The sequence below is a fragment of the Emys orbicularis genome, chromosome 1 (assembly GCF_028017835.1).
Source record: "Emys orbicularis isolate rEmyOrb1 chromosome 1, rEmyOrb1.hap1, whole genome shotgun sequence".
Classification (NCBI taxonomy): Eukaryota; Metazoa; Chordata; order Testudines; family Emydidae; genus Emys; species Emys orbicularis.
Genome location: NC_088683.1, coordinates 191,308,593 through 191,380,681, shown reverse-complemented (window position 1 = coordinate 191,380,681; position 72,089 = coordinate 191,308,593). Strand labels below are relative to the sequence as shown.

The window sequence follows — 72,089 nt, the reverse complement described above, 5'->3', positions numbered from 1 at the left end:
CCGCGTCAGCAGGTAAATAAACTGGCCCGGCCCGCCAGGGTGCTTACCCTGGCGAGCCGCATGCCAAACGTTGCCGACCCCTGCACTACAGCAATGGAAGGGGTTCTTCTGTCACAGCAGTAAATCCACTTCTCCCAGAGATGGAAGCTAGGTTGATGGAAGAATTCTTCCATTGACCTAGCATTGTGTATATTGGGGCTTAGATTGGTTTAATTACACTGAATAGACCATGAGAAAATTTTACAGCCCTGAGCAAGGCAATTAAGATGACCTAACATTGTAGTGTAGACCAGCCTTATGTGTGAATGAGAGTAGAGTTGCAGGAAAATAAGATGAGGACAGTTAGCTGCATTCACAGAGACAATTGTGTCTTAAGTCATTTGGGGTACACAAGGCCAGGTGCAGGGGACAAGAAGCCTTTCCTCTTCCCCAACCCTTGCACAGGGTTTGAGCACCATCCCGATTGTTGTGCTTCCAAGACTTGACCTAACGAGGCATTGAGCGCTCAAATCACATTGAAGTGGGAGTGGAAGTTGATCAGCACCTGAAAGAATGCTGAGTTCATTGCAGGAGTGATCCCTCGTGCCATTGCCAGTGCAGAGCTCCCAAAAAGGAGAGGGGCCATATCTTGAGGAATACAGAGGGAGCACACACTCTACCCGATAGCAGTGCCTCTGTTTTTCAGGCTCCTCCACTGTAAATTCAGCCCTGTGCAAATGTCAGAACAAGGTCTATGAACCATTCCAAAGGGTACATAGGATATAAGTGGTGCCTAGGCCTTGTACTGACCCTTCATGGGTATAAATTTCACCCACAATGCTGCCAGAGGCATAGTGTCTTCCTAAGACTCAGTGCCTCTGGGAGCTGCCACTGTGGTATCCTCCCCCACAGCCAAACCTCAGAATTTTGTTTAAAGACACTTCTCCAGACCTTATTTTTTAAATCAAACCAACAAAAAAACAAAAAATAGTGTTGCCACCCCCAAGAGTCCAAAAATCAGGAATCAGGCCCAGCCAAAAAAATGAGATTGAGTTGAAAATTGAAGGGAGAGGGGGGTTAAAGTAGTAAATGGTTCTTTTTATATGCCTTTTGTTTTAGGGTGCACTCAGGTCACATTTTCAAGCCTTTTGCTGCAACCATGAGGGCAAGAAACTGACTTTTTGTTTAAAGAAAAGCTGAGAGTCTCGCCCAGTGGCATGCCTCCAGGAACTGGGGATTTCAAACACCACCATGTATCACAAGAGCTGACAACTATTCGTAGTGACATTATATGGGTTAAAGGGACTCTACCAACTTTTGTAAACCCCAAAAGGGATATCAAGGATTTGATAAATACACTCTGTGTGTACTATAGCTACGTGTTTCTCTTTTGTGCATAATCTTGTTTAATGTGTTGCATCACATGCATGTTTACAATGATGTCAAACTACAAAAGAGCCATATAACAATCCCAGTTCATTCACCCACGCTCTGTGTTAAGGGTGGACATAGAAGAAAAGTAAATATGTATTATACTGGTTAAATAAAGGTAGAAATGTTAAGGGTTGGGCAAGACTGTCACGGGGCATATAGACATGAAGGGGGAAAATTGCCTCCTTTTTTCTCTCTTCTATTTCTTCTATTACCAGGGCAGGGACCTGTCTTACTCTATGCTCTGTAAAGCACATAGCACACACATGGCTACTGTGTAAATAATACATTCAAAATAATAATGAATACTACAAGAGTGATCTTTCATTTATTAGGTATCTACCACAAGCTATAAAAGACAGAATGATTTCCAGAAGGTGCAGTCTATATGGAAAGTCGCTTTGAATCAAATTATCAACATTGTTTATTTTTACTATACAGTAATTGTTTCTTCTCAATTTTGGTCTCCTGAACAGTTTATAAATGAGAGTGGATGTTTATTAAGGCTCTTTTTAAAAGAGAAGATCACAAAAAGGCATATGCTATAAATCAAGATTTGCAATATGCACTAGTAGAATTAGGTGTCAAATGATTTTGCATTAGAAGCAACCATGTAACTAAAATATTTTAAAATAAGAGGGAAATTTACAAATTATCAAGAAAAAAGTGGGGATATTTTAAGTTTATGTAACTCTGAGTGCCACACTCTGAGCTATCATTTTTTTTAAGGAAGACCCCTTATGATTAATGGAAAGCTGTAAATATATGGTGAAATCCTGCCATCATTGAAATCAAGAGCATGACACCCATTCAATGGGGGCAGGATTCCACTCGTGATCTACTGATATGGTCAGGCAAGTCCACCAGTGCACTCAAATTGTTAAATAGCCAAAAAGAGAAATAGCCCTGATAATGCACAGTAAGGTCATGTCTAGTAATTTCTAGGGATGTGGAAGGGAAAGTGTAACATGCTGTAAACAGGGATCCAGAACTCCTGTGCTGAGTCTAAAGCTTGAACCTGAACAAGTCACATCATCTGACAGTCACAAGTGCTCCTTGTTAGCATTTTCACCAGGATATAAGAACGATTGTAGATTTTCCTTCTCAGAGGGAGCTAAGGGGTGGGGACAGAAGCCATCTTGCATGGTTATCCTAGAAACAGCCAAACTTGCATGAGGCAGAGTTTAGATTTAGGATTATCTTCTGTTATTGTTATGAATCATCACTAAAACCCCATCCTATGACATTTGAACTATATACAGTGTGTTTGTTTGTATTTTGTTCAGAGCAATGGGGGAACTTCAGCTGCTTGTAGGATGGTTAAAGGGATGACACAATAAACTCTCACAATAACCTCTGAAAAGCTAAATAATTGTGATTTGAAAAAAGAATATCATGATCATTGATACGACACCGTCTACAGAAGAGGTTCCTACACTCAGAGCAAAGACCAGAGTCACAAAGGTTGAGAAATTACGTATTAAAGGAAAATCACACATGACGGCAGCTGTCAAGACTATTGTTCAGTACCTCATATTTACTTTGGCACTTATTGTGGTAATGGAGAACTTCACTATGAACGACTCACTGTAAAATCATCCAGGAACTAGATAGGTTTTGTAAAATTCACTTGCACTGCTGGAGAAATGCTTTGTGTGGAGGTCTCAAATATATCAAACCCAGTAGCTCATATGCCTTCTACGAAGTTGATGGAGCTCTTGTTTCATAGGAGATGGAGAAATTGCACTTAAGATAAACCAACAAGCCTGTTTGTAGGGACTTCTAAACCTGATGAAATAACAAAGGCCAGGCAGGAAAGAAATAAGTCAAGAAATGGTGGAAATAAATAAAAGGCTGCCTGCTGAGCAGGTTACAATAGTGCTGCTTTGTGAGTCTCCTGTGAAGGAATGTGTTTTCATGTCAGGTCAGGGGTGAAGGAGGAGAAGGAGGCTGAAGTGTTGATCTGACTTTCTTCCCAGAAGGATCAATGTGTCACCTTGATTTAAAATTAACACCATTTGGGGAGATTAACTTCTAAGCTACACAGTGCTTTATACTAATCAAAATATGTGAAGAAAATTAACACGAAGTCTTTAGTTCTCCTCAGGGGAGACACTTTTTGGAGTTGTTTCCACTTGATTTAGTTTTTAAATGAGTAAGGTTATAATTGGTAATTAAGCTGGCTGCATTTGGGGTATACAAATGATGAAATGTGGAGTTGCTGCTTCTGAGGGGGAAAGGAGAGTAAACATATGGGAAGCAAATGAGGGTAATATGACACAATTCACAGTTTCATTAACATTCAGTATTCAAGTCATGTAGCCTCTACTTTATGTTAACACTACATTTACTGAACTTTGCGTTTAGATTACATCAAATTCAGTAACAAGGCTGTAGAAAATGCAGAGTTTTCATACATATCTGCAATTAGACCCTAAAAATGAGATGGACCCAAGCCTCAATTATAACCTAAGATTTAGAGATGAGCCAAGGTCATGAAGGTCAGATCTAGATGAAGATCCAAATTTCCCCAAAGTCTGGAGGACATCTGAAAAGTACAGAATAATCTCAGATATCACTGTTCCTTTGCCTTATACCAGGCAGAAATTTGCATTGTAGAGAAACATGTCTTAAAACAATAAATAGTTTATATGCATGCCCCGCTTACCAAGATAGTCACGCATCTTTCACATGAAGACCCTGGCAGGTCTAAAATATTTCAAGTCCTTCCACAGGGCCTGTTTCTGTTGGTCATTGTTTAATGCCTATTCACTCTCAGATGGTGTCTCCCCCAGGTACAGGCTGTCATTTTATGCAGCTTTGAGTTCTTTGTTTTCTTAGTTCTTTGAACCACCAAACCAAAGCATTCTCTGTGCTTTGTTGGGGGAGAGGAGGTGAGGAGTTTAAAAAGACATGTTACTTGCATTGTTTCAGTATTGAGGATTTGCATTAATTACCCCCTATTGTCTTTAGTTCCTGCAGGAAGCATTGTTTATCTTACCCATTAGCCAGGAGTATAATCATTAACAAGTCCTTACAGATACATATAACATTTATAAAGTTAATATAATAGTCTTTGAATATTCCATGATTACATAGCGTTTGTCACAACATCATTCTGTGGTTCGTAAAAGGTGGCCTCACTGGATATAGTTAAATCTAATGGTATGTAATAACTGAATTGCAGTAGCATGTATATAGTCAGTTTTAAGTTTCAGATTACAAATTGATTAGGGGAGTACTTCACATTTTAACTCAAAAGGAATTTAGTTGCAACAGGTTCATGTTTTTGTTTATTTGTTTCCTGAAAGATAATGTAAATATTACATGGTTGCAATCTGTTACTGGGGAAGTAATCTACTAGAGTTCTGGCTTTCTTTCCTGTGTGCCCAGTTTATACCTGAGAAAATAGTTTTGATAACTGTGACATGACAGTATTTACAGGCTTTGGATTTTTTTCTGAATGTTATACAGTATGTGTGAATTGGAAGAAATTGGATGACTTAATTATTTGCTGTTTAAACTTTCAGTTGTTATTATTTAGGAATACGGATATGAAGTAAGTAATAGTGTGATGATGTTATGTGTGAAATAAGAACCTTCTTCTTTTCTTCTTAGTTGATGTGATTTTTGCAGAATTTACACTGCCAAATGGCGTATTGCTCCGTATGCAATAGGGATATAGGACTATAGTCAGTGAATGGGAGTCAATTGTGGTTACTGACAGTGTCTTTATGCCTTCAACTGTGTAACATGTAGGAATAGCAGTGGTTGGGATTATGATGCATAACTGTCTTGAACTGATAATATGGATAATTTGCCATGGACATCCTGGGAAGTATAAAATGTATGAAAAAATACAAGTCATGAAAAGTTAACTTTACACATTTGTTACTAATTGTTTTATTCTCAGAATTATAGGGGAAAGTGATTTTGTGCACTGCCCTTATAGGATTGTGAAGCACCTCATTTGAGTAAGGGATTCAAATTTTCCACTCATGTCAACATGGAGTGTAACTGTGACATCAGATAGCTGCAATTCTGTTGCTACAACAATCCAAGGCTGTAGTCAGCATGGCACCAGAACAGGTATTTTGGCTCTGTGGGTGGGTGTGAAGAGTCTGCCCAATATTGGAGGTCTCAAGAAATGTATCAACAGAGGAGGAGGAGGAGGAGGACATTGAACCAGCCATTGCTGAGGACATCCTTATTCCCCTAGACAGAGATAGGTACATAGAGGTCTTGCTAAAGATGAAAATACATTTTATGAAAACTTAGTCTTTGCCCATTTTTAACACACTTGTAATGGGGTATATGGACCTTTAAGGCCAGAAGGAGAAGTCTCAGGAGCCAGGCTGCTCGTTCCAGGAATTCTGCAGCAAACAGAAATCTAGGAAATGACTGACAAATGTTATGAGAAGATAAGTGGTACCAGGGTAACAGCTGGGGTCTAGAAAAACCCAAGGCAATTGCTCTCTTTAGGGCCTGGAACCAGGAAGGAGTCTTGTACTGTATGGTGGGGCAGAACTCCCCCTCAAGTAATCAGGACAAGTTCTGGAAAGAAGAACAGAAAATGTTCCATCTCTTTCCTACTAGGAGGGAGACACATGTAGGAAGAGTGCTGCCTGCTAACCTCCTCCAGGCCAGAGAGAATAACATGGAGCTGTTTGACTCTGCCTCCAAACTGTAGTGTTGGAGAAACAGCAGACATGCCTGGGGAGAAAGGAATATTTGGTTGTGGAGATTTTGTTTCAGCTAGGAGAAGCTGGCTCAGTGTCATAGCCTGCTCATTTTAAAAAAACAGGCCTTTGGGTCAAAGATTTCTTCAGCATGAGCCATCGATGCTGGAACTAGGGGTACTGGGGGTGCTACTGCACCCCCTGGCTTGAAGTGGTTTCCACCATATATAGGGTTTGCATTTGGTTCAATGGCTCTCAGCACCCCCACTATACAAATTGTTCCAGCATCCTAGGGTTACCATATTTAACAAATAAAAAAAGAGGACCCTCCACGGGGCCCTGGCCCCGCCCATTTCCCACCCCCAACCCCGCCCTAACTCCGCCCCCTCCTCCCTCCCACTCCCTGCCACGCGAAAAGGGCTGCCCGAGCGCTACCGGCTTCACGGTTTGCCGGGCAGCCCCCAGACCCTGCGCCCCCGGCCGGCGCTTCCCCAGCGCAGCTGGAGCCCGGGAGGGGAAGCGCCCAGTCGGGGGCGCAGGGTCTGGAGGCTGCCCGGCAAACCGTGAAGCCGATAGCGCTCAGGCTTCGGGCAGCCCCCATGCCTCCGGACCCTGCACCCCCGGCCGGGCACTTCCCCTCCCGGGCTCCGGCAGCGCAGGGTCCGGAGGCATGGGGGCTGTCCAAAGCCCGTAGCGCTCGGCTCTTAAACAGAGCCGAAGAGTCAGGGGAGGAGCAGAGCCGCCGCGGCCGGAGGCTCTGCTCCTCCCCTGACTCTTCGGCTCTGTTTAAGAGCCGAGCTGCCCGAGCGCTACCGGCTTCGGGCAGCCCCCATGCCTCCGGACCCTGCGCCGCCGGAGCCTGGGAGGGGAAGTGCCCGGCCGGCGGCTGGGGTCCGGAGGCAAGGGGGCTGCCTGAAGCCCATAGCGCTCGGGCAGCTCAGCTCTTAAACAGAGCCGGAGAGTCAGGGGAGGAGCAGAGCAGCCGCGGGAGGGGAAGTGCCCGGCCGGCATTTTCCCGGACATGTTCGGCTTTTTGGCAATTCCCCCCGGACGGGGGTTTGATTGCCGAAAAGCCGGACATGTCCGGGAAAAACCAGACGTATGGTAACCCTACAGCATCCTGGCATGAACACGTCAATTTCATTTATGAATAGTATGTGTTATCTTCATTCTCTGTGATGTACCCTTTCCAAATGGTGATTCTAGGTAGCAGAACTTTGACCACTGTCAGTATAGCTATATATATTTTTCCTTGTGAACAGCAATGGGGCCTGAGTCTTCATTGCCCTGCACTGTGTGTAGTCATCAGGACCAGTGCAAAAGCGGTGTGAAATATGGCCCAAGCAGAATAGTAGTATTTTGCACCCACTTTGCACTGCTAGAAATGATTACACCTGGTACAGGCAGGGCCGGCTCCAGGCACCAGCTTAACAAGCAGGTGCTTGGGGCAGCCAAGGGAGAGGGGCGGCACCTGCGGCAATTCGGGGGCGGCAGGTCCCTCACTCCCTCTAGGAGCGAAGGACCTGCCGCTGAACTGCCGCCGCCAATCGCGGCTTTTTTTTTTTTTTTTTTTTTTTGCTTGGGGCGGCAGAAATGCTGGAGCCGGCCCTGGGTACAGGGCAGTGTAGGATGGTGATTTTAGCACTCACTCTGTTGAGCTATCCACCACTTATTAATTTTCACAATGATAAATATCAAAGTATGCCATGATAATTTATGAATGGTAAGTAGTTCAACAAACACCTGGCTCAGAGCACTATTAATTGGGTCCGTCCAGGATGAATGACAGGGCTTACCCTACATCTATACAGCTTGCTTACTCCACAAGCAGTGAGCTGAGCTACACAAAACTAAAGTAGATAGCAGGGATGTGGCTGAGAGCAATGGGTGGTTAGGACATCCCTCCCCAGAGTGGCCATCTGGGATATATGCGGTCGCATTTTAGCCTCAGCTGAATGGGGAAGATCAAAGCAGCACACTTTAGAGCTGCAAGCATGGTTTGTAATCAAAACTATCTCACTAAAACAGTGTTTCCCAAACTTGGGACACCGCTTGAGTAGGGAAAGCCCCTGGCGGGCCGGGCCGGTTTGTTTACCTGGCGCGTCCGCAGGTCCGGCCGATCACAGCTCCCACTGGCCGCGATTCACTGCTCCAGGCCAATGGGGGCTGCGGGAAGCATCGCGGGCCAAGGGACGTACTGGCCGCCGCTTCCAGCAGCTCCCATTGGCCAGTGGGAGCCGCGATCAGCCGGACCTGCAGACGGGGCAGGTAAACAAACCGGCCTGGCCCGCCAGGGGCTTTCCCTACACAAGCGGTGTCCCAAGTTTGGGAAACACTGCACTAAAAGATCTGGGCCCCTGGTGTTTAAAGAACAGTTTTCACCCTTTTAACACCTCTTTTTGTCTTAGGCGATCCTAGAGGGAGATTATGTTCAAATGGAGACTTTTCCATATTACTATGATGTCACACACTAGACTGTGATATCACGGTTGGCTATAATAGAACAAAAGGCTGGAATGTGCTTGAGGGAGACCTTAATGGAGCACAGATAGTTTTGATACTATCAAAGGTAACAGAAAAATACTGACTAAACTGCTACATTTTCTATTAATGTTGTTTTTTCCAAGTTTGCTCCTGTGTGATATTATCTCTTTATGACCTTCCCACCCTTCAACTGAAGATTGAGTTCACTGTGGTATCTACTGTGCTTTCCTCAATCCCTATCAACTGGGAGATACAGTGCATTTTAAAGGCTCCTCTATCACCTGCTTTGTAGAAAAACTGTGAAAGTTAGCACAGTGAAACTAGTGGGGTTCCCTTCAGATTGCTCTGTCACAGGAGCCTGGGGTTTGGTCCACTAAAACTGGTAGGCATGTGACCCACCTATTCCTCATATGTTCTGAGACCCACAAGGAAATTTCACAGATCTCACAATACTCGGGTGGAGACAAGAGTATTTGTATGGAGGTGCACTACCTCGGGATTAATCTCTGGGCCCCTCTCCCACCATGACAGTGTGGCTCCCTCAGGAGATGGGCTGCACACCAAATGCTGCAGCCTCCTCTCCCCATCTGGGCACATTCCAGTGTGCAAAGGTGTAAGCAGCATGAGAATCAGCATTATCTCACCCGGCAAATTCTTCTCTGCTCTGAAGTGGGGTGATGCTGAGAAGAGCAGTCATCTCTCTCTACACCTCACCCACTCACAGCCCCCACTCCTGTATCTGGACTCCAAGTCCACAATGTATCTGCAGCAGAGCTTCCACAGGATCTGGAGAAGGGGAGACCATTTGCTTCTCCCCTCTCACTACACATCCCATTTGCACTTTCTTTGGAAGCCCTCCACTAATCCAAATGAAGGTGATATTCAGGCCCTAAGTATCTCCAGATGCCAGACTTTCACTTTCCAAAAAGGTAACTCAAAATATTTTTAAAGTGTTATTTTGGATTAAAAAAGAACCAGACATGATGCTCATTAAATGGAACCAGCAGGATTTGAAATGAAATAGGATTAGTTCCCTATCCTGCTGAGTTGTTTTCAAGTATCCGGAATGGATTAACAAAACAGGGTGGCTCTTTCTGAATTTAATTCAGGACTGTCAGTCAGTACTTTTTCCTGACTTTACTGGCCAAAACTTTTAATGAACCCATCAATGGAAACTAGGCCTTTGTCAACAATAAGCCTAATACTTTCTGACAGTCTTAAAGATTAAGGCTCAGCTTGCACATACATAGATGTGTCCTTTTAGCTTTAATTAAGTAAAAAACAGAGCTAAACACAGTCTTTACTATTAATTTAGTTAAATATAGAAAACACATGTATTTAGCAGTCGAACATGGCATTGTCTGCAGCTTTTACAGAACGAAAAATTGGTTCTATATGAAGATGGCTAGAAATGTAGCATGTTTTTTTTAGAAATCTTGGAGTATGTATTTATACAGCTCATCTCTGTGCCCCTTAGGGTTCCCAAGGTCAACAAGCCAACATATTTTATAGGAATTGTCCATCTTTATGAGGCATCTCTCTCTTGATCTCCATTGCCTACTGCAGCTCAGCATTGAAACTGTGCTTCCTCACAATGGTATCTGGTAATACTGTACCGTTCAGGGCAACTGCCTCTGTATTTCTCCTCAGTGGTCCAGCAAAAGCACCCACTCTCAGGCTTCCAGCTCCACAGCTAGTGCCTTTCTTGGGTGCAGACCCTCATCCATCTCCCTTCTGACCAGGATATTTCCAGGCCACACAATTCCCTGGATTCACTGTGATATTCCCAGGAGAGACAGGCTGCTTAAGCACACCTGCTTGTTTCTCTTCAGAGACTGATAACAGAGTGATTGTCAATAGTTATAAGTTACCACACAGCTCTTTCCACGCAAGCCTATTTTATTCTTAAGGTAAAAGCACTACAAAGAAAGTGTATTAAAAACAATGAAAGAACCTAGACGCATGCTAATAAGCTTACCAGACACCATTCCAACTCTAACATGGACTCTGGCAGCGGAAGTCCTTCAATGAATATCCCACCTACAGGGTTTCCTTTGTGCTCACAAGTCCATCACAGCTCCAGCCCAGAACAAGCACACAGTCTTATGGGGCCTCCGTAGGCCAAGATGTTCCAACCCTTCCCTAAGGATTGAAATTCCAGTGATCAGAAATCCTGTCCATTTGCTGGATCAGGAAGAAGGCCCTGAGCCATTTTAAAACCCAGCTATTTATTCAAAACTCCATTCTTTGTCTGTTGGTCTCTGGAGAATCCAGTTTGAACCAGTATATGCACACCTCTTCATGGGGATAGCTTCAAAGGGCTGGTAATAGAGGAAGTACATTAGCATCACTCTCCTCCTAGAGAAGGCACATATAATTCCACAATAACACACACAATAACATTTTTAATATAATGGACCGCCAAAGGTATTAACCCTAATTCAATCAGGTTTAATTTAATAGAATAAAGTTTATTTTAATTCCAGAAGGTTTGGCCAGGATATTGTCAGTCTGTCACACTGTGATACGGCACAAACGCTGGCTCCTGGTGCTACAGGATGACTGCATATATAAACAATAAGCCATGATGCTAGCAGTCAGAACTAGCATCACAGTGCTCTATCAGTGCACTTTGACTCATGCGCATGTACCATGATGCCAGTACTAGCCCCACAATGACCTCCTGCCCCTCAATACGAGATACAGGAGGATCAGAATAACTTAACTATTGGTGTGATGTCAAGGGTGTAGAGTAGCACTAGTTTAAATAAGGACATATGGAGGATGTGGTTCTCTCTTTCTACAGGGTAAACAAATTAAAGCATTTTTAGTAAGTGTTAAGATTTTTTGGATTGTTTACGTCTCTGTTGGTTTTTTTTTCTTTAGGAAAAGACGAAATAATGACAATGGAACAGATGAGCCCCTGCTGATATCATGTCAATGTGCACATGAGCACATAAGGAGCCAGGAGCACACTAACATCAGGACTACCTTACAGCTTTGAAGCCTGTCACATGAGGCAGTACTATAAAGACAGGCACTGTCTACTTTATATTCTGTTGGTGCAGCTTGTGTTATCAGTTTTCTAGGTAAGTGCAGCGCATTTGCTAAGAGCCTAGACACCCACATACTTCAACAGTGGCACATCTGTCTGAATGCTCTTTCAGACTTGTATGTGGTTTCAGGGGAATTCTGCACGTAAAAGAAAAAAAGTCTTTCAGATGTTTATCATGGAAAGACACTGGTATGTCATTAAAGCTTCCTTGCTCATTAAAATGGACATCAGTCTTGTTTTGCATTTTCAGGCTGAAGGGAGAGGATTTGCTTTTGGTTCCCATAGCTCTTTCAGATCTCTGAAAGGGCACTGCAGTTTCATAATGCTATAAATGAAAGGTTGTGCATCTTTTAATTTAGCTCTACCATGTTGTCGTTGCTGTTGTTATAATTTATTTGTATTACAATAGCACTTAGTGGCTCCCAATCAGAGATCAGGGCTCCATTGTGCTAAGTACTGTATACACAAGTGATAAAAAGACTAGAGTTTACAATGCAGGTTTACAATAAGACACAACCGGCAGATGAAATGGACAAATGGGCATGATGGGAGGTCAAAGTATGAATAAAATTAGCATGTTATACTAAGCAGTAGTCTCAGGTCACTATTGCCCAGTCATCATGTGACAGTGCTCTGTAGGCAGCATGGCAGAAATAAGACTATGGGAGGGATTAAAAGAGGACAAAAAATGGCTTTACAGTTTTTCCCATATGGAAGGGGCAGACTAGGGTGACCAGATGAGGGGAAGAAAATATCGGGACACATGGGGTGCCTGCCGGCAGAGCACACACAAAAAAAACGCCGAGTCCTGCTGGCCGAGCAAAGAAAAAAAAGCAGAGTCCTGCCAGCTGGTCACCCTAGGGCAGACTGGTAGAAAGCACAAAGGTGATTGTGGGAGAAGTAATGTAAAGGAGTAAAGACCAACATTAGTGGCAGAGAGAAAGTGGGAGTTGATTGCTTGCTAAGACAATACAACTGATAGATAGGGTAGAGCCAAATAATGAAGGGCCTTAAAGATGAAGACAACAAGCTTGTGCACTGGGGGGGAAGCCACAAAGATGAAGGGGGATGACATGGTCAGAATGACAATCTAGGAAGATGATCCTATCAGCAGCATTTTGAATGATCTTTAGGAGAATTGCAGTAATCGTGGTTAAAGGGAAGAGTTTACACTAATTGAGGCATGAAATAAGGGCCTGGACAAAAGCTTTGGCAGTCAGAAAAGGCTGGATTTTTGAAATGTTATGTACGAAGAAGCAGCAGCATCTAGATACAGCCTGAATGTGCTGATCTAGAGAGAGAACCAAGCTGAAGATGATACCCAGATCACAGGCCTGAGTGACTGGGAGGATGATGTGGTATCCATAGTGATAGTGAAAACGGGGTGGGGGAAGGCTACTGGGGGCAAGATCAGCTCAATTCTGGCCATGCTAAATTTAAGTGGGCGACTAGGAGATGTCAGAAAGACAGGCTGAAGTGCTGGTTTGGATGGAGGGAGATAGATCAGCAGTAGAGAGGTAGATCTGTGAGTCATTGGCATAAAGATAATAGTCAATGACAAGTTTGTGGATAAGAGTACCTAGAGATAGGACATAGAGTGAGGTGAGGGGCTAAGGAGAGAGTTTTGAGGGGATGCACAATGAAAAAGGGAGTGAGGAGGGAAAGGACCCACTAAACCTGAAGCAGAGATAGGTGAGAGGTCAGAGGTGAATCAGGAAAGCACAGTCACAAAAACCAATATGAGGACACAGTTTTAAGAAACAGAGAGTGGCTTATTGCGTCAAAAGCTACTGAAAGATCAAAGAGGAAAAGGATAGAATAGAAGCCCTGGAATTTGGCCGGGAGAAGGTCATTAGATTTAGTGAGAGCAGTTTCATTAGTTTGGACAGAGTGGAAACTAGATTGTTGGGGGTCAAGGATGGAGCTGGAAGTGAGAAACTCAAGGCAGCAGTTTTAGACAGCAAGTCCAATACATTTGAAGAGGCAGTGGCTTTGTAAAGGGTGTTAAGATCTGTAGATGAAAAATGCTGCAGAAGCACTGCTTAAGAGCTAAGACTCTTTTTATCATTATTATTAAAAACTGGGACCTTATTCATGGGAGTCAGGAATTTTCAAAGTGTATCCTGGAAAATAGAGAATGGGGTAAACTAGTAAATATTGAGACTGCTCAGGTAATTTTCTTAATTAGGTTATTGGAACAACATTTTACGAGAACTTAGAAGGAAATAGAATCATTCCACTCCTCTGCCTCACATCCGCAGCTGCTGGAGTAGCCATAACTCCACTTTGTTTCATCATGTCTCTAATTCATTGTAATACCTGCCACCCCCTCGCTACTGTGACCCAATGGAGTAGCTACTGCTCCACCCCGGTCCTATATGACTCAGAGGAGTAATTGCAGGTTGGCTTAGCTATCTCACTTCTGTGACCCACTGGATGGATGGATGTACAAGCTTATGGATTCACTTTTTACTTCAGAAGAATATCTGTTTCCAGGCTACCCCACACATTTTTTTTTTTTTACATCTGCTGGATGTTGAAATTCAGACGAAATCCTAAAGTAAAAAACAAACAAACAAAAAACCACTCTCTCTGTTACTAAAATTTTGTATTTAATAGCAAGATGATGACACTGTCAATAAGGTCAATGGCATTGAAGTTAACCGCTAATTTCTTCCTTTTAATGTCCCTCCAGTTCATTACAGAACTTAGTGGTCTATGTCTAACCTCAGTCCTCATGCTCAAAGGAAACCTGCACAGCACTTTCAAAAGATGAACCTTGGAGCTTAAATTCATAACTCTGCTTGACTCTAAAAATCATGAACTGAATAGATACACTGGATTTATGGCTTATTACAACAATCTGTAAACCACTCACCCCCTCTTTTTCTCCTATAACTAGAGGGGTGTTAATGGGCCATTCTACCTTGAATGGTCCCTTAAAATATGTGCTAACTACTTATGCTAAACAATCTGCCTCCCCTTGCATTTAGCTGTGATGCCCTGAGAACCTTTCCCAGACCCAAAGAAGAGCTCTGTGTGCCTTGAAAGCTTCTCTTTCACCAACAGAAGTTGGTTCAATAAAATATATTAGCTCAGCCCCCTTGCCTTTCTAATAGATTTTTATGTAATTTCCTTTTTTATTTATAAAGCAAACTGGAAAAAAAAATCCACCATGCACAACCATATTGACCCCCGAACGGCTCATCAGCAGGGTTTGGATCTCTAGAGCCACAGCAGAGCCACACCTACTGCTTGAGCTACTGCTTGAGCTAACTGAGCACCTGGTTGCAATAACAGACTGTTGTCCTCTATGGGGACCAGCCAATAACAGCAGAAGAGAAACATATTTTGCCAATAGGTGTCATAGTTGTTGAGATACTCTGCCCATGGAATGTTGAGACTCTGGAATCCTAGGTCCTATTTCAGGTTCTGAGGGGAGTGTGCTCTAATACTCATAGATCCTTCTGCCCCTTTCCCCCCAGGCTATTCCCTCATCCTCAGCTCCCCTACACACCATCCCAGACTCATGGCCCCCTCTGCTCCTATCCCCTTTCCATTCAAGTCAGGCAATTCCTCCTCCACCACCATGCTGTATGGGTGTCAGTAAGAGGAGCACTGAAAGCATAGGAGAGACAGTCTCCCTCCTCCGTTCCAGTGCCGGACACCACAGTAGCCCCTACCAGCTAGGCAGAGCAATTCTAGGAAAAGTCCTGCTTTTACTACAGCCCTAGGCTGGAGCATGTATAACACCGACAGACCCTGATCGTCAGTGGGCAGGATTGAACCTAGGACCTCCAGAGCTTACTGCATAAACCTCTACCACATGAGCTAAAAGCCAACTGGCTGTTAGCTAAGGCTGTAGAGCAGACTTATTCTTTATCTCTCTTGCTAAGTGGTCTCAGTGCCACTAGATGGGACAGAACACCATGCCCAGGGGGTGTGTGGATTACATGTGCATTGTGGGGTTAATGTATGTGAAGTCTGGCCCTAGCATAGGAGATGTGAGGGGGATGGTGGTGCATGCTCAGTACAGAGTGAATCTTTGAAGAATTGTACTGCAATCCTCTAACAAACCTCTACTGAGCAGCTATGAACCAATTGTTCAGAGTTCATAACATGGGCAAATTTGAGTGGATGTTCACAGGAACAGCAAAAAGCACATCCCTGACACCTAGGGTGACCAGATAGCAAGTGTGAAAAAATCAGGACAGGGGGTGGGGGGTAATAGTTGCCTATGTAAGAAAAAGCTCCAAAAATCAGGACTGTCCCTATAAAATCGGGACATCTGGTCACCCTACTGACACCAGTGTTAACTCTCTACCAAATTTCAAGGGTCTGCTCCAAAACACGGAGTTGCTAGAGCACCTCACTATAAGACTATAACATAGGCAATTGTTCCTTAACCTTATTCTTGCAAACAGCTAAGATATTTTTGCTGAAACTTAAAAAAAAAAATCAGCCTGTGGCAGGCAACTTGCAAGGAAAATTTTATCTCAAAACATGTTAAGTTTAGCAAAGTTCAGAGAAACTGAATACAGGCTTTATAGTGTAAAATGTTAGGCAACTATCAGTGATACTATCAATTATACAGATAATAAAGTAAATTACATTTTTAAAAAATCTTTCACTATTATAATCTAATGTGGTAATACGGGTTTAGGTTCCTTGTAATTTTTATTCTTGACAGCATGTAATCAGATTCCCCACAAAAAATGCAGCAAAAAAAATATAATAAACAAATTAAGTACTGTAGAAACAAGTGTTTCTAAGGAGGAAGTATGATGCAGCAAATAGCTTCCTATAATATTAAGCCTCTTTCTTGGTAATGAGTGTGGGTAGACAAAATCCCGCTCTGACATACAGTCACTGTGACGTACATAGCTTTTTTGAACTGCGGAAACTTCTGAAAAATGTAATCTACTACTAACAGTTTAACTCACTCAGGTTAAGTACAAGCACAGAGCTGGTTTTCCTTTCAGTTTGGATCACACAACCCATATTTGGCATTTTCCACCCTGTCACCCTCCTCCCCCTCCCCACCTTATCTAACCCTCCTACTCCCTCTCAACCCTACTGTCCTCTCTCACTGGTTTGCCTCACTTCTTCACGTTCCACATAAACATAAGTTTTTTACCCCTCTTTAGTAGAAACCCCCTTCCTTCCTTAACTTCATGAGGTGCTGTTGTGAAAATAAACCCTGTAAAGAACCAAATTTTGCTTCCAGAAAGCTTCATTCTGCAAGTGGCAGGGCCCACTGGCCCTGATCCACCAAAGTACTTAAACACAAGCCTAACTAAGTGAGTAGTACTGTTGACTTCAGTCAGGGCCAGCTCCAGGCACCAGCAAAGGAAGCAGGTGCTTGGGGCGGCCAATGGAAAGGGGTGGCACGTCCGGGTCTTCGGCAGCCGAATTGCCGCCGAAGAATGAAGCGGCGCGGCTGAGCTGCCGCCGAAGTGCCGCCGATCGCGGCTTTATCTTTTTTCTTTTTTTTCCCGCTTCGCTGCTTGGGGCGACAAAAAAGCTGGAGCTGGCCCTGACTTCAGTGGAGTTAATGGGACAACTCGTGCATAAAGTACAGTGGTACCAATTTCGCAAATGGTTAAGGCAGCTGAGCTCTATTTATTTTTCTTCTCACTGTTCAACAAGTTGGCCCCTGCCTCATTCCCTATATTCAACTGCTGTATTTACTACACATCCTATTCCAGTGGTTCTCAACCAGGGGTACGTGTACCCCTGGGGGTACACAGAGTTCTTCCAGGGGGTACATTAACTCATCTAGATCAGGCCTGCACAACATGCGGCCCGGGGGCCGCATGCGGCCCTCGTGGGCTCACTGTGCGGCCCGCGGGGGTTGAGTAGGTGGGCTCACTGTGCGGCCCGTGGGGGGGTGAGTAGGCAAGCGGTGGGTGAGGGAGGGGGGCTGAGTAGGTGAGTGGGCGGGCAGTGGCGGGGAGTGAGTAGGCGAGCCGGGCGGGTGGGGGGGCTGAGGAGGCGAGCGAGCGGGCAGTGGCGGGGGGTGAGTAGGCGAGCCGGGAGGGGTGGGGGGCTGAGGAGGCGGCGAGCGGGCGGGCAGTGGCGGGGGGTGAGGAGGCGAGCCAGGGGAGGGGGGCTGAGGAGGCGAGCAGCGAATCGGTGGCTGACCTGTTCTACTGATCTGGTCTAGCTCCCATCCCCTCTCCCAGGGCCGGCTCCAGGCACCAGCAAAACAAGCAGGTTCTTGGGGCGGCACATTTCTAGGGGTGGCATTCTGGCATCAGCCATCATAGGCGCCGACTCCGGGGCATGGGGAAAAAGTGCCCCGCCGCCCCAGCTTGCCTCCACCTGTTCCCCTGAGCACGCCGCTGCCGCTCCGCTTCTCCCCCCTCCCTCCCAGGCTTTCCGCGCGCGAAACAGGTGTTTCGTGCAGCAAGGCTGGGAGGGAGGAGAAGCCGAGCGGCGGGGCACTCGGGGGAGGTGGCAGAGGTGAGCTGGAGCGGGGAGCGGTTCCTCTACCCCCCCCCGTTACTTCCTGCGCCCCCCCACCCTAGCTCACCTCCACTCCGCCTGCTCCCCTGAACATGCCTCTGCTCCGCTTCTCCGCCCTCCCTCGCCTGAGAGGGAGGGGGGAGAAGCAGAGCGGCGGCACGCCCCGGGGGAGCAGGTGGAGCGGAGATGAGCTATGGCGGGAGGCCCGCAGGAAGCAATGGGCGGGGGGGAAATGCGACACACCGGGGGAGGAGGCGGGGGTGGGGATTTGGGGAAGGGGTTTGGAAGGGCTGGAATTGGGGCAGGGGCGGGGCCAGAGGGGCACAAAAAAAAGGGGGGGCAGCCAACATTTTTTTTGGCTTGGGGCGGCAAAGATCCTAGAGCCGGCCCTGCCCTCTCCAAGGGTTGCAGCTGTCTGGAGGTGCCTGCCTTCCACGCCTTCCTCATTCGCACCTCATTCATTCAACAGGGCCATTGATTACAAAGTGGGGGAAAGATCTGATTCTACTTCTAGCAAAAAGACATTTTTCTTTTACCTTAATTATACTACCTTAGGGGCCCGCTATAACAAATTACCGAGGTTCAATACTGCTGTTTCAGTGAGGCGGCGCTGGGGAAGGAGGATTTGTTTCCGCGGGGCAGGTGGCGCTGGGGTGTGTGTGTTTCGGCAGCTCTGGGGGGATTGTTTCCGTGGGGCGGGTGGTGCTGGGGGGGGGGGGGAGTGTTGTGTTTCGGGGGGGGGCTGGGTGGCGCTGGGGTGCGGGGTTGGCGGCGCTCGGGGGGTTTCGGCCCTCCGCTGTTTTCTTTGGAGTAATATGGCCCTCGCCGCTTTACGAGTTGTGCAGGCCTGATCTAGATAGTTGCCTAGTTTTACAACGGGCTACATAAAAAGCACTAGCGAAGTCGGTACAAACTAAAATTTCATACAATGACTTGTTTATGCTGCTCTATATACTATACACTGTGATGTAAGTACAATATTTATATTCTGATTATTTTATAATTATAAAAATGAGAATATATGCAATTTTTCAGTAATAGTGTGCTGTGACACTGGTATTTTTATGTCTGTTTTTGTAAGCAAGTAGATATTAAGTGAGGTGAAACTTGGGGGTATGCAAGTTAAATCAGACAGCTGAAAGGGGTACAGTAGTCTGGAAAGGTTGAGAGCCACTGGCCTAATCAATGTGAGTCCCAAATGTGTTCTCAGTTACACTGGTGTATCATCGGAATAAGAGCAGTGATTTCCATAAGCCAAATGCAAATTTAGACTGTTGTAATTACATATGGTATTAGGCCCCACTTGAGACATGAATTGTATGGATTCTGTCCTCTTTTGAATCACCATCCAACCTGTTCACTAAGCACACTATGTCCCCTGGAAATAAGATGTAACCATGTAATTCCAGACCGTAGAGGAATGATCCCAATGCATGGATGTTTGTAGTGGTGTTGTAACCATGTTGTCTCTTTCACTGATAGAAGTTGGCCCAATAAAATATAACACCTCACCCACTTTGTCTTGCCAATGCTCAACCTGCGGGGGCCTGTGTTTCAACACAATATGTGACAAAACCCCAAAACGAGGGACACAGAAACATCACATAGGAAACTGAGAAGGCTGTGGGAGTCATCCCTTCATAGACAATACATGCCTTTTCCTGCAACTTCAACAAGGGCTAGTTCTGATGTAAATAACTTCCAATCCCTAAAGTGAAGGGAGATGTGATGTGTGTAAGAGACAGGCAACTCTGGGAACAAAATGCTGCCAGCCCTATAAATGGGAGCCATGTGTGCATTTGGGGGCAGAGTTAAGGTTACCCTGGACCAGTCATAGCACCCACACTGTCTGTGGTACAGTCTAGAATCAGACAGTTTGCGCTCTCCCTCGTGCTGGTTTCTCCCGTGTGTGAGAAGCAGCGTCACAATGCGCTGGGCTAGTCCAACTGCTGCACAGGGGGAGGGTTATTCCACATTCTACCTGACCGGCGTGCGCGGGGAGGGGAAGCGATGGGGGAGCTCTCTGTCCTCTCACTTACCCCGAACCTCCGCGGGCCCCCGCACGGGGCGGGCGTGACGGGAACCGGGTAGAGGGCAGGGACTACGGTAATCGAACCTGCCCCCCCTTTCTCTGTAGAGCGATGGTCTCTTCCGGAAGCGCGCGGGCGAGGCCCAGGGAGCCCGCCTGGCCGCGCCGCTAACAATAGGGAAGCGGGGCTGGGGAGCCGCCGGCCCGAGAGACGCGGGGAGCGACGCAGCGGTGAGGGGCTCTGCCTGCTGCGGGACGGGGGCGGGAGTCGGGGTCTGTGGTGAGGGGCGGGGGAACCGAGGGGCGGGGGTGGTCGGGGTCCCTGGGGGGGAGCGAGCGAGCGGGCTGGGGGCGGCTGCTGGCGGGCTCTGTCTGTCCCTGCCGCGCTCGGCGGCCGGAGGGTCTGGCCCCGTTCCTCTGCCGCGCCCACGAGTCCAGCCCGGCCCCTGTCGCTCGGCTCTGGGAGCCTGCTGCGCCCCGTGCCGGCCACTTCGCTGCGTTGGGGGGGTCACCCCCTTCCCGTCTCAGCCGCAGGTGCCGCCCCGAGTTCCCCGGCACGTGTCCGTTTTCTGCTGGAAATCTCCGTAAAGTTTCCAGGCTCTGGTTTCAGAGACGGGGCTCGTGATAGTTTCACCCGCAGGGGCTGCCAGGGCAAACCTGCATTAACTCGTTGTGCCATCAGACGCTGCTAATTGTCCGTGGGCGGGAGGAACACCATAGCGTGTAGTAGGAAATGCTTTGTTGTTGTTTAATATCTGACTGGAGAATTACGAAGGAGGATGTGATTTAGGTAAACTTCCCTAGTTTCATTAAAATATGTTTGCAGTGGAGTTAACAGCCCATATAGAAACTACTTTAGGCCTTCCAGTGTTTTCATATTGTTTGAATTATGTGAACACATAAGATATGAAAAGGGTCAGGCATCTGATTGCTTGTATTGCTTTCAGAAATTACACTCTGATGAATAAAATGAGTTTGTAGCCTTTATTTTCTTTAGTGCATCTGTGTCCAGAACTCAAACCACTTTCAGGAATCACACCGTTTCTGTAGTAAATGTGGATGCATATTGACTGAAATTTGAGTTTTGTCAAGAACTGCAGAATATATTTCTTGCTTCCTCATTTTGACAAAAGGGATAGTATAATGTTATAAAATAACGTTGTCACCTTTGCCTTTCTCCTAGGGGCACTATGAATGAAGAGCAGTTTGTTAACATTGACTTGAATGATGATAATGTTTGCAGCGTGTGTAAACTGGGAACAGAAAAAGAAACACTCTCATTTTGCCATGTCTGTTTTGAGTTAAACATTGAAGGTAAGAAATCAGTACAACTTAACTCAATAGTGTACTTCATTCTAAATGTCCCAGAATACCTTGCATCGAGTTAAAGAGAAAAAGAAAGTTCTAAAAAAGGAAAGTGACTTGGTGGCTTGAAGCCAGTGAGAGACAAACTCTTGCATAAATAGTTATCAACAAATTTGTAGATGTAATGCATAATTTTAACACTATTTCTAAATAACTGTGATAATTTTGTGGACTTACTTCCTCAAGGCTTCCAAACCCTGAATAATTAACATACTTTTTGCCATTCTAAATAACTTCTTCCTGAGTAAATGACTTCCATTATTACCCTTTGTCTTTCATGTTTCAGTTAGATTTCTTTATGTACTATAAAAATCAGCTTGGCTGGGCTTTTGGATAAACAAAAATTTACAAAAAAGTAGACAATCCTCTTTTCCAAATAATGTTGTATACTTGCAGTGATAAATAGTATCTAATAACAGGAAATGCTTTTCAAAATACCAAGAGAAATTGTGTAATGGATGTTTTTCTATTTATTTTGGGAAAGTATATTTGTACTGTGGTAGTGCCTAAAGTTCCCAGTCAGAGATAGGTAGCCGCCTATGCTAAGCACGGTCTTTTCTTCTTTGATTTTCTTTGATTCCTGTCCATGAGCTCAGCAGCAGTGATTGGGCTGAATTAAGTCTTTCCACCATTTCCTGTCTTGTTGTGGCTTCATGGCTTTGTTCATCTTTAAACCTTTTTGTTCTCTGTCATTCACTGTGTCTATCCAACGTATCTTTGGTCTTCATCTATTTCTAGTTCCTTGTCCTCTGGTATGTATCACCATGTATGTTATCCTTTCCGAGTTCATTGCTGACAGGTGTCCAGACCATTGCAATAGTATTTCTTCGATCTTATGTGTTTGGCATGGTACAGAAAAGTACTTCAGAGGGCACTCTGTGCCCCCAAGAGTTTACAGATGAACTAACGTAATTACATAATTATCAGATTGTAAAGTTTAAGCACAACACATTTCCTGATAGGTTAAAACATCAGTTTTCATAGGAATAATCTAAACAACCATATTGAGGGCAGGGACAATGCCTGCAGCTTCAAGGGTCCACGTATGTGGATGTTTTTGTGGGACTGAACAGCCGTGTTTTAAAGTGTCAGGTTTTACTTTATTGTACTCTTCTGTGTATGAATTAAATTGCACCACAAAAGGGAGTGCTGCAAATTAGAACTCTTCCATTTTGATACACCATAGATGTTTTGTAGTATCACATTGCTGCCAGACTCGGACAACAAAAGTAATCCAGTCTGATTATATAATGGATAGATCTACCCATCCTAGAAGTACTTGTTTGGCAGGGGTGACCCCAAGCCATGCGTACATTAGGAGTGCTTTACTAGTATAAGAATACCATTATACGATGCTGGCGAAGTGCTCCTGGTCTGGATGCAGCTGTACTGGCAAAGGTGCGCTTAGTACCGGTATAATAAAACAACCCCCAAAGAGTGAAACATGCTATCCCTGTAAAAGTGCAGATTTTCCAGTAAAGCTGCTTCTACAGTGTGGGCTTTTGCTGGCACAGTGATGTTGGTCGGGGATCACAGCACTCCACACTGATGACCAATATAGCTATGCCAGCAGAAGTCTAGTGTAGATCTGGCCTGCATCGACCGTGGGCGACTGAAAGGGAACAAGTTCATTGGTATGCAGTGTATGAAGTTAGTGTGCCCTTCGTGCTGTTCTAAGTAGTAGCATCTTGTCCTTTATCTTTTGTTCTGATATAGGAAAGAACTAATTGATTGCATTTAACATGAAGGAGGGGTCGAGGGTTTCAAACTTCATAGCTTGTGTAGGCCAAAAATCCCATTGTGCCATACTCCTGGTCTCTTTCAGGGACTCCCTGCATCTCTCCAATCTCCTCCCCCCACCAGAGGTTCTATGTATTCCCCGTTCTCCCCTTGATGGCTGGTGTTTTGCTTCCCATTTCCTCCTCCCTAGATAGCAAGGGCTCTCTCTATCTAATAAACGCTCATTTTCCCACTTCTCCCATGCAAGGGGCACTTTCTGCTGCCCCATACCTGGGTCCCTGTTCTCCACTCATGTGAAGGACTGTGTGCACACGCCTCCATACACACCCATTTCTCCACCCCGCCCCCCTTTCTTATTTCTGTCTGGGTGATAAGTCATTCATGGTATCAATGTGTTAAACTATTGGGACGCTGAGCAGAGATGAGATAGGGTATTGTTATGTTGGAAGCCATGGATGGATGCTATCAACCAGGTTTTTTTAATCTATAGACCAGGGATCGGCAACCTTTGGCACGCGGTGCGCCAGGGTAAGCCCCCTGGCGGGCTGGGCTGGTTTGTTTACCTGCCGTGTCCGCAGGTTCGGCCGATCGCAGCTCCCACTGGAGTGGGACTAGTGGGAGCCGCAATCGGCCGAACCTGCGGACACGGCAGGTAAACAAACCGGCCCGGCCCACCAGGGGGCTTACCCTGGCGGGCTGTGGGCCGAAGGTTGCCAATCCCCGCTATAGACAATTGCAGAGGTGATTGAAGATTTGCTTAAGAGCCGGCAGCAGCTTCATGTGTTTCCCACTGGTCTTGCAGTTTATCCTAAATCAGTCTGGTTCCAGTCTGCATAGAATGTTCCCTGAAATATTTGAATTAGTCAAATGCTGCATTCAAAAGTTACCACATTACAAAGAAATGCTGTTGAGTTTTTGACCAAGCTTGTAAAGGCCTTAGAGGGTTTTTTGGGAGGGTCAAGGAGCACTGTTGAAGTTGAGATCAAGGTCTCCAATGCCTTTGCTGTTCCTCAAGCTTTATTGAATGCCAGAAGAGTGAAACTGGTGTGACTGCTTGCTGTCTATAATTATATATAAAAATATGCTCTGTTTCTAGTTCTAACTGAAGTTTTAATGCATACATAATACTAAAGAATGGTAGTTGTACTCCTGTCTCATAGAAGCCAGAAAATATATTGGTCAGTCTGTGTCGCTTTCATGTGCTTACTATCTTAACTTATTTTGGTAAAAATTAAAATAAAACAGCCTTTAACGTTGTCACTCATTCAATAAAAAAGGTAGTACACATCTTAATCTAGCAAGCACTTGTGTTTAATACTTCAGTAGTACTGCACCATCTGCCTTCCCTTTCTATGTAGAAAGGGCTTCCTACTATAGCTTCATCTTTTGATGATGAAACTGGACAGTTGCTTTGAATTAAGGAATATTGTCAGTGTACTTTAAAACTTGGATTTTTTTTTCATAATTTTTAAAATAACTGATAGACTCAGATTTCTCTTTCTGGTTATATTTTAATGCCACCACCTGCACTTTAGAATTAAAGAGAACCTGGTGCCATAATCCACCAAATACTATACTTTTATTTGCAGTTCAATGCTTTTGTTGCAGTGTAACTGCTGTGCATGACTTGTGAACATAAATGACTTTGATATTCAGACACTTGCTTCTTGCTGGTAGGAGCCTTGATATAAAAATATTTCTGCTTTTATTGTGAGATTACTGTATGCATTTGTCGCTCCATGCTTTGTTTTGAGCAGGTGAGCTTGAATCTGACACAGTAGTGGATAAATATAGCTTTATAAAAAACTCAGATTTAATATGATAGCAACAAAATGCATTTATTTCTGGTAATTTTGAATAGTATTAGAGGTACTAAGATTGCTGCACAAAAGTCTTTGTTATATAGCCTTTATTTTTAAGATTTGTTTTACAAGCCTAAAGAAATAGCTACTTAAAACTGTTTTTTGTTTAAGGTAAATGTGATGTGTTTAGGTTCATATACTTATTAATCTAGAAATATTTATGTAAGTGTTGACGCCCTTATCAGCATAGAATCTGAAGACTTCATAACTACTGCCTTTTCCCCTCAGTATGCCCCTATGAATTTGGGAAATACTATACATGTTTACAGAGGGGAAACTGAACTGAGGCACAAAGTAAATTAAGTGATTTTTCTGAAGTCTCACTGAAAGTCTGTAGCTGAGCCAGAAAATGAATCCTGGTATCCTGAGTCTCAGCCCAGTGCCCTGATCACTAGATCTTTTCTACCTTGAAGTAATATTAAGCTACTTTCACTACCACTTCTTAGACCATTGAGTTGCAGAACAATTTGCCACTTGGAATGTAGACAAGTAGTAGTGGTCTTCAGTTGTTCAAGACTTGGGAGGGGAACACATTGGGTAATCCACAAACTTTTTTTATAAAACAAAATGCATCAGGAATTTTCTTACTAGCTTTACATTTCTATCATTCTGTCATCAGTCACTTCTTGCACAAGAAATCAGCAGTCATTTGTAATTGCTAATTTTCTTGCACTGAATAGTTCTAAATTATGAGATGCAGTGTGTCAGAAATGTCATGACTATTTTAAAGTTTACACCGGACAGTCTCTACGCAAAAGAATTAATGGACACAAATCTGACATCAGGAATCCTAATACTCAAAAACCAGTGGGAGAACACTTTAACCTGTCTGGCCATTCAATGACAGACCTGCGGGTGGCTATCTTACAACAGAAAAACTTCAAAAACAGACTCCAAGGAGAGACTGCTGAGCTGGAATTGATATGCAAACTAGATACAATCAACTCAGGATTAAATAAGGACTGGGAATGGCTGAGCCATTACAAACATTGAATCTATCTCCCCTTGTAAGTATTCTCATACTTCTTATCAAACTGTCTATACTGAGCTATCTTGATTATCACTTCAAAAGTTTTTTCTCTTACTTAATTGGCCTCTCAGAGTTGGTAAGACAACTCCCACCTGTTCATGCTCTCTCTATGTGTGTATATATATCTCCTCAATATATGTTTCACTCTATATGCATCCGAAGAAGTGGGCTGTAGCCCACGAAAGCTTATGCTCTAATAAATTTGTTAGTCTCTAAGGTGCCACAAGTACTCCTGTTCTATTTAAAGTTTAGTTGCTGCTTTTTATTTGAACTGGATGGCATCAGGCACTCAGACTGTTAAACTTTCAAAGACTTAGTTTATTGGGTGTTTTTTCTATTTGTGAGTCCTAGCTGTTCAGCATGGGAAGTAAGCAAGCACTTTTACGGTTCTTCAGAAACGAAACTGATAGCTAGGAAAGAGATTTGTTCTAACTATTGTATATGATGTTTGGTTTAACTTAATATCTGAATTTATATTTAGATACGCAGTTTACATATAAACAAACTGTTCCTCTCAATAAAATAAAGAAGCCACTTGTATTTTAAAACAAACTTTCAATACATATAACTGTGCTTAGTATCTTTCCAAGGTAATGAGCAATTCCAGTGTCCACAGTAGCCTGTGTCAGCTTCCCTTCAAAACTTTCTGGAAATGAGTTTTCATTTCCCTCATATTTCACAAAGGACCCAAGCTTTCTCTCTTGACTTGGTCTCCTTTAAGGCCAGAGTTCTGTCTTCTTTCCTGGGGAGTATTTGACAGCATTTTTTCCTAAAACTGCCTGTACCAATTCCACACATCTTAAGCAAAACTAAAGTTATTTGGCATGAGATTTAAAACAATAAGAAAACCAGAAAAAGATTGTAGAACTTCAAACTTATGTAGATTAAATATTGCAGAAAGTACAGATAGCTAGGCTGACTTTTTAATTAACCATAAACCAGTTGGTTACTATGGATGGAACATTATACCCATGCAGAGCCCCTCTAACTGTAGAAGTTCATTTGTATGGATAATGACTGCATCCTTTGGCCTTAGTTAAGTAGAATTAAAAATGTAGTTTGTTTTCATCTAGCTCTTAGGTTGGGAATTTTCCAGTCTGTCATTAGGTTGTTTCCTGGATTGGTGTTAGGGTTTCGGTACGTTTCAACTTCTGCTTTTCTGAGGCTGTTTTTAGGAGTTAAATGTTTATTAGCATGTTTGGACATTAGCTCAGATGGCAGTACATAATCACAAGGATATCTATACTCCAATGTTAAGTCTCGTTCACAACCTTTTGTGAGTAAGCAGACAAGTTAAACTCAACTCCCCTCCCCAGTCACTGTTCTTGCTCATTTAAAAGAATTCCTTTGAACCAGTAGGGATTTTAGCCTTTGAGTGAAATATAAGTGCATGCTTTGTCTAAACTGTTGGTCAATATTTGTACTGAGTTAATACCATAAGGACTAAATTAGGCTCAGACCATTGACTAGGTCCTGTATAAATGCATATGAAGGCAAGGGGAGTTTTGCCATTGACTTCAGTGGAACCAGGATTTCATCCATGGTCACTCTCCTGAAAAGCTTGCAGTCTAAATCAGTAGGGATCCACTTAGGTTTTGGGGTCCACCTGCTTTGAGCTCTTGGCAGGGTTGGGCCAAAATACAGAAGACACAGGAATAGACACACAACATATGCAAAATCTCCCTGTTTCTTGATACCTACCTATATAATTTCTTTGAAGGGAGGCGGGTTATAAACAATCGTTATTTAAAGAAAAACTTGGACTAAGTCACAGCTTAAAATTTTTCTATACTTGTGCTAAAGTATTAGTAAACTTTAAACATTATTTCCATTTTAATATAATCTTACATAATTTGTTCACCTGTCTTACACTTAGCTCAGTTTGTGTAGTCAGATTCACTTTCTAGTTCTTATGTGTTACAGTGCACATTAAGGGAATCTTTGTATCCAAAACTCTTCTTTGGGGGAAAAGAGGTGTATTTAGCTATATATTTTTAATTAAAAAATGTTTTTATGCTAATTCTGAATTTTGTGCCTAAAGTAACTGATAGTGTCCCTTAACACTTAGTTCAAAATAGACATCTGATAACTTTTTAAACCATGTAACGTGTTAGTTATGCTGAACAATGTCTACGAAAACTTTAAAAGGTCAATTCCGTTCATGTAGATCCTCACTGGGTGTTGAATGTCAACTCTTCTATGGCTTTAAAAAGAAGAAAAAACCAACAGCTCAACCACACACACATAATTTAGTTGCCTTTTCACAACTACAGGAAACAAAAGATTTGTGGATTGGACTAAGCCTAAAATGGATTTCCTGTTTCTAATTTATAAGGGTTAGATTGCTTAAGTAACGTCATGTGATTTCCTGGCTATCTCGGTTCTATAGACTCTTTCTTTTCTCTCCCCTCCCTCCCCCCCATAACTTTGTGTTGGTTGTGGGATAGGAGGGAGACTAACTGAACTGTTTTCAGTATTACCCATTAGCTAGCCTGGATCTTTAATTTTAGCAGAAACTCTGCATGATCTGAGTTGCTTCCCATCCATCCAGACACATCCTCTGTAAACTAGTTTGGAGACTACTTTACTACTGAGCTCTGCTTTACCTCTCTGATGGATGCTCGTGGGAACCTTCTAATATCAGAAGCTTAAGACATCTGCATGCGCTTATTAAGAGATCAGATTTGGCAGTAAAGGTCTCTTCCAGCATTTTTCCTCCAAAAGTTGGATGTGTCTCTTTTTTTTTAAGACAAGCAATACAAAAATAGCTCAAGATGTGTTGGTTCTGGTGTAATTCAAAAAAGCTTTTACTTCTTGCAAGCAAGGTAGTCCATTGTATGCTCCTATCACTTGATATGTTTTGGTGGAAGGGAAAATAACTGTTCAAGATGTACTAACTTAAAAATCTTAATGCAGAATTATTGAATACATTTGACAAGTCTATTATTAAACATCAAAAATGTCTTAAATAAAAGCTATACCATATTACATGATAAAATATAAAATCTGACAGTGTCAGATTGAAATTTGTTATTTAACCACAGGACATGTGCAGTGACATGCCAGTTTTTTCTCCTCCTACAGAAGACTACATGTAGGGGGTTATGTCTAAAAGAATTATATGCACTTTACTTATAACTTCACCACCAGCCCAGGAAAACTAGAGATTGAGTAATGGCTGGCTCTTGGCCTCAACACATTAGTTCTTGTTTAAGCTACATGGGGATAGTTACATTGATGTAGTTAAACCAATTTAACATACATTTCAAGTGTTCTGTTCACACAGCACAGTGCTATATTGATTTAACTTCAGTATACGTTGGTATCTCATGGATGCCATAGCTAGGGCTAGATCTCCCAGGGAAGGCAGAAGCAGACTAGCTGTTAAGTGACTGAAGCATCTCGACAGCTGTGGACAGAAAGGAGTGCCTAAAGCCACCTAATAGGCCAGGTAGGAAGGATTGGGTGCTCCAGAGTACTGGATTAATAGGATGGTAACACAGGTGTCCCAGCACTGTCCCAGCATATCCAGAAGACCATGGAATGCAGTTTCCCTCCTTCCTACACTTTTGTGGGTAAGTAACCCCACCCCAAAATCCTGAATTAATGGAAGTTGGGGATAGGACAGGCACCAGCACTATACCCAGATAGCAAAGAGTCTTATACTCCCTCCCCCTGCTCTTTAGATCTTAGGCCTGGTCTATACACTAAACTGCATCAGTTTAATACTCTTGGGGGCATTCTGCACCAAAAAATTAAAAATTCTGCACACAATATTTTAAAATTCTGCAAGTTTTATTTGTCAGTAAATAAATGCAGAGACTCCAGTATGGCAGTGGGTAGCACAGCACCCACTCAGCGGTGAGTCTGCATCCGACCCTGACACAGCACAAGGCCTGTGTCTGCCCCAGAAACACCCTGGAGACCTGACTCTCTGTGCCAGGTGCACCATATGTGGGGCAGGCAGGCTCAACCAGGCAGGATCCAAGTATGAAAGGGCTCGGTGTGGGGTGAGAAGGTTCTGTGTGGGACAGTCTGGTTGCAGGCAGCTCAGTGGGGGTGGGGGGTCTAGGTAGGGGGGATCTGAATGCGCAGAGGCTCATTGGGGGGGTTCCAGGTGCAGGGGCAGTGGGTTCCAGGTGAAGGTGTTTGGGGCTCAGCAGAGGTCTGGGTGTGGGGGGCTCAGTAGGGGAGTCTGGATGCTGGGGGAGTGGGGCTTGGTGGAGGGGTCTGGGTGCAGCTAGTTGGGGGGTCAGTGGTGTGAGGGCTGAGGGTAGTGCAGGGGGATCATCAGGGTGGGGGTTTAAGTGCAGGGAGCTCAGTGGGGGGGTTGTCTGGGTGCAGGGGTGAGGGGTCTGGAGGCAGGGGTGCTAGGTGCAGGGGGGCTCCAGATGCAGGGGTTGAATTCAGTGGGGTGGGGTTTTGGGTATGGAGGGTTAGGGTGGGTTCTGGGTGTATGGGGTAAGGCTTGGTGGGGGGGTGTCTGGGTATGGGAAGCCCAGATGCACGGTGGTTGGGCAGATGAGGGAGCAGCTCCCCACACAGTAACCCCTTTCCCCACAGCTGAAGAGCAGTGGGGCAGGAAGCAGGGGAGGAACCTGAAACGATGTACCTGCACTGCTAGGGAATGGTGCGTGACTCCTCTTGCATCTTCCCTTTGGTTCCCTGTCAGAAAGTCATTTTTCTGCGGGGGACATGAATTCTGCACTTGCACAGTGGTGCAGAATTCCCCCAGGAGTATTAAAGTTTAATTAACAAGGTGCTTTCAAACAGACTCCATTAAAGTAGTGCACTTTAAGTGTGTGGACATCTTTAAATTGATTTTTAACTGGATTATCATTTTTAATTTACACCTGTTAATTTAATTTTTTAGTGGAGGTGAGTGCCAAACTTAGTAGCCTTATAGTAAACATTTTCATTAAGGAACATTGCAATACAGACCTTCATTAACCGGATTAGTGAGCTTTATAGCATTCATGTATCTGAAAAGTGCATTTTATGACTAAAAAGTTCCTTCCTTTCCAGCTACTGATGAAATAAATTGATGTTCACAGTTGTAAAAGCAATTAGAACTGAGAAGTCCTATTAGATGCTTGCTGGGATCTGAAGGTAATGGCAGTAGCTTATTCTGTTACATTAATTTAAATTGATAGGTTGGAAAGACCAAAGTGTTTTAACAGCTACCTAACAAAGTAAAATGCAACAGAAGTTAAGCAAAACAGGCTGCTGATCACTGAAACTTGGTCATGTAGGCATGTGAAATAGTCTTGGTGTTCAAAAGCACCCTGTTGTGTGTTCAGCATTTGCACCTGTTGAATGGATTTAATTTTACGTACTTTGAATTTTGGATGACTATTCCCCCCTCTAGGTGAAGTGATCAAAACACTTGCAAACATGGCTGAGAGCTCTTCTTGTTTAGAATATCACCAAGTTTAATCATTTTGTGATCTGTTACTGCCTTGGTTTTAAGTTGTCAGCCATTTTTGGCTGTTTTTAAATGTACAACTATACCTGTGTGGTAGCACAGGGTTTGGCTACTAGTATTCTTTGTGTTAATTGCTACAGCATTCCTTCCTTCCCAGAAAACTGGGGAAGGGGCAAATAGGGAAGTGTATATACCCGTAAAAGCAACTATTGATGGATACCTGGTCACTAACGACTAGACTAGCCAAGTCATGCTGGGGGCACAGGTGCAGCAGGCTAGCATGTAGGAATTTTGAGGCACAAGGACCAATATTTTAAACAGTAAAATAAAGAAGCCCCAGGACAAGGTTAGCCAGGGAAGCTCTGGTTCAAAGCTGGCTAGTGAATATTGTATCATTGCAAGATAAACTTACTCTGTAATTTACCATAACCTTGATGAGCCTTGCTTTGCTTGCTTATTTGTCCCTTTCCATAGAGTGGAGGAAGAACTAATTTAATTGCTACCTGGACTGAATACCTGTTTTCTTGATAAAACTAACTAAGCTGCTTGGTCCATGGCTTTCGTCAGTTTGCAAAAAGTTTTTGATGAAATACAAATAAAAGGAAAAAATACATTTTAAGAATCTGTGTGGAGTATGTGTTTCCAAGAGTGGCATTCCAGTTGCCATATAAAGCAGATGATGGCCAATGTTTTGGATTACAATATCTATTGCAAGGAGAGTACTTTTTTTCTGTAGGCCTGATTCTGGATGAGTGTCTGTTGTTAGCTTGTGTTGGCTGTCAATTGTAAGTTCTGAGTTTTCAGTCGAAACTGCCAAAGAACATCAGTTGTAGACCTTAGACAGAGCTACTGTGAAGGAAAGCACTACTTATCACTTAACTCATTAAAAAGATGGTTAGAAACTGTTGCACCTAAATCATGTACACCTCTACTCCGATATAACGCTGTCCTCAGGAGCCAAAAAATCTTACCGCGTTACAGGTGAAACTGCATTATATTGAACTTGCTTTGATCCACCGGAGAGCGCAGCGCCCCCCCGACCCCCCGCCTCCCGGGGAGGGCTGCTTTGCTGCGTTATATCCGAATTCGTGTTATGTCGAGTTGCGTTATATCGGGGTAGAGGTGTAGTAAGATTGGGAGTGTTTTTAACTGACATAAGAAATTTAAATTTTGGCTGTCTTTGGCTTTTTCATAGACAACATTGTGCTTGCGGAAAACAAACAGTTGTGTAATTTATTACAGAAATAAATCATATGGTTTTAAAATTATGTGGTTGAACAACTGGCATAGTGCAGAACACATTCTGAATTCTTCTCTTCTGTTTAATTTCTGCTTATATAACAATTGTGTCAAGCTCACAACTTCTAATATCATACTCTGACCCAGAATAGATATGTTTGGTCAGGATGATAGTTATCTGAAGTCCAGAGCAAGAAAATCAATAATGCATAAAATTGTATTTGTTGGAATAGTAAAGTTATCAGCATGGAAGATTGTTGCAATAGCCTGACACAATTGACAATATAAAATGATGGGACTAGTGTCGTTCTTATGCTTGTGTGCATTCTCTGACCTAATACACTGCTCTACAGCCAAAATGCTTCTGAAATAAATGTAGTCAAACTTTACTAATTCTGGGTCACTGAGAACGAAAATGATGCTTAAAACTGTTGATTGGCTCTAGTTTTCAAGATATGCTATTGGGTCAGTATATACGACCCTTGACTTGGGAATGGCGGAGGATAAGTGAGTTATAAAGGGAAGGGATCTCAATTTAAACCAGAAATGACTAAAATACATCTATGACTGGATCTATGAATAAATCTATGACTGGGTTTGGACAGTACTTGCTTTTTAGGCAAAACAATGAATGATGCAATCTGAAGCTGGTATTGCATCATACATGATATGAATTGCATCCTGTTATTCCTAGAAGTCATGGATGATGCAATCATAACGAAGCTTACTTCACTCTGCTGAACAAATTGCCCTATATCCGTTCTAGAAATCATACAGTGTCGTGCTCTCTTATTTGTCAGTGTTTGATTTTTGCAAAGGAACACATTTCTGTTTAGCCAAAGTGAGCAGAGATGCCTCGTACTTGTGTGAGCAGTGCAGATAACTTCTGCTATGTTTGTGGTGAAGTGACTTTTGCATCGCAAAAGCGCAGTATAACCACTATGGTTAAGAAAGCCTATCACCTTTTATTTTGGCTGCAAAATTGGAGATCAGGACAAGAAGTGGGTCCCACACATACGCTGCAACACTTGTGCAACAAATCTTCGCCAGTGGTTGAACAGGAAAAGAAAATCTATGCCTTTTGCAGTGCCAATGATTTGGAGAGAGCCAACAGATCATACCAGCAATTGTTACTTCTGCATGGTGCCTCCAGTTGGGAAAGGTGTGTCAAAGAAGAAAAAGTGGACTGTGCATTATCCAAACATTCCATCAGCTATACGCCCAGTACCCCACGGAGAAGGACTGCCGGTTCCTGATGCACCAGAATCATTCTCACTTGAGTCAGATGAGGAAGAGGAAGAGGATGAAACTTCTGGTCCTGAACCATCAATGTCACAGGACCCACATTTTCTCCCATCCTCCTCCTCTGAACCACACCTCATAACACAAGGTGAACTGAATGACCTTGTCTGGGATTTGGAACTACCCAAGAGTAAGGCAGAGCTGTTGGGCTCCAGACTACAGCAGTGGAATCTCCTGGCAGGTGATGTTAGGGTTTCCATGTTCCATGACCATCAAAAGGATCTTGTCCCATCCTTCTTCATGGAAGGTGATCTTGTAGCCTGCAACAACATCGATGGTGTGATGGCAGCCCTCAACATCGTTCACGATCCAGATGAGTGGAGACTGTTCATTGATTCATCGAAGACGAGTCTTAAAGCTGTTTTACTGCATAATGGCAATGTTTTGCCATCAATTCCAGTTGGTCATGCAGTCCATATGAAGGAAACCTATGACAACATGAAACAAATTTTGAGGTGCATAAACTATGACCAACATCAGTGGCAGCTTTGTGGCGATTTGAAGGTTGTTGCTCTCTTGCTTGGTCTGCAGACTGGATACACAAAGTACTGATGTTTTTTCTGCGAATGGGATAGTCGTGCAAGAGATTCCCACTACATCAAGAAAGATTGGCCACTCCGACAGTCATTGGAGCCTGGGAGGAAAAGTGTTCAGCATCCACCACTTGTTGAATCAAGGAAGATTTTTGTTACCACCCTTACACATCAAGCTGGGTCTGATGAAGAACTTTGTCAAGGCCATAGACAAAACACAAGCAGCTTTCAAGTACCTCCGTGGAAAATTTCCAAGTTTAAGTGAAGCTAAGATAAAGGAAGGTGTCTTTGTTGGTCCTCAGATTCGTGAACTTCTTCGAGATGATGCATTTGACCATGCACTGCGTGGCAAGGAAAAGACGGCATGGAAAGCCTTCCAGTTAGTGGCAATAAATTTTCTCGGAAACAACAAGGCAGACAGCTACAGGTTGTTGGTGGAAAACCTCCTCAAGGCATACAAAAGCCTTGGTTGCAACATGTCACTAAAGATACATTTTTGGCACTCTTATCTAGATTTTTTTCTACCGAACTGCGGAGCAGTGAGCGACGAGCACGGCGAGCGATTTCACCAGGACATTGCAACAATGGAGAAAGGCTATCAGGGCAAATGGAGCCCATCAATGCTTGCAGACTATTGCTGGACAGTGACAAGAGATGCTCCATTTAATGACTACAAGAGACAAGACAAGAAGCGCCGAGTAGACACTGAATAGGACTAAACTATGTACAGAATAGTTTTTTGCCTTTTGTTTCATAATAAATTTTATTGATATAACCCTTTTGCTGATTTTTAAAGTGTTTCATAAACAGGACAGGTGAAATATTATCATGTAAAGCAACCATAAACACATGAAAAGACCTAGGTTTACAATTTATGATTAAAACTCTACTATCTACACCATATACATAGACATAAAACGTAAAAACTTAAATATCTTAAGGTACGTCTACACCCAGCCGCTAGTTCGGCGGCTGGGGATCGAAGTTCCGAGTTCGATTTATCGCGTCTGGTCTGGACGCGATAAATCGAACCAGGAAGTGCTCGCCGTCGACTGCGGTACTCCAGCTCAACGAGAGGAGTACCGCGGAGTTGACGGGGAGCCTGCCTGCCGCGTGTGGACCGCGGTAAGTTCGAAGTAAGGTATGTCGAATTCAGCTACGTTATTCACGTAGCTGAATTTGCGTACCTTACTTCGACTTGGGGGGCAAGTGTAGACCAAGCCTAAGAAACAGTAGCCAATTAGTTGTTTTAATTGTCATATTTGAATTCAGCACATCAAAATACATAATAAATAGCACATTTTATCTCTGAAGCAGACGACTTCTCAAAAATTGTAGACCAGTGATATTGAAGCAGTTCCAGAGGGTAAATACTTTGGCCGGGGGGGGGCGGGGAAGCAAGCATGAGAGACTCTGTAGCCTAGTGGCTTGAACACTCGGAAAGCGGGAGACCCAGGAACCATTTCCCCTGCTCCAGTGAATTTTTTAATTGTAAATCTACAGTGGAACAGCTTCAGCAGGGGAGACTGAAGGAGCCCCACCTCAGACTATCCCATAGCCCAGTAACAAGGCCACTGACCTGAGAGGTGGCAGAGCCCTGTTCAAATCCCTTCTCCCCGTCAGGCAGAGGCGAGTTTTGAACCAGGGGTCTCTCACGGTCCAGGCAAATAACTCTTACCACATTGGTGAGGTTAGAGCAGGGGTGAGCAAACGTTTTGGCCCAAGGGCCACATTGGGGTTGCACAACTGTATGGAGGGCCAGGTAGGGAAGGCTGTGCCTCCCCAAACAGCCTGGCCCCTCCCCCCATCCACCCTCTCCCACTTCCCGCCCTCTAACTGCCCCCCTCAGAACTCCCAACCCATCCAATCCCCCCTGCTCCTTGTCTCCTGACTGCCCCCTCCCGGGACCCCCGCCCCCTATCCAACCCCCCAGTCCCCTGACCCCTATCCACACCCCCGCCCCCTGACAGCCCCCCTGGGACTCCCACCCCCTATCCAACTGCCCTCTGCTCGTCGTCCCCTATCCACCTCCTCCCGGGACCCCCTGCCCCCCGGGATCCCACCCCCTTATCCAACCCCCCCTGCTCCCTGTCCCCCGACTGCCCTCCCGACCCCTATCCACATCCCCACCCCCTGACAGGTCCCCCAGGACTCCGACTCCCAACCCTCCCTGTTCCCCATCCCCTGACCACCCCCCCAGAACCTCGGCCTCATCCAACTGCCCCCTAGGACCCGCCACTCCCTTACCCAACCCACCTGCTCCCTGCCCCCTTACCAGCAGCAGGAGCTCGCAGCCGCGACACCTGGCCAGAGCCAGCTGTACTTCCCACGCTGCCCAGCGGGAGCGGCGGGCCAGAGCGCAGCCTGCGCTGCTGCGGGGAAAGGGGGACAACGGGGGAGGGGCCGGGGACTAGGCTCCCCAGCCAGGAGCTATGGGGCTGGGCAGGACGGTCCCGCAGGCCGTGGTTTGCCCACGTCCGGGTTAGAGTATGAGAGAAGTCATCCTCCTTTACCCCAGCTTCTTACAAAAACAACTTAATTCTAAAGCAGGGTTTGCTGCTGAGAATTTGAAGCAGATAGAGGCACCTCCCTGCAGCCTGGACATAGGCACCTCTCTCTGAGACAGGCCAAGGGTTTAGTGCACACACTTAGCTTGGGATCTCCCACTGGGTAATTTAAGTGGGGAAGCACCTAGTGTGCTGACTTTTATGAATCCCATTCTAAGGCACCTATCTGTACCCCTTCATTGTATACTTAGCATAGTTGCCAAACTCAAGCTTTGTGAATCCCAGACCCCTGAAAGTTAGGCGTAGTGACCTTGCCTAAACTACTTTATGAATAGGGCCCTACCAAATTCATGGTCCATTTTGATTAATTTCACAGTCATAGGATTTTAAAAATCATAAATTTCATGATTTTGGCTATTTAAATCTGAAACTTCATGGTGCTGTAATTGTAGGGGTCCTCCTGACAGAAAAAGGAGTTGTTAGAGGGTTGCAAGATTATTGTAGGGGGGTTGCAGTACTGCTGGCGCTGGTGCTGCCTTCAGAGCTGGGTGGCTGCAGAGCGGCGGCTGCTGGCCAGGAGCCCAGCTCTAAAGGCAGAGCTGCTGCTGCCTTCAGAGCTGGGCACCCGGCCAACAGCTGCCGCTCTCTGGCTGCCCAGCTCTGAAGGCAGCACAGAAGTAAGGGTGGCAATACTGCAACCCTCCTAAAATAACCTTGCAATCCCCCAGCAACCCCTTTTTGGGTCAGGACACTCAGTTGGAGAAATGCTGGCCTCCCTCATGAAATCTGTATAGTATATGGTAAAAGACCAGATTTCATGGTCTGTGATGCATTTTTCATGGCTGTGAATTTGGTAGGGCCCTAGTTATGAATGTAGCCCCATATATGATTTAGTAGTTAGGCTGATCCTAACTCTCACAATAGACACAGCTAGGTCGATGGAAGAATTCTTCCATCGACTTAGCTACCGCTCTCAAGGGGGTGGATTTACTACAGTGATGGAAAAGAACCCTTCCATTGCTGTAGTGCTTGTAGTGTAGACATACCCTCAGAAACTTCGACTTTTTTCACAACTGAATTTGACACTATTGCAAGTCTGAGTTACTGATTAGGATTTTAAAATGTCACCTCAGAGCACGTATAAAAATAAATACTTTGCCCAGGGTTGTGTTTAAGTAAGATGCAGCTCTTGTATTACTACATTTTTTTATATAAATTTTTGTTTGGAAACTTAAGATAAGAAATGGGGCAGTGAATATCCATTATACTAAATCACATCTTCATAGTGCTTGTTGCAAGTTATAATTAACTCTCCAATATTGAAAAAGTGTTATAGCATCTTCGTAAAACTCAAACTTTGCTCGGTGTGTATTGTCTGTCACTATTTTCCAGACCCTGGATTCTTTACAAAAAAGAGAAAATGCCAGTTAAAATATTGACAGAGACTTATTTTAAAAATCCTTCCTTGCATAAGTTGAATCGAAAATAAACTGAGCATCCCCTTGTCTCTCTGTTTTGTGTGTTTACAGTGTTCCAGGCATTCACTGAGTCAGATGCATAATTCTCAACCTCAGTTTTACAAGTAGAAAGTTATGCACCTTTTGACCCTCTGACATGTTCTGCCAATAGTTACATCAGGGGTTGGCAACGTTTGGCACGCGGCTCGCCAGGGTAAGCACCCTGGCGGGCCGGGCCAGCTTTATTTACCTGCTGACGCGGCAGGTTCGGCCGATCGCGGCCCCCACTGGCCGTGGTTCGCCGTCCCGGGCCAATGGGGGCGGCGAGAAGCCGCGGCCAGCACATCGCTCGCCCGCGCCGCTTCCTGCCACCCCCATTGGCCCGGGACGGCAAACCGCGGCCAGTGGGGGCCGCGATCGGCCGAACCTGCCGCATCAGCGGGTAAATAAAACTGTCCCGGCCCGCCAGGGTGCTTACCCTGGCGAGCCGCATGCCAAATGTTGTCGACCCCTGAGTTACATGCATGGAACTCGCACTGAAGTTTGTGGGGATAATGACCATATATTCAAGGGCAGAATGTGGCCTTATTTAACAATCTAGAATTCTTAGTGGATCTGTCAAAATTTTAATATACTTCCTTTATAAACTCCGAGTGCTGCTTCTAATTGCAATATGTAGTGCCTCTTTAATTGAGGCATCAGCATTTATTCATGAACCCCCACTCATTTCATTTTTTTAAACATAGCTGTTTAATAGTTTCATTATGCAGAAACATGACCATCAGTTGCCTGCTTTCTGGGTTTGAAAAACCCACTCACTGCTGGGTATAGTTCTTTCCCTAGTGAATGGAGAAAGCCATGCATCACAACTTCTGACTAAGGACCAGGAACTTCTGTACAATTGAAAGGTTTTTTTAAAAAAACAAAAACAAAAAACAACACTTTTAGCCCTTATAACTGTCTGCATGTAAACCCATCATAAATCAGTGCAACTGCCTTCCTAAGTCTTCAGACAACTCTAAGTCTCTTGTACTGCTCACACTTTTCCCAAAGTGAAATCAAGACAGAAGGCTGAGGAAAACACTATAGTAGAGGACATCCTCCCCATTGCACCTGCTTTCGGTAGCCAGAGGAGATTGAGGCTCTCAAGTTTATTAGGAACCTCCTAGTGAGAAACTGATATGGAAGATGTGGCCCCCGTGAAGGATTTTTGGGCAATATCCTGGTGTATTCCAAGTAACCTCCCACTTTCCAGTAGTTAAAGGCTGTTGCCCCTGAAGAGCTGGGGACCTCAAATTTTGTATGTGCTTCTGGATTGCAGACTTATTGCTTCAGCGTCAGTGCAGCAATCAGGACCACCATTTTTTTTAAATTAATTTAATTTATTTATTTATTTATTTTGGTTTTTAAAAAAAAAACATTTGAGCAGAGACTAACCTGAAAGGTAGGGAAATCCTTGGAGCTGTACCAGAAAGAAAGGAAACTGCAGTGCACAGGTCAGATTGGAATATGAAAATGTGGCTCTCAAACTTTTGTACTGGTGACCCCTTTCACATACCAAGCCTCTGAGTGCGCCCCCCCTTATAAATTAAAAACACTTTTTTTTTTTTTTTTTTTTATTTAACACCATTATAAATGCTGGAGGCAAAGCAGGGTTTGGGGTGGAGGTTGACAGATCACGACCCCCCATGTAATAACCTCGCAGCCCCCTGAGTGGTCCCAACCCCCAGTCTGAGAACCCCTGAGGTACAGCATGGTCTCTACACCTCTCCCCACACACACACACCCCATCTCTCTCTTTCTCTGTTTTGGGGGAAAGAAAATAGCATATGCCCTGGCTTTTTCTGAATGAAGAACTCTGTCCCTATTTGCAGCAGATGTTTGACTGTTCTCATGTTAGCCCTCTTGTGAGGATTTCTGGAGGTCATGGACATAGGTCTGTCACTTAGATATTTGAGCAGTTTTAAGGAATAGCTTTTTCTGGACAGTGTCCAAATCCATTTATGCAACCTAGTCTGTGGCCATCTGTGAGCAAATTGATGGAATCTGCTGCCTAATCGGGAGTCTTTTGTATGAGATGGAGTCACACTAACTACTTTGCAGAACTGATGTCCTTTCTCAAAAATCCTATGGTTAGTGTGTGTCTGGCAGACTTTTTTTCAGCCTTGGTGTGAACCACATGACGTTATTTTGTTTTTAAATTATTCTCTAAATCAGGGGTCTGCAACGTTCGGCACGCAGCTCGCCAGGGTAAGCACCCTGGTGGGCCGGGCCAGTTTGTTTACCTGCTGACACGGCAGGTTCAGCCGATCGCGGCCCCCACTGGCCGTGGTTCGCCGTCCCGGGCCAATGGGGGCGGCAAGAAGCGGTGCGCGCGAGCGATGTGCTGGCCGCGGCTTCTCGCCGCCCCCATTGGCCCGGGACGGCGAACCGCGGCCAGTGGGGTCCGCGATAGGCCGAACCTGCCACGTCAGCAGGTAAATAAATTGGTCTGCCCGCCAGGGTGCTTACCCTGGCGAGCCGCGTGCCGAACGTTGCAGACCCCTGCTCTAAATAGATTTGGGACATCAGTTTGGCGGTGTAGGTTAAACTTCCTTTCATCCATCCTCCCCATCCCCCAAACAACCGTAGTTAAGAAACTAACTTTGTGGGGAAGGGGCCAAGAAATTCATCCTCTATCGACTAATGACTCTCTTGTTTTGCATGGAAGGAAACAAATGAGTATATTGTTATGTCAATACTTACTCTTTAAACTGATCATTCCATATTACAGTCACCATGTATGGATACTAGGCAAAAACTTAATCACTTAGCGACATTGTATACTGAAACTTGCATTTATTCTGAACTTAATGATAAAACATTTTCTGTCTTCCCTCCCCCATTTTCTTGCACAAGACCTTCAGGGCATCCTTAGTTACTGCTGCATTGGACTGTTTTTTGTCCATCCAACAAAAGGAACAGACTTCATTGTGCATTCTGCTTCCTATCCAAATCATTAGTAGCTTCTTTTCTGTGCAGCACTGTTGGACAAAGAGAGAGTCTTAAAATACAGTAACTTGTATAATACTTTCACTTAAAGATACGAGAGACTCTAAGTTTTTATAAGCATAAAATAGCAGCATTTCATGCTGAAAAGAGGCGGGGGTGGGGGGTTGTATTGAAAAGATCAATCTCAAAAGTCTGTGGAGGCTTTTAAGCAATGTATTCACTGTAACTTTGACTTACAGATCTTTCTATTCCCTGATGGCTTTAAGATCTAATGGCTTGCAGCAAAGGCTTGTTGCCTCTTGATTTAAGCAGATTTGCTATATTTAAGTTATATTGGAAAGCCCTGAAAAGAAAAATGATTTGCCTTTCTCTGGTTTACACTAGAAATGTGTATACATTTATCACTGCAGTTTGCTTTGAAAGTCTTTTGCAGATTATCTTTGAAGACTATAGAGTAGATAAACCAGAGCGCAGAAAAAAACAACCTGTCTTCTGCCACATACTAGCCAATGGTAGATATGAAACATGGAGGGTGGAAAGATGTCAGTGAAGAGCTGAGGCAGTATCTTGGTGAGAAGCCCAACCTGCAGCTGCTGGGTAGGGATCTGTCCTTGGACCTTACTTGAAGGTCAGTCTTTCCTGTATCTGGCTAGTAGGGTCTTTTAACCTGTGTAGCTCCTGGAAGGTGAGAAATTTTGTTTCTTCTCCACCAGATGCTTCTGGCTACTGAAAAGAGAAAAGGGAGAGAAGGTCTCCATTGCTTGTCTTTCTCCCTCGCTTTCTGTTCTTTTGGTTCCTCTCTCCCCATAAACCGTTTCAGCACTACATGCTTTCCTAAGCCACAGTATGAAACTGACACTCTTAAGTTTCAAAATCAGAAATAAAACTAACCTGAGTCTTGTTAATTTAATTCTGCTGCAGCTTGGGAATCTCTAATTGGCCATAGAGGGACTCAGGGTGAAGCCAGTGCATTGTTGTGCACTAGCTTCATGTTTGGAAGGTTATCTTTGAAACTGTAAGGGCTAGAAACTTTTTTTTGAGTAAAAGCTTGGATTCTGCAGAAGTTGATGTAGAGCACTCAGCCTTTCCACTCATCAAAGATGAACAGGTAATAAGATTTCTCAAGCCTTGTGGTAAAAACTATTTAAAGAAGAGTTTTTTGTAGCTCAAAGGCATGTCTCTTTTACCAACAGAAGTTCGTCCAATAACAGATATTACATCACCCACCTTGTCGCTCCAAAACAAAAACAGTAAGTCTAATACTCTGATACTTAAGTGTTGATGCAGCATATACTTATGGCCTTTTTGTGCTCATTGAAGCCTCAGTTGTCTTCTTCAGATCCATTTACATGGAAAACTGCCAACACATTTTGTATGAGAGTCCTGGAAACAATATATAGAACCACAAATTTAACTTCTAAAATGTAAACATTTGCTTTCTAAGTATTAAAAATATTATGGAATAACACGCAATTTACATAGTCAATGTCATTTCTGTCTTTACAGGGGTACCAAAGTCCAATCTTCTACACACAAGATCATTAAGGGGGCACAGAGACTGCTTTGAAAAATTCCATTTAATAGCAAATCAGGACTGCCCACGATCAAAACTCTCCAAAAGTACCTATGCAGAAGTAAAAAGTATCTTGAGCAAAAAAATTAACAGGATTATACAGTATGCACAAAACAAAGATTTGGATTCTGATTCAGACAGCACAAAAACTTCTCAAGACCAGCTTTTTAACTTCAGACATCAGACAGACAGAAAACTGCTTCCACAATTTGACTCCCAAGTACCCAGGTACTCTGCAAAATGGATAGATGGAAGTTCTGGGAGTATCTCAAAGTGTTCACAAAGTATTTTGGAACAAAAAGAATCTACTGATTTCAGACTTGATGTGTTGCAAGAAACAGGAGCTACATTCTGTTGCAAGAGTGTTTTATGGTCTAGTTGCAACCAGGCACCGAAGACAGAAAAAGCTAAAAGTGATTCAGATGCCAATACCCAAAGACAACATCCCCGTTACAGCAGGGACGAATGTAAGTAGAGGGGGAATTAGGTGGGTACACTTCTACTTCTCACTATGGTCTGTATATTCTGTAAAACCATCTGTAGTCACTGAACTGTTAAGTTCTCCCACATACCAGCTATAAGTGTCTAACGTGCTGAAACAGTTTTTTTATGTCTATAAAAACTAGCTTTCAGGAGTCTATACAACCAAGCGAATCTTTGCGATGTGTTCACTTTATATTTCCATGCTAGTCTTAACCCACCATCACATACCATGTGTCTCCTAAACTCATGTGAGGAGAGTTCTTTGCTTATCCTTCATATTTCAGACATGACAATGCCACACAATCCTGCCAGTGGAGGTTATTAGCAGATTACTGGCAGTGACTTTATTTCTCATTATTGTTCCTAAAATATGTAATTTAGAGACCAAACTGCCTTGAATGGAAGAATGAATTTGTGGAAACTAGTGAAAACTTTGTATAGAACCAAAATAATGTGCAAAGTAAAATAGTTGAGATTAGTCACACACTCTAAGTATCCCAAAGTACTTAATTATATACTGGTAACGATTATAGGTATATACGGTAGCCCTTATGCACTAAAGCTTTCAAACACCCTTGGACTTTGGAACCTGTCTTATTGAAAGGCATATTGACTAGGAGAGTGAAGTTAACTCCCAGCATAAGATCTATAACTCTCATATGCATGGGAAGTAATCTGCTTGTGTGAACTTACCACTCTATATAGTATAACATTACACTATGGCCATTAGTGGGAAAGAGTATTTTATTGGGGAGGGAAGGCACTTTATTTAAAAGGGATCTCTGACTAAAGCCTTTTAATCAACTGCAGTATAATTCTTGTAGTGTAGAGAAATGCTAATTTATGCTTCTGATTGATCTAGTCCAGGGGTCGGCAACGTTTGGCACGCGGCTCGCCAGGGTAAGCACCCTGGCGGGCCGGGCCAGTTTTATTTACCCACTGACGCGGCAGGTTCGGCCGATCGCGGCCCCCACTGGCCGCGGTTCGCCGTCCCGGGCCAATGGGGGCGGCGGGAAGCTGCGGCCAGCACGTCGCTCGCCCGCGCCGCTTCCCGCCGCCCTCATTGGCCCGGGACGGCGAACCGCGGCCAGTGGGGGCCGCGATCAGCCGAACCTGCCGCGTCAGCGGGTAAATAAAACTGGCCCGGCCCGCCAGGGTGCTTACCCTGGCGAGCCGCGTGTCAAACGTTGCCGACCCCTGATCTAGTCAAATTAGAGGTGAACAGCAAGAACTCTATGGATGTAGTATTCTGGTCGAGTGGTACATAGACAGCGTGACCATACAGTATAATATGAATGCCTCAGGTTTTCTCTCTTGATGGTGCTCTGTATACTATGCAATATCAGCAAATAATATAATTCAGGTGCCTAAATAAGGCTGTTAATGTTGGCATATTGCTCAGTATCACTTCAGGTTTGTGTAATTATATAGAAATCTTCCATTGCATTGATGTGGAAGAAACCTGAGCATTCTCACTTTCTAGCAGAAGAGGGCCTTGTGAATGGCTGCTTATAGGATAGGGAGAGAAATAGTGAGTCCAGAATGGTCAGGTGAAAGCTTTATGCAGTTTTAAGTTAATGCTTATGGCTAGGGCTCTGTGTTTGTCACGGAGGTCATGGAAGTCATGGATTCTGTGACTTCTGCAGTGGCCAGTGTGGGTGACCCCACTCCTTGCCAGAGGGTGTTGTGAAGGCCAATACTATAACGGGGTTCAAAAGGGAGCTAGATAGATTCATGGATGATAGGTCCATCAATGGCTATTAGCCAGGATAGGCAGGAATGGTATCCCTAGCCTCAGTTTGCCAGAAGCTGGGATTGGGTGACAGGGCATGGATCACTTGATAAGTTGTCTGTTCATTCCCTTTGGGGCACCTGCCATTGGCCACTGTCAGAGGACAGGATACTGGGCTTGATGGACCTTTGGTCTGACCCAGTATGGCTGTTCTTATGACTAAATAAGTCATGGATAAGTCACCAGCCATGAATTTTTGTCCATGACTTTTACTAAAAATACCCATGACTAAATCGTAGCCTTACTTATGGTGAATGTAGGTCATTGCTGCCATCCAACACTTGTCACTGCTAATTGTCCTTTCCACATCCATTTAAACAATCTGAAGTGTCTGAAAGTACGCTTGGGAATGAACTGAAGAAAATGTCCTTTGAAAAATGGAGTTTTGCTTCCTAAAAATAAGTCTTATTTTTCACTTACTCTGTGATTTTTCCCATGTCACTTGAATTCTAAAATTAAGATGTATGGAGAATTGTTCCTGTCTATGCTGCCATAGGTGACTAAGCTGACCCTGAAGGCATTACAAGCACAGGAAAACAAAAAGAGGGAAGGGATAGTTCAGAGGCCCCTAATGCATGGAAGGCTGGATATAGATCCCTCTGGTATCTATTGATGCTGCTTCTTCAGCCTAAGTAGAACATATTTGTGGGGGATTCACTGGGAAGCAGTACAAGGCATGATTTCCCCAGTCAGATTACTGCTTCCATTGAGAACAAGGAACAGTATTTGGTCCTTGAGATAATTTGGAGGTTCTGCCTGTACCACTTCTGAATTGCAGATTTTATGAAATTGCAGCATGAGATTAATGTCATGGTAAAAGTGTGTGTGCATGCATGTGTGTACCTATTCCCACCATGAGTTAACATGAGGGGAAGCTGTTGCAGGGGTGAACAAGGGGATGGATTCTGCTTGCCTGATGTGACACAGTTGATTACCCTCCCTGTCCCTCCCCCCAATGGAAGAGTGAACTAGAGAGGGACATTGCACTTGGGACATTCTGGTGTTTTCTGAGTGATCAGTATTCCTTGCTTTCTCTCTTCAGGAAAGAGCAGTGATGCTAGAATCAGTGCAAGCCTGTCTACTAGTATGTGTTAAGCATTCATAATCACCACATTGCCCCTGAGAGAGTTGAACTGTAAACCAGAAACTTCACACCTTTTGCGTGGGTTGTGGGACAAGGCATATCTAAACAGAATCTGAAGGGTCAGTACTATGCCCAGAGGGACTAGGCAGCTGGATAGCAGGTTCCAACACTCAAAGTGGGTACCAAGTTTATCTGTGTCCTGAGAGGGTGCCTCCAGACCCTGAGATTGGGGCAGTGGCCGGATTCTGTTCCGGCTTTGGGAGCTGGAAACACCGCCAGATACCAGAGTCTCAGAAGTTTGGATTGCCCGCTAGGACTGCTGGAAGGGGATGCTTGCTAGGATCTGATATACTGACTGCTCTTTTGAGGACTAATGAAATAGTGGGGAAGGTTTTTGGCTCTTGGGAAGGTGTGGTGAAAGAAGAGATTAGCTAAATGTGTGGAAGAGAACTGAAGAAACAAAAGGGAGAGGACAGAGTTAGAATTCAAAATGGAAGGAGGGGACACAGATAAGTGTGTCTTCATATCAAGGTCTGGCTGTAAGGGGAGATGGTATCTGTTTCTTTGGGCTACTGCTCTCAAAGAAATCCAAACAAAACCTTCCCCTTAAAACTGAAAGTATTCTTCACAGTATTAAATATGAATAAATTAAGTGCCATGTTCATGAAGTTCTAAATTTCAGACATGGATTCCAGTATATAATCCTAACTGTTGCAGTGTGTCATATTGCCAATATCTAATGAAGCAACAAATCTCAAAGCAGGCAATAATCTATTTGACCCACTTGTGTTTTGGAATCCTGATTCACTTAATACCAAATTGACAATTTACAGCAAATAAGGAATTATGTAAAGCTTGACCTGGCCTGTGGGTTAGTCTGGCTGAAGTTAGTCATCCTGAGACTTACATGTCTGACCTCCTACTGCTGAAACAAAACCAAAGGTATGAAGCAGTTCTTGTGTTAAAAATAGCTTACTTCCTGATGGCTCTGTGTAGCAGGAGGCTTAAAAGGGCTTTAAACTGTAAGAAAATTAATACTACAAGATCTAATTTTCCATTTGCAACAAAATTTCCATACTCACAATTTACTGTTGGTTTGTAAGTCACCAGTTGTTCTGAGATTGCATATTGATTGTGTCTTTTATATATATCTATATCTATATCCTCATAGAGCTGGAAGGGACCTTGAAGGGCCATTGAGTCCAGACCCCTGCCTTCACTAGCAGGACCAAGTACTGGCCCTGACAGTGTGGGTTTTTTGTGTTTTGTTTTTTTCCCCCCAGGTCCCTAAATGGGCCCCCTCAAGGCATTGAACTCATAACCCTGGGTTTAGCAGGCCAATGCTCAAACCACTGAGCTATCCCTCCCCTGTGTCACTTTAGTGGATATTAATGTAATTAAATCTAAACGTTTTGTTTAAAAAAAAAAAAAAAAAAGTCTGTCAAAATTGAAGTATGCTGGCCTCAGAGCGTCACCTGCCTTTCTAGTAGCAATATAGCTAAGTCTGTCAGCACTCCTACTACAGATTTCTTTTGTGTGGATTTATAAATGCAGGTTGCTTGGCCAGTATGTTTGTTTTGACTATTTCAGATATGGATTGCATTAGAATACTGTCACTCTCAACTAACTTTTCTCCTAGTTTTTTCTGCAGTATGACATGTTTGTTATGGACGTTATTGGGCTATTACAGACGGGGCTCGAAAATGTTAACAAAACTTACAAGCCATTGGACTCCAGTTGCTAGCATAGAGGGTAGAGACAAAAATGGGGAGGTGGGAGGAGTTGCTGAAATACCACTAGCAAGGTCCATGTGAGAAGCCTGTCACCAGCTACTTGGAAAGAGTTGATTTCTATAACATTGCTGTACCTCGAGTCTGTTTAAGGAGTCTCTTGTCTGCTTCTGGCTAGTAGGTTTCTTAAAATTATTCCTGGGGGAATTCTGTGCCAAAAAATTAAAAATTCTACGCACAATGTTTTAAAATTCTGAATATTTTATTTGTCAAATATAATATAATAATCAGTTTCAATTATTTTGGTAGTTTATTTCAAAATACCTGTCCGCAAGTATGTCAATAACAATACAGAAGAAAAAAAGATTCAAGAATTTTTTTGACAACTAGATTTCTTACTAGGCATATTACTCAAAGTTGTTAATTCATTTAAACTACAATACAGAAACATACTTCCCACAGTGCAAAGACTTGGGGGTGTCAGGAGTTGAAAGAGAGGGAAGTAATTGCTGGGAAGGAGCCAGAGAGTGAACCTGGAGGAGGGGGGAGTTGGGTGTGGATGGGAGAAGTATAGAACAGTGTTCTTTTTCAGGGGGGAGAGGATTTAGGGACCCTCCACGATGCAGACCTATTTGACCCCCTAGTCTCTTCCATTCAGTCAGGCACATCTGACCCTGTCCCTGTTCGTCCCTGCACCCCCCACCCCTGTTCAGCTTCTGGCTCAATGTCACCCCATTACCTCTGTGACCCCCTCCCCCCATTAGCCCTTCTAAACCCCAGTCTGTGTGCCCCACACACACACCAGCAACCCTCTTATGATGCATAACAGTCTCTTCTCAGGCAAATTAAATTCAGCCATGGTTGATTTTAACTTGACTTTACTTCAAACAAGTGCCAGAAATTTTTTTAATCTTCTGAACAAGAACTTAGGTGTAAATGGGTGCAGTGTGGTGGTAGGTCTGCAGTAAGCAACTCTGGTGTAACTGCTCATGGCTATGCCAAGCTGCAGCACAGCAGAAACTTACTAAGATCTTCAAGTTTCTGCTGCTGCTATGCAACACCCTATGGGCATCTGTGCTAATGACAAGGTTTGTTACTTCCACTCTGAAATCTGAGCAGCAGCAGCAGACCCTACCCAGCCTGCCCTGCACTTGTGACAACATAAAACATTTTCTTGTGAGGTGTGTTTTTTTTTTTTTTTTCCAGACACATACTAAGCTTTGGCCTCACTCTCCTTCCATTGACTTCAGTTGAAGCAGAGTTTGGCACTACTGAACACTTTTGAAAACCCTTCCCTTTATTTGTAATGTCCTCTCTCTGGGGGCAGTCAAGCTGCATAGGGAAGAAGAGACATGGAAAAAATAATCATGGAACTGGCAGTTGAAAAGCAAGCTCGGTAGAAAATAGGAAACTGACAGCCTTCTGGCACTTCAGAGGGCTCTAAGGTAGTAGAGGGTTTGTCTTGGGTGCTTGTGGGATTTGGGCAAGAGAAAAAAATACATGACTTTGTTCTGAGTTCCTGAAGGTTTGAAAAATGTTACCATTGGGCTATTTGTGTACATCGTAGGCCAGCATGGTTCTTGACAGATGCTTTCTACCTTGAAGGAGTCATGGCCAGAGGTAGTTTCGGTAGGGTCACAAACGTCATAGCACTTCCTATTCATGCTCACCATCTAATTGTGGAGGCCCCTAAAAATATGAAAATTATGTTTTTCTAAGTGGGGGGAGAGTCAATGTGATCATGTAGTTTAAAAACTGCATATCCATTCTTGCAGCTTTAATTCTGGCACTTCATAACATTGAATGTTTGATTCTTCAACTTTTAACATTGAACTAAGTCAGGGGTCGGCAAGGTTTGGCACGCGGCTCGCCAGGGTAAGCACCCTGGCGGGCCGGGCCAGTTTATTTACCTGCTGATGCGGCGGGTTCGGCTGATCGCGGCCCCCATTCGCCACGGTTCGCAGTCCCGGGCCAATGGGGGTGGCGAGAAGCAGCGCAGGCGAGGGATGTGCTGGCCGCGGCTTCCTGCCGCCCCCATTGGCCCGGGACGGCGAACCGCGGCGAGTGGGGGCCGTGATCGGCCGAACCCGCCGCGTCAGCAGGTAAATAAACTGGCCTGGCCCGCCAGGGTGCTTACCCTGGCGAGCCGCGTGCCAAACCTTGCCGACCCCTGAACTAAGTGTTTTTATATGAAATAGATGTTTGTCTTAATAGTGCAATTATCATGCTAGAAAAATCTCAAACATGACAAGTTGCTACTAATCAACATTAACAGAGCTATTAACAATTAAGGGTACAAATAAAATATCTTGAGGCATGGGAAACTTCATAGATGCTTTTTTGTTATCCCTTGTTTTGGTGGTGGTGGTGATGGATTTTGTTCATGTTGCAGTGAATATGATGACGCCTGAAGAGGTAGAGCAACTGAATGAAAAACTCCTCAAGCAAATCCAGGGTGAGAGATCATTTTTAAATACTTACTGATTTTTTTTTTTTTATAGTGCACCAAATGTCATTTGAAATGAAACTCTAGGTTTGCTTAACTGATAAAGTTTTGAAATCTACATAAGCTTGAATTCCAGAGCAGAGAAAGGAAAGACACTTTTACATTTTATAATGCACTTACCCCTTGATAAAAGCTTACAACTCCTAGAAGATGTGCTACTTTGTTTACTGGTAAGGTATTTGTGCAAGAGTTTAAACTATAGTTTAAAGTAACAAGCTTATCTAGCTTAACTTTAAATAAAATTGCAAATACATTACATGGGATTATTTAACAAATGCAAGTGTTTAGATGTTAAAATCTACTAGGGCGTTGTATACCAAGGAGTATTGTAGCTAAAAATATTTGAATGTTTTCCCAGTTCACATGCTCTCCATTGTGCACCTGTAAAATATCACACTGCATATTCCAAAACCAAGTTTAACACTACATTTTCAGGTAATGGCTTTTAAATCTGACTGTCCTTTTAAATTAAACTGTTAACTTTCTTACAGATGTTTTTGAAGAGCTGACTCGGGAAGTGCAAGAAAAGGATTCTTTGGCCTCAGAACTCAACGTCCGCCACATTGCTATTGAGCAGCTGCTTAAGAACTGTTCCAAATTGCCGTGTCTACAGGTGGGAAGAGCAGGAATGAAATCGAATGTCCCCATATAAATGGGATGAGATCTTACTAGTATTAACTTTCCTTAACAGTTCCATTAAATAAAGCTGCACAGACCTTCTAGGAGCTTTTGGGGAAATGATGGGGAAAGAAAATTCTTCAAACTTAAATAAAACAAATTGTATGCAACAGCTTTTGGATTCTAACAAATGCAAGTGTTTAGATGTTAAAATCTATTGGGGGTTTTTTTGTTCACTCTGGACGTAGTTTTTCACGCACAATTGGCAATGTCCCCTGAAGCAGGTGTCATGTCTTAGTGATACAGAAATATTTGTTCAATAACCAAGAATGACCTAATGCCCGATCAAACAATCAAGAGAGCTTTACAAGGAGAGCAGTATTCATGAAATTCCTTATTTATTATGAGCAATATTTTATTATTGAAATTTTATACTGAACAAAAGTTACTATTTTAGGTACTTTTTCAAATCTCTTTATAAAAAGTTTGAATGATTCTGTGTAACATTTATGCCTTGTGTATGGTTATCTTTCATGATGCAGATGTTTAAAAAAAACCCTGTTTTCTAAAAAGACAGATTTATTTCCCATTAAACAAATTGTGATGGTGTATCACTTTTTAGCAACTTTATAATTCAAGAAAGTGATTTCATCAGGCATGGATTGTATCTTTTGGTAGAATAAACTTAAGCACAGCACCTCTTTTTTTGAAATTCCATATTATGGTTTTAGTGTATGGAGTTGGTTTTGTATGTGTGAAATATTTTTCAATGCTTAATAAAAGTATATGGCTTCAAAGAAACTAAATAAACCTGTAATACCTCTAACTGTCTGAATACTAGTGTTTTAAATAGAATAGGAATTGAAGAGACTTGGTTGTAGTATATCTGTGTATCTTAAGCCTGGTAGAGAGGAACTAGTGCTGGGAGCACCAATAATACTGTGCTTACCAATATTAAAAAGGCACAGCCTCTCCTCTTTACCTAAATTTTACATATTAGATCCCTTCTTCTGAGACATGTAAACATGTTGTGGTTTGTTTTGTTTTTTTTCAGTAGCAACAGAATGAGCAAAAGTTACTAGTAAATGCTGTTCCCAGAGCTGAAATAAATGAAACTGATGCACACACACACTTAAGATGGCATGGTGCTGGCTTTCACAGTCAGAAGTAATCTACTGGGGTGGAGGAAAGAGGTGGGAGAAAATGATACTTGTCAGAACAAACTCGAGGGCAATATTGTTTTCTAGGGTTTGAATACTAATGTGACTGTCACATGTAGTTCAGATGCAGAAAGTGAACAACTGCAAAATTTGAGCACCACACATTAGGAACTTATGAATTGTTTAGTGTCACTGGGGTATTTTGTGATTGCAGGGAGGAAGATCTGTAATATCAAATGGCTTGCATGCAAAATGAGGCCTAGAATTACAGTGGTGCATTAGCTAATCTATGAGTATTTAAACTACCAGAGAACATGGCTTCTCTGTAGGCAAGACCACCTTTAAACCTCCTTAATGTAATATCAAGATAACTATAAACATGAATAGGATGTTTAGCAAGGGGATTTTTTGGTAGTGTATTGATAAAAGTCTCATTATGTAACTTGATTACATTTTGGAATATTTACCCTTTTAGAGCAGACTAAATTCAACAGTTTATCCTATGCCTTCATCTAAATCAGGTGTCGGCAACGTTCGGCACGCAGCTCGCCAGGATCAGCACCCTGGCGGGCCGGGCCAGTTTATTTACCTGCCGATCGCGGCCCACACTGGCCGCGGTTCGCCGTCCCGGGCCAATGGATGTGCTGGCCACGGCTTCCCGCCACCCCTATTGGCCCAGGGCGGCGAACCGCGGCAAGTGGGGGCCGCGATCGGCCGAACCTGCCGCGTCAGCAGGTAAATAAACTGGCCCGGCCCGCCAGCGTGCTTACCCTGGCGAGCCGCGTGCCGAACGTTGCCGACCCCTGATCTAAATCAAAGCAGTAGCTTTGCTGTTAGATTTTTATGTAGACTTGGGAGCAGCAGCCTTTGGCACACGGCCTGCCAGGATAAGCCCCCAGGCGGGCTGGGCCGCTTTGTTTACCTGCTGCATCTGCAGGTTCAGCCAATCGCGAGTGTTAGACTGCAGATTTAAAAAGCTGCTTGGCTTCTCAAGCAGACAACTTTTCTATCTCTCAAGTACACAAGTAGCACATAGATCTCAGAAGGAGCAATAGCCTACTTTCATAGTGGCAATTAACTCCTCTCAAATCTTCTCCATCTAGCTGGTGAAATACTTCAGACTGGTCAGTCTACATCAGGGATCGGCAACCTTTGGCACGCATCCTGCCAGGGTAAGCCCCCTAGCAGGCCAGGTGGATTTGTTTACTGGCCGCGTCCTCAGGTTCGGCCGATCGTGGCTCCCACTGGCCGCAGTTCGCCGCTCCAGGCCAATGGGAGCTGCGGGAAGCGGTGGCCAGCACATCCCTCGGCCCATGCAGGCTGCGTGCCAAAGGTTGGGAACTTAACATCTTGCTCCTGACCAATATCACCTTTGTGGATTTCACCAATGAACTGGAGACCTTTCACAAAACTAATGGTCCTGCAGCCTCATCAATCACAGTACTATAGAAAATATCTAACAAACTCTCCCTAAAAAGGCAATTTTAGATTAAGGCTATGCCAAAGAACCCACTCCTGACAAAATCCTGGTAAAAAGGAGAGATCAATCTGTATTTTACCTTAAACAAGATGATTGGAGTCCAGGGGTATGGGTAGGCAACTTCCTCCTATAGAAGCTGAAACTAAAAATCCACAGATAAAATACACTTACTATGTAGTAATGCTCAAAAATACATACAACAAAGGAGGTCATTAATAATTCCATATTTTTTATTCAGAATTATACAAAGCAGATGCCCTTCCCCATGCAAAACACACAGCCCATATGGAAGCCTTTAATGAATTCCTTGATGAGGCTGTGTATCTTGGCCACCCATCAACAGTATAAGTTACAGGCTCATTTCACTGATAAATGGTGATGTAAAGATTCTTGCTGCAGGTTGTTATATACCTAAACCAGGACAGCTTTATTAAATCAATCCAACTGCAATATCATACCACTCAGAGGAACATCTGGTAGCATAATTGCTAGGTCCTAGAGCCTCAAAGGTATTTAGGCACTGAATGTCCATTGATTTCAATGGGAGTTAAGTGCCTTACTATCTTTGAGCATTTGGGCCTAGCTGCCTACATCCATATAGATGTAGGTATCTCATAGAACTGGAAGGGACCCCGAAAGGTCATCAAGTCCAGCCCCCTGCCTTCACTAGCAGGACCAAGTACTGATTTTTGCCCCAGATCACTAAGTGGCCCTGGGTTTAGCAGGCTAATGCCAAACCACTGAGCTATCACTCCCCCCCTCGCTATAGCTGCTGAAATAGTCTTCAGTAGAGTTGCTTTGGATGAGCTTGTTAATGTAGTAAAACTAAATGGAATGCAGTATCGTATATATAGCTAATTAATAACTGAGGACAAAAACCACACCCTTTACTGCTCTCCAACTATACTGCAAATATTCAGATCCATCATCTGCTCCGCTCAGAATTCAGCCTGGAAGTACTTGCACTCTCTGAAGTGCCAGGACTTCTCAAACTTAGTAGAGTGTTATACTGTTTATTTCCTCTAGGTGGGCAGCTATGCTGTATGAGGTTCTAATGAAGCCCCCAGAGTTAATACAGATGTCATGAGCCAAACAAAGAACCGGCAATAAGTTTCACACAAACACACCCTATGGGCAATATGAGAGGTTAAAGAAGTGAACTTCAACCAACAATTATGTCTCACTCACTAAAAAAAAAATTATCTTTAGACTGCAGTGGTCACCCCCAAAGACTTTACAAAAATCAAAGCTGTCCCCACTGATTCATGTTGGCTGTCAGTAGAGAGGGAAGCAAAAAGGACACACACATATATTTTGGTCAGGTATTTGATGCTTCTGGACTGGTACGTATCATAGTTCAATGCAACTGCACCTGTAGTTGCCTACAAGGGTACTCACTCTAGGCTTCCATCACATAAAATTGAGAGGAGACCATATTGTTTCTCCCCAAAGGGAAAGTCTTAAACATATAAAAATTGTGCTTATAAAGTGTAGCAGAAGGTAATCAAAATTAGATCACTGTAAGAACCAAACATGTCAGTTTCATAAAGACTAGAAGTAATGTTTGTTTAATTAAATTTTTAAAAATTCCAGTTTCTGTTCATTGCTTGTGGGCTGTATATGTACATGCTTCTATTCACTCCACGTTGCACCCATAAAGCATTTATCTTAGGCTTGGTCTACACTTACCCCCCAATTCGAACTAAGGTACGCAACTTCAGCTACGTGAATAACATAGCTGAAGTTCGAAGTACCTTAGTTCGAACTTACCTCGGTCCACACACAGCAGGCAGGCTCCCCCGTCGACGCCGCGGTACTCCTCTCGTCTAGCTGGAGTACCGCAGTCGACGGCGATCACTTCCTGGTTCGACTTATCGCGTCTTGTCTGGACGCGATAAGTCGAACCCAGAACTTCGATTCCCAGCCGCCGAACTAGGGGCTGGGTGTAGACATACCCTTAGTCTCAGCTTTTTAAATGTTGATTTTGTAAGACTTTACTATCATTATTCAAATGTACACATATTTAACAGTTAAAAATCAAAGGGAGAGCTGAAAGAGGGACTAATGGTGTGTAGCTAGAAGATGCCAGGTCTTCCAGGCAGATTAAACTGTCACTGAAATACCGGGTCCACCTAGCTGAGAGCCAATAACAGCCAGACAGGGATAAGGAAGAGTTGCTTTATTCTGCAGAAGAAAGCACCTTGGTACAAACACTCTGTCTTACACACATTTTACAGATCCCTTATACACATTCAGACAAAGGACCTTGCCATGTTAACACTTGATTGGTGGTTGTCAGACCCGTGCTTTTGCTATCTGGTCAGTGAAAACCGGCTTGGGACCAGCTCCAACTACTTTAAGGCCTTGAAAGGGAAGACAGTTGAAAAGTTCAGGCTAATGTGTACTTGAGGTGTTTGCTTCCCCCTAATGGCCGCTGGCTGACGTAACGGCTGCTAGCTGTTAAGGGGGGTCACTAGTAACTTTCACAGTCCCCCCTTCGGGCCTGACAAGCTCAAAAATTGTCAGGCCCGTTACGCAATTTGCAATCAAGCTGGAGGGAAAGATATCTAGAGCCAAGCGGTTCTGGAGAACCATCTGCCTTAGTTTTCTCTGTGCGGTTGCCAAGTCCACCAGGGCATCGGCGGTAATTTAATTTTCCAGATGTCTCGGTGAATTACCCAATTCCACATGCATCCTCTCCATGGACCTGGCGGGATTCGGTATGTGGGAGCCCACACCCCCCTAAGCGGTCCATATGCTTGGAAGGAGCATTGAGAACGTTCGCACTTCCACCCAGAAAGTCTCTAAGTATGTCTCCATGGCCACAGATCAGATGGTACTCCTAATGTGTCTGTAAGGGCAGTGGGCCAAGCCTGAACATGCTAGATCCCACTGCAATGCCTTCCCAGCCTCAGTGATATTCAATACCATCGCTGTCAGCAACAGGGTCATAGAACTAAGGGCAGAAATAACATTATTAGTCACTGGAATAATTTCTATGCAGGTAAAATTTCCAGTGGCAGAACAAACTCTTTGGGTATTCATTTGATTGTTTACTAATATGGGATATCCTGAACCTTAAAAATAATTTTTTTAAACAATATTTAAATAAATCACTAAAGTGTGAAGGCCTTGGCCATTGGTTTTATCAAATATATGGCATTGTCTGTATTTGGATGTGTTACTGGGGTAATAGTGTAATGGAGGAGATGGCAGGGACAGTGGCAACAGGGTGCCTTTGGTACTTGTCATTTAAAATCGAATTAGGGAGGGCAGTACATGCTGAAGGACTTATTCAAAACACAGGGCGCAGCCTGTAGAATAAACCCCAAAATCCAATCAATACCACATTCCCAAGCATGGGTCCCACAAGTTTCTTCCTGCCAGTGTATAATTCTTTGTTTCTTCACCAGGGTCAGTTCTTAATGTCTTTTGTAGGCAAGAATCCCTGGACTTTGGTGGTTTCAATGAAGCAAGTGTTCCTTCTTCTCTTTTCCTGAAACAGTCATGGTTCAGCATCATACAGGGGAGAGGTTACTAGCACATCACCCTGTAATGGTTTTGCGTCTTCTAAAAAAAATTCAAAGGCACAGTAGGTCTGTCAGTGGACAAGGGAGAGGTTACTAGCACTTCACCTTGTCTTTTTTTTTTTTTCCTTTTTCCTGCTGTCCAGAAAGCACAGCAGAGCTAGAAGGAGAAATAGGCTTATCAGTTGGAGAGTCCTCCCGAGGTGGAGGGGTCTTTTTAAGGTGAGAAGCATGGGTCCAGGTAGGCAGTCCTTGGCACTTCACAGCGGTGTTGGTGGTTAACAGGACTTGGAAAGGGCCTTTCCAGCATGGAGCCAAAACAGTCTTTCGTTGGTGGATCTTTACATAGACTCAGTCTCCTGGTTTCAATGAACGGCAGGGCTGCTAGGGTCTTTGGGTAGCACTTCTTTTATCTGTGAGAAAAGAAACCTAACACATTTCATTAATGCCTGGCAGTGTTTTGCAGATCTCATAGTAGCTTGGGCACATTCAGGCCCCCCTTTTCTTGGCTGTCAGCCAAGTCTTAGCTGTGGGCAGTGTCCTTGGATGGGGTCAGCATCTTATCTTTGGACTGAGCTTGCTAGCTATTTTTTTTTTTTCCAGTTAACTTGTTTTGTTCTTTTTCCTTCTCCTTCTTTTTGGCTTCTTTTAACCTACAAAGGAAACTTCCACTCTTCACTCATACACCTTTTCCCAACAATGAACACATACACATTGCCATTATACAGTACATTCGTCTTATTATTTAATGTATGCCATATACACCCTTCCAATAAAATAACTTTATTACAGAGCTTTGGAGCAACAAACCAGGACAAGCACACACACTTTTGAGTACAACCTCTGGTGTCCAATAGCTTTCCTCCCTCCCCAGCCCTCTGGCTAGAAATCTGAGGTAGCCAGAAGAATCCCATGGGCAATATGGGGAGTGGGTTAACCTTCCAGGTCCTTGCTTCCAAAGACTGTTGGTATGCAAATTTTAACAACAATTTTGGCCATAGAACACAAAAATAATTCCTATTGTGCCAGTAAATGCATGGTACATTGAATGCTATTCAGCTGGCATCCGTTTTCTCTGATGATCTGAAAGACAAAAGAACAGAGGTCTACCCCTTCTGGGCAGTCAGTCATTGCTTAAAATATTTCCTTTATATACACACATACTCTTGTTGATTTTAGACAAAACAGAGGAATTACCCCATATTTCCTTGTATTTGTTTCATAGGCAGCCCAGGTTTCAGTGGCTTCTGCCTTATTAGTTAGAAAATTGCATTAATACAGATGCTTTCTGGCTTGCTTCCAGATCCAAAGCTTAAAAATTCTTACTTAAAAAGGGACACAATTAACTTTCCCAGACTTTTGATTGCCTTTTACTTCTAACTTCTGCTTTCAAACACACAGTGATCTGAAAAAGACAACACAACCTATATTGGTAGGTTTGCATTTCTTTTACCTCTACTACAATATACACTGCACATGTTCTGTGGAAAATGCACATCCTCTCCACAATTCAATTTCCACAACACTAGCCACATCAATTTTTACACAAGGTGTAACTATTTCTTTTTTGAACACCGGGTAAAGGCCATTTACTTATCATATAATCCAAAGGGCTATCCTTAGAGGGTTTTACCAGAGACCCACCCATCTGCCTGCTGACACTCTAACAGAGAATTACACAGAGAACAGAGGGAATTATGGCCTAATAGGATCCTATTACAGGAATTTCTACTAATACTGACCGCTACAGGGGACGGGACAGAAGGATCCCAATTCGACCTCAGAGCTTCATCGCACGCGATGGCTTCCACTCTGAGGAATTACGAATGAGAGGCTCAGTTCCGTCCACACACCTAACGCCCAAATGTATAAGACAGAAATTCATTAACCGGTTAACCAGACCAGAACCAGACCAGAACCAGATAGTGTCTCCTTATCCTATTAGGACTCACCTTATCGAAGCACGAAACCCAGGGGCTGCGGTGAAGCAGAGAAAAAGGGTGAAACACCCCGTTGGTGCCGTTCCCAATTCGCCGCAGCCGTCTGGAGTCCAATGTCCGAGCTAGGAGAGTCCCGGCGGAGTCGCCAGAAACTGTCACCGAAATATCGGGTCCACCTAGCTGAGAGCCAATAACAGCCAGACAGGGATAAGGAAGAGTTGCTTTATTCTGCAGAAGAAAGGAGAGCTTTGCACCTTGGTACAAAGACTCTGTCTTACACACATTTTACAGATCCCTTATACATATTCAGACAAAGGACCTTGCCATGTTAACACTTGATTGGTGGTTATCAGACCCGTGCTTTTGCTATCTGATCAGTGAAAACCGGCTTGGGGCCAGCTCCAACTACCTTAAGGCCTTGAAAGGGAAGACAGTTGAAAAGTTCAGGCTACTGTGTACTTGAGGCGTTTGCTTCCCCCTAATGGCCGCTGGCTGACGTAACGGCTGCTAGCTGTTAAGGGGGGTCACTAGTAACTTTCACAAACTCATTGCAGTTTAAAATAAAGCAGCATCTTAGTTTTGTACTGCAGCAGCCCAGAGATAGATCCCATTGTGGTAGGTGTTCCACACACAGTAAGTAGACAGTTTCACTGACTTTACCTTCTCGTAATTCATCACCATAGTGCTGAATCCAGCAAGGACCAGAAAGAAGCCATGAGCCTATATAGCGTGTTGAATAGCTTGAATGCTTATTTCCAGGTCTGGTTTGTCTTAATCTCATGTTTTGTAATCCTGTTTTCCCCATTACTAAAACCAATTAGATTCATATGAAAGCGCTGCTGTATTCACACTCTACACGTTTTGTAATAATGCTTGTGCAAAGTATGCCTTGTGATGTATCCTTCAAAAACTACCACACTGATCATTAATATTCTTGTGTAATGTATGTATGAAATGCATATTAAGAGTTATGAACATAATTTCCATGTATAACTACAATGTGTTTCTCAAAGACAAAGCACAAACTGACAGCTCTAGCCAGCTGTCATCAAAACTGGCACTCGCCTGTCAAGTGGCCATTCTTTGGCAACAAAGGGGGATAGGAACACATCGATCGGCATTTTCTTCTTTGGGCATGTCTACGCTGCACTGACGCAGCTGTGCCGCTGTAATGCTTTAGTGATGGGCTGGGGAGCACAGCTGAGATTGCAGAAAGACCAAGGGCTGTGGTTGGAGAAGGAGTCCTCTCTGCATATCAACGTGCTGGTGCTTGGAGCCATTCAGGTCTATATCAGGGGCTTAGTTGTTCACATATTTACTGCCAATACCACTACAACGGATCGTGAACAAGCAAGGAGCAGCACACTCCAGGATGCTCTGCCAAGAGGCGATCAGGTTGTGACAGTTTTGCATTGAGGAGAGTATCACTCTTATAGCCAACCACTTGCTCGGGATTCACAATCTAAGTTCCCACTAAGCTGTGTGGCCATGCAGCTGCCTATTAAGCCCTGCACAGGGCTCAGGGCTGCAGCAGGGAGAGAGGAGCCCCTCCCCTGGCCCCGATCTGCTGCGGCGAGAGGGCAGTAGAGAGTCCTCTCTCCCCACTGCAGCCCCAGGACCCCTTATCCTCGGCCCCACCCCAAAGCCCATCGCCCCCCCGCACTCTAACCCTCTGCCCCGGCCCTGCACCCCTTCCCGCACTCCGAACCCCTCGGCCCCACCCCCACATGAATTTTGTTATGTGCACCAATATGGAGGTGACGTGTCACACATCACCTCCATATTGGTGCACATAAAATGCATTCTGCACATGGACATAAAAAGTTACAGGGAACACTGTTCAGAATCACCTCACCGACCATCTCAGCAGGAATTTTTCACTGAGTCACAAATGGTCTCTAAAGACAAGCATGCTCTGGGCTATCTCCACAATCTGGGGGAATTCCAAAGAGAGACTTCTTTCCTACAAGGAACAACAGGAAATGTCACCTGTTCTGCTCTTCATGGAGCCTCGGTCCAAGCTCCCTTTCTGATGCCTTCCATCTCAGCTGGCAAGCGGCTCTCTTCTACACCTTTCCCCTGATCCCAATCATCCCACAGGTCATTCTGAAGATGAAGGCAGATTGGGCCAAGCTCATCCTCATTGCCCCAGTGTGGCCTAGACAGTGCTGGTTCTTCGACCTTTTGCACTGTCAATTCAGCCTCCCATGCCACTTCTTCTCCATCCCAACCTACTCACTCAGAATCACGGCCACACCTTGCACCCTGCGCTCAGTTCTCTGCATCTCATGGCATGGCTGCTGCATGGCTGAATGAGGAGGAAGAGCAGTATTCGGTAGCTGTTCAGCAAGTTCTACTTAACAGCAGAAAGCCCTCTACCAGGCTGGCCTATTCAGCAAAATAGAAATGGTTTTCCATGCGGTCACTTCTCCTGCAGAATTCAACCGATGCTGGTTTCCATCCAGGACATCATGGAGTACCTTCTGCACCTTCAGTTGTAGTTACTTAGTTCATTGAAAGTGCATCTGGCAGCAATATTGGCATTTCATCATCCTAGTTAGGGAAGATCAGTCTTCTCCAATCCATGGTGGTAAGATTCTTAAAAAGGCTTCATCTACAGCCTCCGGTCCAAGAGCAGGTTCCTCTGAGGGACCTTAACATGGTCCTAGCAGCACTGATTGGACACAGCATCTTGTCCCTTTCTGCTCATGTCAGAAAACTGCTTTCCTGGTGACAATAACGTCCACAAGGAGAGTGTGAGAGTTGCATGGTCCAATGGCAGGGCTTCCTTATATGCAATACTACAAAGACAAGGTGACTTTACGACCATAGCCAAAATTTTTGTCTAAAGTGCTTTCTCAGTTTTATTTGAAATAGGGGATATACTTACTTGTATTCTTTCCTAGGCCACATTCATCTCCAGAGGAGCAGCGTGTCCACACATTAGACATCAGGTGATGTCTAGCCTTCTATCTGGACAGGACTAAACAATTTAGTGCTTTGCCTCGCCTGTTTGAGTCATATGCAGATTGTACGAAGGGCCAAGTGGTCTCTTCACAGGGTGAATAACATCCTGTATCAAGATTGCATATGAAATAGCTTCTGCTATGCCCCCTCAGCGGGAGTGAGCTCATTCAACGAGAGCACAAGCAACGTCAATAGCATTCTGTGATGTTTTCATATCGGACATTTGCAGGCTGCTATGTGATCTTCAATACATACATTTATGAATCATTATGCCATTACCATCTCTTCCAGGGTGTATGCAGCCTTCAGAAAGACAGTCCTCCAATCCTTGTTTAGGTAGACTCCGAGCTCCAGCTCTTGGGGGGATGGGTACTGCTTGTGAGTTACCTAAGTGGAATACATGGCTGCATTTACTTGAAGAAGAAGAAACGGTTACTTACTGTGATCCAGATGTGTATTCCACAATTCACCCTCCATTCTCTCTGAATCGAAGTCACAACTTTGGGCATTTAGTGTGAAAGAACTGAGAGTGGTTGGAACGGCAGTGCCACCATCTCACATAGCCTGGGGAGGGGCTACGATCATGAGACATGAGTGCTGCCCCTCTATGATTCCTGCAAGGCAAAATTCTCTGGCTCCAATGCACTGGGCGCACATGTGCCTAAATGGAATACGCAGCTGCATCTACTCATGTGTGAAAAATCTACATCCCTGAGCGACATAGTTATACTGACCTAATGCCCTGTGTGGACAGTGCTATGTCAGCAGGAGAGCTTCTCCTACCGATATAGCTACTGTCTCTCTGGGAGGTGGTTCAACTACACCGCTGGCTCCGGTGCACATACACCTAAGAGGAATACACATCTGGATCACAACTCAAAGAACCACGTGGGTCATAAGTAATAATTTCTTAGCAAACAACAACATGGAACCTCTTTCACCACCAGACTCCATGTCTCCGTCCTCACCGCTGGGATGAACTTTATCTGGGGTAACCCTCGGGAAAATGCATTTCAAAGGGTGACTGGACTATAAAAATGAGGAGCAAAAATACCCCAACCTCTCTTTTTCACCTAAAAAAACCAAAGAAACCAGTCCTTTGACTTTGTGGGGGAAGAGCCTGACCTGAGAATATGGCCAGCCATGTTGCTGGGAATATGTGGTAAGGATTTTACCTTGAAGCAAGTCTAACTTGTTAAATTTTAGCTACTAGGAAGTTGTGTATCTATTTTTCATGTGGACATTTCTGACTTGAATATGTTATACTTATACTCATTTAAAATCTCTCTTTGTTGTTAAATAAACTTGTTTTATTTTTAATCTAAAGTAACCCAATGTTGGGTTTAAACTGAACTGTTTGGTTACTCCAGCTGAAGTAAAAAACTGTTGAATATTGACCCTTCAGAGGGCCAACGGACCTTTACTGTCTGAACTGCCCAGGAGGGGGATGGACAGTGCAGAACACATGTTTTGGGGAATGTCTGGGCCTGGGAGTGTGTTGGGGTCACTATGCAAGTAATAACCAAGGCTGCAGGAAGCCAGAGTGTGGCTGGTGTTTGCTGACAGGCTGCTGGGTCAGAACTGTTGGATCAGGGCTGCAGCTCTACACAGACACTCAGGGTGACCTGCAGGCTGTTAGCTTGGGAGCTACAACAGCAAAGCATTGTGAGGCACCCGAAGTTGCAGGGCAGCCCCTCACTGATCTGGATTGCAGCCTGGAATGTGACAAACATTTCCAAATTATATTCTTTATTTTCCAGGGGTAGAACTTTGTTTTATGTTTATTCCTAAACATAGTAAGGGTTTGATACATCTGGTGCTTGCTGTTTACTTGCACCCTTAGCTGGAGGGGGGAAAAATGTAGGGAATTCCAGGCTTAAAAAACCTGATAACATTTGCATAGTTAGCTACTCAGAAGTTAGGAAATGCTACCACTGAGGTTCCACGTGCAACATTTAACCCTGTCCCCTTGTACATCTGTATGATCTGTAATGTCACTGGCTCAAGGCCCCTGTCCATAAGCCTGGGACATTATATACCACCTGATGCCCTTGAAAGGAACACTTCCCCATACAAGCACCGAGGCCATTGTACAAACAAAGCAAATGTTATTGGGGGGGAAGGGGCACAAAATAAGCTTGGGGAAACCAATGAGACCTTTCCCCCTTCCCCCATGGTGTCTAGACAACAGTTTTAAACTCAGTCCTCCGCTCACGTTGTAAGTGTCCAATAAGGCAATATGTTTCTGAAATAGCCACTTCCCTCCTCCGTTGCAACGCCACTCGCTATTTGTTTTCCAGCATTAGGAGACTCCAGACAGATCCATCTCCAGCCCCAAACAGAAGTGCTGCCTGGTCCTAGGCCAACTAAAGTGATTACAGCTATGATTGCTGGGTATAGGACCCTCACGAGAGCTCAGCTGCTACCCTCTGCAGATTCAGCAAAAACTGCCTCTTCACTATTACCCACCTCATGTTCATGAAAACACCTCTGTGCACCCTTCGGGCAGAGAGCAGTAGCATATAGGATCAAATCTTTACAACTAAGAATACACCCCTATCACAAAGCAGGAACAAACCCACTACTACCCAGCCATACCAGATTGTAGTTTTGGTCAAGGTGACCCCTCTCCCCCTGCACAGTTGATGCAGGTCTCATGCCCTTTCATTACACAACAGGGATAATAATGTTCTATTCCCCTAAACTTAAAAAATTCACAGAATTTTGACCAAAATGCCCCAAATTGTCACATAACAGAAATGCAAATGAGGCTTGGCCCATTCAATCATTTCCCCTTGCTCACCAACAGATGTCAGCAGAGAGCCCCTTCACCTATGTAGTCTATCCATCTGGAGCTCTCAAGCAGCTGTGGGCCACACTTCTCCCTGTTCACCAACAGTTGTCAATAGTAAGCTCCCTGCTGTCTAAGGAGCTTCAGGCCACAAAATTTGCAATGAGACTTAACTAAAAAGGGAAGGCAGTGCTGCTGATTGGTGAGAGAATGTATATTAGTTCATAGTTGAAGGTACTATATAGCCTAATGTGAAATTACTTTAAAAATCTATCAGCAGGGATACACTGGACTATTATAATGAAAACTGTGTAAATATACAAGAATAAAAATTGCAAGATGTCACTCATGCATCTCAGGTTGTAGAAAAATGATGACGCTTCATCTGCAATAGTATGTGATCTTATCATTAAAGGCAATGTCCTCAGTTCATAGACACAAAAGGAAGAGTTAGTGTAGTGTATGATCTTAACTTTTACATTTGCTGACTTTTAAGTGTTTAACCATGCAGGCTCTTGTACCATTTTTTTTTTTTTTTTTAACAAAAGAAGGTTTTAAAGGAATAATAGTTCATTGTTGCTGTTATTTTAAAAGGTGGGGTGGAATGCTGGAAGAAGGCCCCATGGACACAGATTAGCGAGCAGAGGCAGGTGATGCTATAAAGGTACATGATAAGTTTTGGATCCATCTGCTAAATTTGTATTGGTTATGGGTTCTGTAATTTAACACATGGCTCTTACCAACACATTTGTGTGAGTGGAGGTGTGTGTGCCTATATATTAACAATGTGAGATATATGTGCAAGCATGCTTGAAAATACAGCTGGTGTACCACTACAGTTGGTGACGATCTCTTTCAAACCCCTCTTTATTAAATGACGTACTCTATTGGAAAATATTTAAATAGTTGCCACTCCCCTCCCTTTTTTGGCCAAATGTTTGGCAGAGGGAGGGAGAGACCTTAGACACAAGACTAACACACAGTTCAATGTTTTTGATGCCTTAAAGGGCCTGGGGGAAAGGGGGAGGGTGCCCCAATAAGAGCATATGCAGCCAGTATTTCTAATGATTCTTGGTATTGCTGTCTTTCCCGGAGCACAACTAATATGTGATTATCACCTAAAAGGATATGTAGTCAAAGCAAATTCATGTTACAAAGCACTAAATAGTGTATTATATTGGCAGTAAAGGTGGCTAAACTGGAATTTCAACAGACCAGGAGTTAATGCAATTTGCCAAACTTCTGCTTTTAGTAACTCTTGCTTGGTACAAATTCCTGTGCAGAATAGCACTCCCTATAATGATTTCACTTTAAAATGTTTCTCCAGCTTTCTGATGCAGCACAAAAATGAGTAAACTGTAAAGGCAAATACCAGCTTATAAAATAAGACTATTTCTTAATCCTTCTTCTAAGGAAAGAAGAAATTATTGGGGAATAGAGACAATTTTCCCACCTTTTATGCTAATCTGTTCAAGCTAAAAAAAAGAAGTCTAGCACACCATCAGATTTTCACTAAAAGTCAGTGTTAGCATTTCTTTCCTAGCAGTTTATGGGACTCCAGTAGCTATTTTAATTAGAATTCAAATTCCAAAGTGTTCACACTTTGAAATGAAAATAGCATGGAGTGCAATTTATTGTGTTTATAGCTGTGCAGTGACTCTGCAATAAAAAACACAAAGCTTCCTTGCCAAGATGGTTTCAGAGACTAATACTGAACACATCTTTCCTTAGGCTTCAATCTAGCAAAACAGTCAAGCCTGTGTGTAACTTTAAGCACATGAGCAGTCCCATTGCTTAAAGTTCTGTGTGTGGTTAAATGCTTCACTGATGGGCCTTAGGAATTATGGTGGTAATTTCCAAGTCTTTTTCAATGGGGGAAAGCAGTGTAAGTTTGAATTAGTACTTAACCTTGGAACATGCAAGATCCCCAGGGTTAGAGGAGTTTGGTAATAGCCTTACCAATGTTGTTGGATCTGCAGGTCAGAATCCACCCAATGGCATCTGGGAAATGACCTAATATAAGCAAAGACTGAACATTTCATCTGTTTAATAATAACCACGTCATCTAACAAGAGATGGCTGTAGCTGAGCCTTCCCAGTAGCTGCTGCAGCCATCAACAAAATTCCTGCTTGGCCTGCTGGAGCAGAGATTCTATCGTGATTCCCAGCAGCCAAGAATATTCCTGGCTTGTCAGTTTCCACTGTTCTAGGCTGCTGACAACGTCAGCCCTAAGAGTAATGGACAAGCTCTGTGAAAGTCACATGCCTATAGCTATTTGAAAAGCAAAGGCTTTAAAATAGCTGAGCAGTCAGACTGCAGAATCAAAGCTGCACATGAGCATGTGACGACAACATGTGATCAGCCAGCAGTTCAAGCTCAGCCCAAATGGTATGGGGGCCACTTATTTTATAAATGACACCAAAAGATGCTTTTGCATTTCTATAGAGCCTGTGTTACTGGGGAGTCAGAGTGGAGCTGGTCAAAAAATTAAAAAATAAACAAACAAAAAGGTGTGTGTGAATTTTCGTGTGTAAAATGTTCCTGGTTTTTTGACCAACTCTGAGTGCTGGAACTTGACACTGTCTCCTAGTGCATAATCCTGATTCCTATTGCGTAACCAAAACCAGAGAGAAAGGGTAACTACAATTCTGCAGGCACTGAGCTGCCACATGCAGTAGTAACAGCTGGGGAAAAAAGGAGGCTTCAGCTACAGTCCAATAGAGCTCTCTCTGCTTTTAACAGTTAGGCTTTGTCTTCAATGCAAAAACGGTGTGTTTTTACTCCAAGATAGCTATTTTGATGTGAAATCCTAATGGAGACAAGGCACTTTAGAGGTTTTAATTTGAGGTAGCTTGTCACAGTCAACCTAAAGTGGGGGGATTAGCGTTGACCTCTCCTAGCTACACATTGAGGAAAGAATGACTGTCCCTTGTCTCCACCAGGATTTTAAATGGAGATAACAAGGTGTGTTTTTACATTGCTATAGCTGTGCAGTGAAGACATAGCCTTAAGTTGAAATAACTCGGCACAGAAAGAGAACTTGCCCAATACCAGACAACAATTGTTTCAAAATTAAACACGAAGACATTCATTTCCTTCCAGGTGACAGCCATGTACACAGAGAATTTCATCACCTTTAAGTGTTGTCTCTAATAACATTAGCTGCATTTTGAAGGATTTACTCATGGGGAAGGCTGGAGACATGGATCACAATGTACAAGGATGTGTTTTTCTGTGAAATGAGAGCCACACAATAACTCTCAGAATTTGAGCTCTCAAATACGCAACAATTGAGCAGTTCAAAAGAAACAACTGAATCACTTTAGATTTTCCATGGAGACTCTACACAAATCCGTACTATTGTCCCTGTTGTTCATGGCCAATTATTTTTGCCTTCATTATGACAAATACTCAAAGCAATTTGGCTTTTGTGTGAGACCCGGGAATATATTTTTGTACTTGTTAAAATAATGAACAAATCAAAGTTAAAAAGATGTTAAGTTTTGGACTATGGTTTATGCAAAAGCACTCACTCAAAAGGAAACGAATATCAAATTCAGATCACTGGTAAATCGCCATCAAGAAAAGAATCTTGTAGCAGAATTTCTACTTTCTTGTTGAATAGAAGGACATTCAGCTACATCCAATTGTGTTAGATCAGAACAGTGGGTGGGATTGTGTTAGATCAGAACAGTGGGTGGGATTTTTCAAAAGTGCCAAAATAATTTAGGAGCACAGCTCCCATTGAAAGTCACATATATGTTAGTTACTTAGATGTTTGTGAAAATCCCATCCATCATCAATACCAGTACTGTGATGGTATGTCTTTTAACAGTTGCACCATAAGAGTTGTAGCCAGAAATCTTGGGTTCTGGTTCTGCCCTGAAATCAGTTGTGCCTTTGTACAGTACATATATCATATTTAGCTGCCTAACTTTAGTTACTCAGGTTTCAAAATGTTAGCTACAATTTGTGCTTCTTGGTATAAACAATGCATGCCTACTGGTACATCATATTCTAACCTAATTTCTTTTTGTTTCCTTTGTTCTTATAATCTATACAGTAATTTTCTCCAAAACAGAACTCAGCTCTTCATGCTTTGTATTATATGATTTTTCTCTTGCTGCCATAACATACATAAGACACAGGAGATACAAAACTTCTGCTTATCTCATTAAGAAAAAAAGTATTTTCAACTCACTAATAGTTAACATTTGGATGCAAATAGAATAAAGTTTTCTGTGTACGGACATCAACCATACACTAATTGTATTCACCAGCCAAAGTTGCTTTTCAAAAATGTTTCAGTAGTGGCACAGGCTGGTAACAACAAGGAATTCACAGTTCATACTCATCTTTAACAAGACTTTATCAGGCCCTGTTAAGGAATAGTTGTGGGAGTGTTTCATTGTGCCTTAATACTGAAGGTCAGTTCTTGTTTTTATCTGCTCAAATTTAGTATTCTTTAAATTGTTATTATGGAGGCAAATCCTATTGACTTTAGAGTTAAATTGTAAAACAGAGATTGAAGTCCTGTTTTATGTGCAAATCCAGCTCTTGTCTGACTTGAAAACAGAGGGGACAGCTTCCATTTGTGGATCTAGCCCAAAGAAGCCAAGTGGGGAGAAAATTGGGACTGGATCCTGATGGGGGGGGGGGGGGATGGGAGAGGAAAACTGGGACTGGCTGGGCAAAGTGACTGGGAGCTGGGAAGGGAAACAGTAGGGACTGAGACTGGATAAGGAGCCAGAGGTAGAGATTTGGACTGGCTGGGTAAGGAGACTGGGACTAAGAACCAGCAGGGTGGGAGAAAGAGGTGAGGGGTGACAGATATAATGTAGAGCAGGTGTGCAAGTGGGAGAACTAGGAATGGCTGGGCAAAGAGACTGGAACAAGAAGTCATGAGGGGAGGGGACACAGATTGGACAAGAAGTTCAGGGAGGGCTACGGAGGCTAGGAGCTAATGTGTATGGAAAATGGGACTGGACAGGAGGGAACTGGAGGCCAGAGTGGGGTAGAAAGAGACAAATCAGAAGAGAAGCCAGAAGGGGAAACTGAGAATGGCTAGGCAAAGAGACTGGGTCTGGAATGAGAAGCCTGTGGAGTGCAGACTAGGACTGGCTAAGTGAGGAGAATGGGGCTGGGATGAGGAAGTTCTGGGATGAGTGGAGAAGAGACACGACTGGGACAAAGACAGGTTTGAGGGGATGGGAATAAAGGCATTGAGCTTGAGGTGAAAATTCTGTGCCAACTAGAGCATATTCCCCTCCAGAATGGAACCAGAGTCTCACCATTCCTCTGCTGTCAGCATATATCTGTGAAACCCTCTGGCCACTGTCCAATCCCCTTCTAGTGTTGGTCCACATAGAGAATGACAACCTACTACTGCTCTCAGTTAATCTGTTAGCTCAAGTGGCAGAGATCTATGTGCTTAAGGTCCCAGCCCTGCTGACGACCCATGTGGGTATCAGTATTTTGGTGTATTGAGGACTGTGTTGGAATTGCAAGCTATCACTTTAAGGGAGAAGGGGGGAATCAGGTGTTGCTCCTAGTCCCGCTTACAAGGTAGGTGGCTCTGTAGTGAAGCATCTGAGATTAACAATCAGGCGGGGTGAGTTGTGCCACTGTTTTAGGGAGCAGCCTGCTTTGTTTCTCTTTGTTTGGCGTCCTTGAGTATTATTGATCTGAATTCCAAAAAATAAAGTAGAGTTATGCTGCAACCTTCCAGCAAGAATACTTATGTTTTTAATCTAACTTCTTTTTATGTCTGTTGTGAACATAACAAATATGATGCCACATTATGGAATTCCTAGGCTTTTTTTTAAAACCTAGTAAATCACAATCACACACACACAGAACATTATTAAGGTTGCAAAGTCAAGCACTCAAAAGATAGGAAACGCTAGAATTAAGGTAACCCTTAATTCAGCCCCCTTGTGCATATGCAATACAATCTTTAATTATATGATCACATACTGTTTTTTCTTCCACTGGACCACCTGCATTATTCAAAGCACAGGATGGTCCTGTTCTGGAAATGAATCAGGGCTGAATAGTGAAGGAGGCTGTTGTTTGTAGGACTCCTGCCTCATTTGCTGAAGAAGTTGGAAGGCCTACAGTGAATGAGGTAGGGAATTGAGGGAAGAGAAAGGACAGCCTCCTGGTTAAGGCAGTTCAAGGCTACCCTGGAAAGCTGGATTCTATCCCTGCCTTTGCCACAGAGTTCCTATGTGATGCTGGGCAAGTCATTTAAACCAGATTTTTCCACAGTTGATCACTAATTTTTGTTCCTCAGTTTCTGAGTGTCTAACTTGAGACCTAGGGTCCAATTTGCAGAAGTGCTGAGCACTCACAGCTGCAACTAAAGTCAGTGGGAACTGTGCTTTGAGCATTTCAAGTGGTCTATAGTGAGGAGATTAATATGTATGTCTTCAGAGAAGGATTTTACCAGCATGCAGTAAATAAGGCCTAAGCATCAAAAACTGTGCTTTGACCATTTAAAAGAAGTATATAATGCTAGGTTCTCTGGAAAAACAGGTCCAAGACATCTCAAATTAGTGGATACCTTAGACCAGGGGTCGGCAACGTTTGGCACGCGGCTCGCCAGGGTAAGCACCCTGGCGGGCCGGGCCAGTTTTATTTACCTGCTGACGCGGCAGGTTCGGCCGATCGCGGCCCCCACTGGCCGCGGTTCGCCATCCTGGGCCAATGGGGGCGGCGGGAAGCGGCGCGGGCGAGCGATTTGCTGGCTGCGGCTTCTCGCCGCCCCCATTGGCATCTCTGCCTAAGCTGTGGGTACAATGGTGGGGGGCATCGTGGCGTTGTCATGGCTCCCTGATTCTCTGGGCCAACCTGCAACAG

The 72,089-nt window shown here is 43.8% G+C and overlaps 1 protein-coding gene across 2 annotated transcripts; it reads left to right on the top strand.

Annotated features, from left to right (window-relative positions):
• The first annotated feature begins 20,272 nt into the window (after positions 1 to 20,272).
• C1H21orf91 (chromosome 1 C21orf91 homolog) lies at positions 20,273 to 52,180 on the top strand. Of its 2 annotated transcripts, XM_065407962.1 has the most exons (6): positions 20,273 to 20,356; positions 21,309 to 21,439; positions 42,770 to 42,826; positions 43,083 to 43,616; positions 50,631 to 50,693; positions 51,236 to 52,180. In XM_065407962.1, exons 2-6 carry the CDS (start codon positions 21,316 to 21,318, stop codon positions 51,394 to 51,396), a joined length of 939 nt encoding a protein of 312 aa, XP_065264034.1. In that variant the 5' UTR covers positions 20,273 to 20,356; positions 21,309 to 21,315; the 3' UTR covers positions 51,397 to 52,180. The 2 variants fall into 2 exon arrangements, with proteins under 2 accessions (XP_065264034.1, XP_065264042.1); XM_065407970.1 differs by lacking the exon at positions 42,770 to 42,826.
• Positions 52,181 to 72,089: the final 19,909 nt, after the last annotated feature.

What these genes read in the sequence shown, in the direction of transcription:
- C1H21orf91 (XM_065407962.1), top strand. Translation starts at nt 21,316, where the DNA reads ATGAATGAAGAGCAGTTTGTTAACATTGACTTGAATGATGATAATGTT. An exon ending in CCGTTACAGCAGGGACGAAT is followed by an intron (nt 43,617 to 50,630) that starts GTAAGTAGAGGG and finishes TTCATGTTGCAG; the next exon opens with TGAATATGATGACGCCTGAA. An exon ending in ACTCCTCAAGCAAATCCAGG is followed by an intron (nt 50,694 to 51,235) that starts GTGAGAGATCAT and finishes ACTTTCTTACAG; the next exon opens with ATGTTTTTGAAGAGCTGACT.